General features: G+C 38.1%; 1 long non-coding RNA gene and 1 pseudogene across 3 annotated transcripts; one reads left to right on the plus strand and one right to left on the minus strand.

Annotated features, from left to right (window-relative positions):
- The first annotated feature begins 33,507 nt into the window (after positions 1–33,507).
- LOC103096730 (uncharacterized) lies at positions 33,508–53,832 on the plus strand. Of its 3 annotated transcripts, none has more exons than XR_008911535.1 (4): positions 33,508–33,693; positions 48,751–48,957; positions 49,664–50,031; positions 50,381–53,832. It is a non-coding gene; the product is annotated as an uncharacterized LOC103096730 (long non-coding RNA). The 3 variants fall into 3 exon arrangements; XR_008911536.1 differs by having other exon boundaries at positions 49,908–50,031; XR_008911537.1 differs by having other exon boundaries at positions 48,751–48,862.
- Positions 42,798–43,970, minus strand: LOC100013627 (fructose-bisphosphate aldolase B-like; annotated as a pseudogene).
- Positions 53,833–72,089: the final 18,257 nt, after the last annotated feature.

Genomic DNA, 72,089 nt, shown 5'->3' on the forward strand with positions numbered 1-72,089 from the left:
TTTTGTGATTCTTTCTATGTCTTGCTTGGTTTTAAAATCTTTCCCTTCCCAAAGGTCTGACATGTATACTATTCTGTGTTCACCTAATTTACTTATAGTTTCTTTCTTTATATTCAAGTCATTCACCCATTCTGAGTTTATCTTGGTGTAGGGTGTGAGGTGTTGATCCAAACCGAATCTCTCCCATACTGTCTTCCAATTTTCCCAACAGTTTTTGTCCCCAAAGCTGGGGTCTTTGGGTTTGTCATAGACTGTCTTGCTGAGGTCACTTATCCCAAGTCTATTCCACTGATCATCCTTTCTGTCTCTTAGCCAGTATCAAAGTGTTTTGATGACCGCTGCTTTGTAATATAGTTTGAGATCTGGGACTGCAAGGACACCTTCCTTTGTATTTTTTTTTCATTATTTCCCTGGATATCCTTAATCTTTTGTTCTTCCAAATGAACTTTGTTATGGTTTTTTTCTAGTTCAGTAAAAAAGTTTTTTGGAAGTTCAATGGGTATGGCATTAAATAGATAGATAAATTTGAGTAGGATGGTCATTTTTATTATATTAGCTCATCCTACCCATGAGCAGTTAATGTTCTTCCAATTGTTCAAGTCTAGTTTTAGTTGTGTGGAAAGTGTTTTGTAGTTGTGTTCATATAGTTCCTGTGTTTGTCTTGGCAGATAGATTCCTAAGTATTTTATATTGTTTAAGGTGATTTTGAATAGAATTTCTCTTTCTAATCCCTGCTGCTGAGATATGTTAGAGATATATAGAAATGCTGATGACTTATGTGGGTTTATTTTGTATCCTGCAACTTTGCTAAAGTTGTTGATTATTTCCACTAGCTTTTTAGTTGATTTTCTAGGATTCATTAAGTAGACCATCATGTCATCCACAAAGAGTGATAGTTTGGTCACCTCACTGCCAATTTTAATACCCTCAATTTCTTTTTCTTTTCTAATTGATACTGCTAGTGTTTCTAGTACAATGTTAAATAATAAAGGTGATAAGGGGCATCCTTGTTTCACTCCTGATCTTATTGGAATGCATCTAGTTTATCGCCATTGCAAATGATGTTTGCTGATGGTTTTAGATAGATACTGTCTATAGTGTTTTCAATAGGAATGAGTGTTGTGTTTTGTCAAAGGCTTTTTCTGCATCAATTGAGATAATCATGTGATTTTTGTTGGTTTGCTTGTTGATATGGTCAATTATATGGATGTTTTTCCTGATATTGAAACATCCTTGCATTCCTGATATAAATCCCACCTGATCAAAGTGAATAACCCTCGTGATGACTTGCTGGAGTCTTTTTGCTAGTATCCTGTTTAAGATTTTTGCATCTATGTTCATTAAGGAGATCAGTCTGTAGTTTCCCTTCTCTGTTTTTGGCCTGCCTGGCTTTGGGATCAGTACCATATTTGTGTCATAAAAGCAATTTGGTAGAACTCCCTCTTTGCTTATTATGTCAAATTGTTTGTATAGTTTGGGGATTAACTGTTCTTTGAATGTTTGATGGAATTCATTTGTGAATCCATCAGGCCCTGGGGATTTTTTCTTTGGGAGTTCTTTGATGGCCTGTTCAATTTCTTGTTCTGATATGGGGTTGTTTAAGAATTCTATTTCTTCTTCTGTTAATCTAGGCAATTTGTATTTTTGTAAATATCCATCCATATCACCTAGATTACTATATTTATTGCCACATAATTGGGCAAAATAGTTTTTAATGATTGCCTTAATTTCCTCTTCATTGGATGTGAGTTCTCCCTTTCCATCCTTAATACTGTTAATTTGATTTTCTTCTTTCCTCTTTTTTATTAGATTGACAAATATTTTGTCTATTTTGTTTGTTTTTTTCAAAGTACCATCTTCTAGTTTTATTTATTAAATCAATAGTTCTATCACTTTCCATTTTATTAATTTCTCCCTTAATTTTTAGGATCTCTAGTTTGGTTTTCTTCTGGGGGGTTTTAATTTGCTCGCATTCAAGTTTTTTGATTTGCATGTCCAATTCATTGATCTCTGCCCTTCCTAATTTGTTAATATATGAACTCAAGGATATACATTTTCCCCTGAGTACTGCTTTGGCTACATCCCATAGAGTTTGAGAGGATGTCTCATCATTGTCATTTTCTTCAATGAAATTATTAATTGTTTCTATGATTTGTTCTCTGACTAGTCGATTTTGGAGAATCATATTGTTTAGTTTCCAATTAATTTTTTATTTATCTCTCCATGTACCCTTACTGATTATTATTTTTTGCCTTATTATCTGAAAAGGTTGCATTAATTATTTCTGCTTTTCTGCAGTTATATACCATGTTTTTATGATCTAGTATATGGTCAATCTTTGTGAATATGCCATGTGCTGCTGAAAAGATAGTGTATTCCTTTTTGTCCCTATTTATTTTTCTCCATATATCTACTAACTCTAATTTTTCTAAGATTTCATTCACCTCTTTTACCTCTTTCTTATTTATTTTTATTTGATTTATCTAAATTTGATATGGTAGGTTCATGTCTCCCACGATTATAGTTTTACTAGCTATTTCCTCATTCACTTCTAGTAGTTTCTCCATTAGAAATTTGGGTGCTATACCATTTGGTGCATACATGTTGATTAGTGATATTTCCTCATTATCTATACTCCCTTTTATCAGGATGTATTTACCTTCCCTATCCCTTTTAATCAGGTCTATTTTTACTTTGGCTTTGTCAGATATCATGATTGCAACTCCTGCCTTCTTTCTGTCAGTTGAAGCCCAATAGGTCTTGCTCCACCCTTTAATTCTGACCTTGTAAGTATCTACTCGCCTCATGTGTGTTTCTTGCAGACAACATATGGTAAGATTCTGGATTCTAATCCACTGTCATCTTCATCTATGTTTTATGGGTGAGTTCTACCCATTCATGTTCAAAGTTATGATTGTCACTTTTGAATTTCCTAGCATTTAGATATCCTCTCCTGGTTCTGACCTTTCTTCTTTTGCTATATCCATTTAAACAAGTGGTTTACTTTTAGTTAATCCCCCTATTACCCTCCCTTGATATGCTTCCCTTTCTGGCCCCTCCCTTTTAGTTCCCTCCTCCCTCTCCTTCCCTCCCCATTTTTTGAGGTCCTCCCCCTACTCCCCTTCATTTTCCCTTCTTCCTTACCCTGTAGGATAAGATAGACTTCAAGACCCCAATGGATCTAGATGCTCTTCCCTCTCAGAGTTGATTTCACTGAGAGTAATATTCGAGTATTACCTATTAGCATTCTCTTCCTCTCCCACTTATGAGTATTTCCCCCTCCCCTTCCCATGTGTACCTTTGTGTGAAAAGATTATTCTGTTTATTTTATTTCTTCAGGTATCTCTTAGTACCATCATAGATTCCCCCTCACCTTTTTTCATATCATTTTATATCCTTTAAAGCCCCAAACTTTTTCCTATGAATGATTCTTCTATTTACTATAATAATGAAAACATTTTTGAGAGTTACAAATATTTATATATATATATATATATATATATATATATATATAAATATATATATAAAATAAATATAATATATATATTTATATATATATATATATATATATATATAATTTGATCTAATTGTAGCCTGTAAAGAAGAGAGTTTGAATAAAAAAAGAAAAAAACATTTTTCTCCCTTTCCCTCTCTTTCATATTTACCTTTTCATGCTTCTCTTGATCTTTGTGTTTGGATATCAAACTTTCCACCTAGTTCTGGTCTTTTCCTTACAAATACTTGGAAATCTTCTATTTTGTTGAATGCCCATACTTTCCCCTGGAAGTATATAGTCAGTTTTGATGGATAGGTGATTCTTGGTTGAAGACCCAGTTCTCTTGCCTTTCGGAATATCATGTTCCAGGCCTTGAGGTCTTTTAGTGTTGAAGCTGCCAGGTCTTGCATGATCCTGATTGGTGCTCCTTTGTACCTAAATTGTTTCTTTTTGGCTTCTTGTAGGATTTTCTCTTTAGCTTGAAAGCTCTGGAATTTGGCAATTACATTTCTAGGAGTTGTTCTTTGGGGGTTTAGTGTAGAGGGTGCTCTATGAACTCTTTCAATGAGTATTTTGCCCCCTTGTTCAAGGACTTTGTGGCAGTTTTCTTGGATGATCTCTTGTAGTATGGTATCAGAGTTTCTGTTTATTTCTGGATTTTCAGGTAGACCATTGATTCTCAAATTGTCTCTCCTTCCTCTGTTTTCCTGATCTGTCACCTTGTCAGTGAGATATTTTATGCTTTCTTCTAATTTGTCAGTCTTTTGACTTTGCTTTATTAATTCTTGCTGTTTTCCAAGGCCATTGGTTTCCAGTTGCTCAATTCTGGTCCTTAGGGCCTGGTTTTCTGTTATAATCTTTTGATTTTCTGCTTTAACCTTTTGGTATTCAGCTATGATTTCTTCATTTTCTTTGAACCATTTCCCACTTCTCTTTCCAGAAGGCTTCCATCTTTTTGATAAGCTCCATTTGATGTTCTTCTAGGTCTTGTGGTCAATTTCCACTTTTTTGTTTGTTTGTTGGTTGGTTGGTTGGTTGGTTGGTTTTGCCTTTGTTTGAGTTTCACCTAGTATTTTCTCTGTAGCCTGGGTTTTTCCTCCATAAAAATTCTTGAGAGTCACAGCATTTTTAATAGGTTTTTTGGAAGGATTTTGAGGCTCCTGTGCATGGTTAGCCATTTTTCTGGATGTTTTCCTTTCCCTCTTTAGTCATAAATCTGAGTCAGCTGGTAAGATTCTCTGTGTATGGAGTTAAGGAGCAAAGATTTTGCCTGGGGCAGGTTCTTGATTCTCCACAGTCCTTTGTAGCTCTTCTCAGTGCCACCCTCCCAGGGGTGCTCAGGGTCTGTGCTCTCCTGCCCTCCTGGGTTTATGGTCTCACTGATTTCAGGGGTAAGGCCCAGGGGGTCCTAATCAGCTCCCAAGGACCCAGAAGTGGCCCCCTTCTAGCTCCAAGAGCACTCCTCGCTCACTCCCTGGCTCTGGCAGACACTCTGGCTCTGGGCACCTAAGGTTTGTGCTCTCTCATGTTCTGGGGTTTTCTGCCTAGCTGCCTTCAGGGGTGGGTCCCTGGCTATCCTAGTCACTGCCCAAGGATCCAGAGGTGCCCCCTACTCACTTCAGAGGTGCCCCTTGCTCATTCATCTTGGTGTGTGCTGGCTCTGGCTCTGTAGGTGGGGGTGAGGGTGGAGGAGGGTGGATTGGCTCAAGTTTGGGTGGAAGCCCTTTTACCCTCTTATAGAGTGGAAAAGCTCCAATACCATGCACCTTCAATTCTGCATCCCACTTTACATTTCCTCCTCTCCTCTGAAAATTATTCTTAAGGTCTTTTGGGGTAGTCCTTGTTGGTGTGTGCTGGGGAGAGTAAATAAACCATGTTTATATTGCCACCATGCTTACCCAGAAGAACTCCTAGTGGTCTTTTTTTGATCCTCATCATTCTTGAACTCTCAGCAGCCTTAGATGTTAGCAATCACCCTCTTCTCCTTGACATTCTCTTCTCACTAACTTTCTGTTACTCTGCTCTCTTCTGGTTTTCCTCCTGTCTAATGATTCCTTCCTAGTTTCCTTTGCTTGTTCTTCATCTCACCTGCTGGCCATGGGTGTCCCCAATAATTTTCCCTGAGGAGTTTTATCTTCTCCCTTTATTCTATTTTTTAGCAATCTCATTAGTTCCCAAGTATTCAATTACATACCTATATAGATAATTCTCAAATCCATTTGTCTAGCCTAACCTCTCTCCTGAACTTACGTCTTGTATCTCCAAATTCCTATTGGACACCTCAAACTGCATGCTTTATAGATGAATTCAAACCAATCTGCCCAAAACCAAGCTCATTTATATTTTCCCAAACCCTTACTGTCTTCAAAAACTTTTCCTATTACTATTGAGAGCACCACCATTCTCTCAGTCAGGCAATAAGGAGTCCCCCCTCTCTTCTCCCCCTCCCTCTCCCTCTCTCAGTCTCTCTCTCTCTCATTTCTCTCTCTCTCTCTCTCCCTCTCCCTGTTTCTCTCCTCCCACCCTATCCAATTTATTACCAAGTTAATCATTTTTACCTTCCTAATATCTCTCACTTATGTTTCCTTTCTCTCCTCTGATTCTTTCACCACCCTAATATAGGCTTGTATCATTCTGGTCCTGTTGCAGTAACCTGTTGGTTATTTTCACTGCCTCTGTTGACTTTTAAAATCCAATGTGATCTGGTCCATTCCTACCTACCTTTCCATTCTCTTATACCTTACTCACCTCCATGATCCTTAAGCATTGACCTCCTTGATTCCTCAAACATGACTTACCAACTCCCTACTATAGGCATCTTCACCAGATATCTTCCTTGGCTAAAATTCTCTCTCTCTCTTCATATCTGCCCCCATCTTTTTCTAAAAAAAAAAAAACCCTTACCTTCCTTCTTGGAATAAATCCTGAGTATTGGTTCCAAGGCAGAAGAATGGTAAGGGCTAGGCAATGGGGGTCAAGTGACTTGCCCAGGGTCACACAGCTAGGAAGTGCCTGAGGTCAGATTTGAACCTAAGACTTCCCATCTCTAGGCCTGGCTCGCAATCCACTGAGCTACCCAGCTGCCCCCTCTTCATATCTGCCCCCAAGCTTCCCTGGCTTCTTTCAAGCTTCAACTAGAATCCTTTCCTCTGAAAGAATCTTTTCCTGCTCCTCCTTCCCTCTACACATATCTCCAATTTATCTTGAATATGCTTTGTTATACATACGTGTTTGAATGTTGTAAGTCATATCAGATTGTTAACTTCAAAAGATCAGGGGTTGTTGTTCTGCTGTTGTTTTCTTTGGTTTTGTTGTCTTGCAACAAATGTCCTCAAGATTCTGGTACTGAATTTTATTTTTGTTCAAATAATTCAGTGGTCTGAGTATATACAGTAGCTGATTAAGAAATTCTTTCCCTCTTTGTAACTAATCCTGTCATGCTTGGTAGAATACTTCCATTTTTCCTTTGTTGTGATGTCATTTGATAGGCACTACATCCACTACCTCCTGACACTCATCTTGTATGTATGTATGTTCCTTGTAGCCTAAAAAGCTTTTGTATTGAAATGCTTTTGTTTGCCTTTGAATTCACATTAAGACCAGTTTTTTTTTCTAACTCTTTTTGCTTGTCTTTTGGGATACATTAAACAAAACCTTTTAACTTTCATTCCACATAGCTACCACTTCTCTTTTGTCTTCTGATTGAACCTATAGCCAGAAGTATAAGATTGATATCTATTTCCCTCAGTAGCATGTCTACTAACTTGTCCCCAGAAATGGATCTCACATTTATTAATCTAAGAGAAAAGTTTGCTTTTATAGATGCTCTGAAAATTGCTTATCTTTAGCAATGCTGGTCACATCCACTCCAACACCATCACTCCAAAAGAAGATGGCCATTCTTCAGGACTGATTGCCATTTGGATTTGTTTCATGGATTATCAGAGTTGAGGAATCTATTTATAATTGACTTACATGGATTAGTCACTGGAAAGTTCACCTGTTCTGTAGCTAGGACCCACACAAAACATGCACAGACAAAGTGTTATCCTTGATGTAAACCACCCCCTCCTGAGAGATACTTAATCTTCTTGTTTTATGTAGAGACCATGAACATGTCACATGGCTACATGAACAGCCACCTCCTTTTGGGGTGCTTTCAAGGATCAATAGGTATTTTTAACTCTGACATATATTCATCAGAAAACAGCATCTGGCCATTACTAATCAAGTGAGTTCAGAGAGAAGAACATTTCTGAAATAAGCCAATTCATCATATTTATTTATTCTGTGTGTGTGCACACGTATACATGTGTAGGACATGGTCATGCACAACAGAGGAAAATACCACTACTAACTTTCCTGTCAATTTACTCATTACCCAGACAAGAAGCCATCATGTCAATGCCTACTTTGTACCATTGTGCTTGGGATATTCACACCAGCTATTACAAATCAAAATGGAGAGATAAATAGGCAGCAGCAATGGTGATTAGAACTATGCTGAAGAACACCAAATGTCTGTCCTCTAAAGAGGTAACAAGACTTTAATCCAGGGAGGATGAATAACCCAGTTGTACAGAACACCCTGGAAGTTAATGCAGTTGCCCATTTTATGCCTATTTGCCATGTCTACTTTAGTTCACCCCCTGATTTTGGAATGATCAAGTCAGAACCTCTTCCTCAATACCCCTCAGTGGAGTAAACTGACATTTATCCTGCTTATTTGATAGTTGGCACCATCTGTCTATCCATGAACAATAGTAAGTGAAGTCTCAGAAACTGATCCAAATCATGACCACTGGGCCTTTTTGCCTGCACAATGGGAATTTTTGTGAAACCAAATTTTCAAGTTTCAAATGAAGATGTTTCAAGTTTTCAAACTGTCAGAATGAGTGTATTCTAGTCTGCAAAAGTGAAATTCCCATATATCATTCAAAGCATTTTTTAAAAATGCATAAAAATGCCAATTATTTTCCAAATGAAGGTTCAAAAAATCAATGAATCAGTTATATGATCTGAACAATGCTGACACAATCTTTAATATCTTGATGTATAAAAATTTTGGCATAGAGCCCATTATAGCTAGCTTGTGTAGGGCTCTTACCTTACCCTTTATTGCAATATCCAATCAGTTTCTATGTCTTATCCACTTGACTTGGAAGTCACATCTGTCACATCTGTCCTCTTTTCATTCATTACAACAGATGTGAGTCAAGGTCAGGTCCCTGTCACCTCTCAACTATAGTATTGTAATATACTCCTTTATTCTAATGTCTTCCACTCTGCAATCTGGCATCCATACAAGTCTAACTATATCATTCCCCTAACCAAGGCACCACAGTGGATGACCCTCTATTGTCCATAACGGGAAAAACTCAGAAATGCTTCTGAAAGAGATCTAAGGCCCTGTATAATATGATTCAGGCCTGGCTTAATCTCATTTCCCTTCATGCACTATACATTCTAGCTGAGCAGTCTAACTCTTGTTCCCTAATTCTGATATAACCTTTCCCTTGTAAAAAAAATTGTGAGTTGTAGAAATAAAATATTTAAATGGAAAAACTGTTCAATATAGGTTCAAAAGTGTTCAGATACTTTTGATAGACTTAATCAAAAGTATCTTCAGTGATGAAGTGAAGCTCAAATGTGACCTTCCCTTCAGAGCCAGGCACAAGGACACTTAAGAGGCTCTTACTATAAAAATAAAATATTTATTGAAATATATAAGGATAAAAAGAATTTCTAATTATAAGGGATTCTAAATCTACCCAAATAAACTCCCTGGTTCCACAAGGAACCTCTTCTCCTGTGTTTCACAGACTACACTAATCCTTCCTGATCTAACTAACCCAAATTTATACTATCTAAATAAAAACTACCACTATTATCCTTATAAATCTTAACTTCTCCTTCAAATTATAAAATATCAAAGGCTAGCTGGTTGAGTTTCAACAAGAATCAAGTTAGGACTCTTAGTCCAGTCCTTCACTGAAATCCTCAACTCCTGAACTGAGTTCAGAGACCCAGCTACTCCAACTAGTCTGAACTCCAACTAGTCCAAACTCCCTCCTAGTCCGAACTCCAACTAAACAACCCCACCTCGATCTTCTTCCTTTTAAAGAAAATTTTCTCTTGTGTCACCTCCCCTAAATTTTTACATCTACCAATCACAGTAGATGTTTTCCCCAGAACTGACCATTCTTAGGTCACATCTTCTTTTGTTCTCACCTTCTCTGGGTAGACTAAAACTTCATACTTCTTTTGTTAAGCTTGCCTTTTGTAAGTTGCTTGACCTTTTAGTGATTAATTTAACCTTTATAGGTACTTAGTACCCTTTTGTATTAGCTCTAAAAATAGACCTAGCTTAAGATTCTAGCTTCACTATAAGTATGAGTTGGGGACTTTTCATTGTTCAGTAAGGAATTTACAACTTTATCTTTCCATAAGGCACTGTCATGAGTAGGGTGCAATAATTTTAAAGTTCCCAATACATTCCTGACCAAGTACCTTCATTGTTTAAAATGGGGAATAGCTTAATCAAATCTTCTGAAGTAGAGTCTGAGAAATTTTAAGATTCACAAGACAAACTCCCAACTGCCAGAGAGAATAATTGTACCCTCTTCTTGGCTTTTGTTAATGTTAATGCTGAGGCCTAGAATATGCTCTGTCCTCATCTTTGCCTTTTGGAATCCATTACTTACCAGTTCTTAATGCTTTCTCCAACTCTTTAAATTACTTTTTATTTACTTTATATGTGTTGTTTATTTACTTTTCTGGGTGCACATTAATCCGCTTATCCCCAGTAGGGTGTCAGGTCACCAAGAACAAGGACTGTTGTTTTTGTATCCCTGATGCCAAGATGCCTTCCAGAATAGGTATTTAATCAATGGTTATAGATTGGATGAAAGAGAGTTGACGGGGATTTGGGTTCATTCATAGAATGACTAGGAAAAAGACCACCCAAAGACCTCATGGTCTTAGCCTCCTAGCTAGTAGTTGAGCAAAGAGGAATAAGCAGGCACCAGATATATTTTTCTAAATTTTCTCCCCTGCTCTTCAACTGTTCCTGAAGTCATAATATGTATTTTCATTCTTATTTTATCTTATGTTTTGTATTATTATATATGACATAATATGTAATCTTTTATTCTAGAAAAACTATTATCTGATAACCAAAAAGAGATGCACCAGACATTCCTGAATGCAGTTCATTTCATCTTGTGCAAATCTTAATGATATCTTTGCATAAGTTCTCCATAAAGAATTTACACAGTGCCCTAGGAGTCTCTATTTATATTTTCTATCATTTTATTGTTTCTAGGGAAGAACTTTACCAGATCTATTCCATCACTCTTGGAACATGACTAGGCTACTTCCTTTCCTGATTACACATGAATGTCATGAATGAAATATTTCATGCCAATTCTTATAGGTAAATCAAAGTATCATAGACTTATGTTCATAGAGGTCATACAGCATCACGTCTTCATTTTAACTTGAAGAAACTTTGGCCTTAGGAGTTTCGTCTAAGGGCACAAAAGGCAAACAGGTATAGTGGAATTTGAGCCCCCATCCTCCAACTCTAAGTACAAATTTTTTAAATATAAAATCACAATTCAAACCACAGGATCATGGCTTTAGATTTAGAATTAGAAGCAACCTCAGAAACCAGCTAGTCAAAGATTTGTCCTTTTTTTTATAAATGGAGAAACTGAGAAGAACATTAAGTGACTTATCAAAGCTCACATAGCTAGTAAATATATCAAGCAATATCTGGACCCAGGTCTTCTGAATCCAGAACCCTTTCTCTTTCTACTAAACTATATAGCACTCTTCCAGTATTCTTTGGGCTATATACAGTTGTGATTCTTCTGAGACTCAGTATCCCTTGACTCACAGCAATTTAGCAATTGGTATTTTAAATGGATAGCTGATATTTCAAAAATATGAAGATGTCTGTCAAAGAGTCACACATTTTCCAAAATTCAATTGGGCTTGCTACACAAATTTGTGTAAGATCTACTTTTTTAACTACCTGTGATAGTTGGCCAATATTTATGTAAGAACTTGTCCATTGGAATTTCCCATTTGAATGCATATCAGGATAAAAACATATAGTGTTTATAAGCTTAGCTATTCCATTGTGTAAGCTAATCCTTTGTAAGGGTTCATGACTTTTATTTAAGGACACCTTGTACTGTACCAGAGCTCAATTTTATCATTGTTGTTATTGTTTATTGTTATCATTGTTATTATTATAACTTGTGCTTATATAGGAAACATACATATCAATTTACAATTGCAAATCATTTTATCCACATTTTCTAATTTAGTCTCATAAGTATCCTGTGAGGTAGACAGTACAATGATTATTGCTCCAATTTTTATAGATGAGAAAACTGAGATTCAGGAATTTTTTTTTTATCTATGGTCACACAATTAATAAAGTGATAGATTCAAGACTTAAATTGTAGTTTTCTGATTTCTCCCACCCACTTCTGCAAAGCTTGGTCCCTTTAATAAGGTATACCCTCCTGTAATTTTTTTGGGATGCCTGTCCTATTAGTCTTTGTCATGGAATAAGCCCAATTTGTATAAGAGATTTGAATTTGGTTGTAAATGAATGAGAGAGAATGGATAGTATAATGAATTTGGCACTGAAAGTGGGAAAAGGCATCTATATAATGAGGTTGGCATATCCTATTGCCTTTAGGGTCCCTTTTATATCTAAATCTATGATCCTATGAATTCAAATCTATAAACACTTATTAAGCAAATATTGTGTATAAAACATTTTTCTTAGAAATGTGAAATGAATAAGATCTAGAAAAGGAATGATTCCAATCTTCATTAAGCTTAAAGTCTATTAGGAAAGAAGGAAGTTTGCATTTATCAACCCTCTACTCTGTGCCAGGCACTGTCCTAAGTACTTTACAAATATATCTAATTTATTCATCACAACTACTCTAGGAGGGAGACTCTTATCATCCCCATTTTATTGTTGCAGAAACCAAGGCAAAGAAGTTAATCGACTTTCTCAGTCATACAGATAGTAAGTGTCTGAGGCTGAATTTAAATTCAAGTCTTCCTGACCCTAGTCATAGCTCTGTCCATTGTGCCACATAGCTGCCTCCTAGAAAATAAGTTCTAGTAAACAACTGGGCTTTTCAACCTGAGTATATCTAAGATAAGGAAAGTCATGGAAAATCTTGTGGGAAAGGGGGAGAAAGGAAGAAGGAGGTAAAGGCATTGGAATGGTGACTATACAAGAAATCATAAAGTTATGAGAGACTACCCACTTCCATAAGGAAGATGACATTTACCAAGAATGTTTGTGTACCAATTCCATTTTATTTTTCACATTTCCTTAAAATATTGCAATTTCTATTTACAGACCATTAAGTTCATTTTCTGACTCTTTCTGCCCTGCCATGTAGCATAAAGTACACTTGGGATTTTGCCAGACTTTTCCCTTCCTCTGTAATCACTCTATTGCTAAATTGTTGAACTTGAGCTAGAGTAAGAAAGCTGGCATCCACTGGTTGTTAATCATGGTCAGTGGACTATAATGGCATTTCATTTTTTCCATGGGACATTAGGTGTCCTGTATTCACACTATGATAATTAGCTGGAGCTTAAGTGTTTGATTCCTTCACCCTCCTCTTATACTTGAATAGACCTGCATTATTTTGTTTCCATCTCCTTGTAGCATTATTTACACTTTATTTCCATTATGTCTTCCTTCCAGTGGTTGTCATACCTATCCTCCTGACCCTAGGCGAAGCCTTCATATAGCAGATTGGGAGTGGGAATTGTAAGCTGTCTAGCAGCCATCCTGGCCCGCTAGTGCAGAAAGAAAAGCAATAAAAGGAAGTTGAAAAGAACTAAATTCAGTCTTAATATCAAGAAAAATGTCTTGACATTGAGAGTGTTCTGAAATTGTAATGGGATGCTTTGAAAGACATGAGTTGTGGGGCAACTGGGTGACTCAGTTGTAAAAATGGAGACTCTCCCTAAATTTTAACTATTACACAGTGGATTGAGAGTCAGGCCTAGAAACAGGAGGTCCTGGGTTCAAATTTGACTTCAGATACTTCCTATTTGGGTGATCCTGGGCAAGTCCCTTAGCCCCCTTGCCTAGCCCTTACTATTGGTTCTGTCTTAGAACCAATACACAGTACTAATTCTAAGATGGAAGGCAAAAGTTTAAAAAACAAAAGAAAAGAAAAAAGAAAGATGTGAGTTGTGAGGAATAAGGGAGGATGCTTTGAGTAGAGCTGAAGTCTTCAAGCAAAGTGTAGATGACTCCTCTTTGGATTCCCATGGGTTTGAATATACATCTTCTTCCATCCAGCCAGCCCAAAGATTCCTTGATTCTGTGATTATTACATTGGTCCTATTGCATTTCTCTCTTTGAAATACTCCCCATTCTTTACCACTCAGTTCAAATATCACCTCTTTCCTGAAGCCTTGCCTGACACCCAGAATATAATTTTTCCTTTATCTGACTTTACAAAACATTCAGTATTTCTCTTGCCATCATTCTGTTCTAGTCTTCATTATATTTCTTAGCTAATCCATATATGTAATCCCACTTATTTTAGATCAGAGATGTTAGTCACAGAGAGGGCCACAATAGTCCTACATTAACCAGATTAAAATGTACCTGAGAAATACTTAACAAAACAATGAAAAATTAAATAGAAAATAGACAATGTTATTATGAGATTTGTGAAGTCAACATGTGATCCCTAGGAATAGTTACATATGGTTTGTAGGTATCATTTCTATTTCTAGTCTGTCTCATCATTGAGCTATATCATTTAATCCACACAGAGCAAGGGACATTTTCACTAGACTCTTTCCACTAGCAGCAAACACAGTATTTGGTACATAAAAGATTTTAAATGAGGCATTAACTTTAAAGAATATGGAAATGACAGAGGTATATTTTTGCTGGCCAGATAATAATAGGAACATTTTGTTCGGTTCTAGTCAACATGACACAGAAAAGACATTTTTAAGGTAGAAATTAAGATGATGACACCAAGATGTTGAAGGACCTTGAGTACATCATATATAAGAAAACAGTGATGGAAGTGAATATATATAGCCAGAGAGAGAGAAGAGGAATGAAGAGGGAAAATTCCTTTTCTCTTTCAGCTTCTAGAATACTGCTCGACACAGAGAGATCAATTAACATCTGTATTAACTTTGGATGTTTTTATATTTATTTATAATATTAAAACCACTATAAATTTCTGTTATTTGTATAAGACATTAGGGGGAGAAAGATAGAAAGATGAAAAAATTGTAAGCCCTACCCTCAGTGACTTTTGAGTTTTGAGAGATAGATGACAGAGACAGAGATAGATTCAATATAGCTATAGATAATTATGTGTGTTAAGATGTTGATTGCTTGATTGTCTATACATGTTGTATCCCCAATATAATGGAAGCACCTTGAGTACAGAAACTATTCCATTTTAGCCTTGATATATCCCAAACTTAGGTTCTAGCATACAATAGACAGTCATTAATTTATTGAATGAAAGAGGAAAAAATAGGCTAGTCTGGATTAGATATGACTCTCATGCCCCTGGCACTTGAAAACCCTTCATTGGCTTCCCATGGTCTATGGGATGAAATTACTGACATTTTCCTGTCATTGAATACCCTCACAGCTTGGCTCTCACCTTTCTTTTGAGCTTTATTTTGTGTTATTCCATTCTCCATTCTTCTTTCATACTCCACTGGAGAAATGAATGGAAAAAATATTGTCCATGGCCTCATGACTTTTCTAGAAATAATCTTGGTCACTGTATCTTAAGAGGAGTTAGAGAATGAGGAGCAATTTATGATGGGAAGGATGTTGCATAATCTCTATGGAAAAAGTTTGCAGGAGGTGATGATATAGGACATGGATCTAACATACTAAAGGCCCTAGCTTCCGATTACCTTGACTAGTCCATAAACTCCTAATTTCTGTAGCCCTTCCATGATGAGTGATTCCAATCTTGACCCAAGTCAGGAGTCCAACCCAGTAGAGGGTCATACTACCTTTGCTCAAAGACCACTCATGATAGCAAATTCATTACTCCAATTATGAGTTCACTTCTCAAGCAAATCCCATTAATGGGGAGCAACCTTTTCCCTGCCTCTCCCCTGCCCCCTTGAATTGAGCAGAAATCTGGCTTTCTGTGGAGACAAGCAAGACAAATCTATTGTCTATCATCCTCATAATATTTGAAGCCAGGTATTGTGACCCCACCCTAAATTTTATCTTCTCTGGGCTAAATGTCATCAGTTTATCAGATTAAAAACTTAGAAATGGAAAGCACCTTAAAGGCTATCTAAACAAATCCAAGTCTCTTGTAGCCCGGGGTTAGAATAGCAGCTGCATGACTTCATAGATGGTCAAGTTTTCTATGGTTCAAAAGGACACAATTACTATGATGTCTTGAGCTAGAGAAGAAACTTCTAAAAGTCCAGGAATTTTAGTCTTCAGACTAAAGACTTTAGTCTTCTTTTTAATCTTCAGAGAGGGATAAAAGGGGTGCTTACAGTGATAGGTACCTTCTTCAATTCTTAAGATGTCCTCCAACCCCAGATCTCAGGATGGCAAGACTTCTTTTTCAGAGCAGGAAGACTATACCCAGAAAATCATGTGGTCATTTGTTTCAATGCAGGGTTACACAAAAAAGGAGAAATTGAGATACAAGGAGGTTAGGTGATTTGTCCAAGCTTGCACAAGTAGCAAATGACAACCAGGATCAGAAACAAGTTCCTCTGACTCCATCCTCTCCCTGGTAAGGACCAGCTGCCTCACTGTAATATTTCAAAAAGCCTAGGACAGCATCCTCACTAATCGCTATTTTAAAGGCATTTTATAGAGGCACATGGATATTAATGGTTATTATTTTGTACCTGAGCTGATCATTCTCAGCTTAGACAGAGCAACTTGTATTTCTTCATAATTGCTTCATACTGCTACATAATTTGTAAATAGGACATAAAAATTTAGAGATATGACCTTTAAACTTAATTTGTTTTTTAACAAGGAGGTTAATTCAATTTAAAATGCTTAGCAACTGCATATACAAATGCACCCAAAACTTTGAACTTGCATTATTTCTACTGTGCATTTACTCTTCTATTAAGCTATAGCCTTCTGGCCCCTCATCTGCATTTAAATCCTCCATGCCTTGCATATAGTATGTACTTGGTGAATGTTTTTAATTGAAATCATTGTATCCTAGATAAACTCAAAGGCCATTGTAGACTAACTTTGGTAGGGAGCCATCACAGGCTTTTTAAGGAAAATGGTGAGATAATTGTAGCTAATGACTCGGTCTCACAGTAACAGGTAAGGTACATTGGAAGGAGAAAAGGTCATAACAACTCTGCAGGAGCGGTCATATTCCCCCATATAGCATGTGTCTTTAAAGTTGTAATCTCAAGGAAAAAAGTTCACACAGAAAAGCGGGCAGTAGGGAAGTTCTTGTGGGGGAAATGGATCTCTTATAATTCCAAATGCCATGCAGTAAGGGATCAAAGGACTTCAGAGCTGAGAGAGACCTAAGAGAGCATCTATTATAATCCATACCTCAAAAATAATTCCCACTACAACATCTCCAACCCAAAGTCATCCAGCTTCTTCACAGGTGCCTCCAGTAAGAACGATGCCCACCATCTCCCAAAGCAACTCCATCTACTTTTGAACAGATCTAATGGATTCAAGTTTTCCCTGAAATGGAGTCTGAATTTACCTCTTCCATCTATTGTAGCTAATTCTATTCTCTAATTCTATTCTCTCAACATAAGTCCAACAACACCCCTTACAAATGATAGTCTGTCATAGACTTGAAGGCACTTATCATGCTCCTACTGACCCTGAGATTCTCTAGGATGTGAAAATCCTCAGTTCCTTCAACCAACCTTCACATGGCACAGTGCTTTCGCTTGGTGATTGCTTCCTCTGTACATTCTCTAGTGTACCACTGGTCTTCCTAAACTAAATATAATGCTTCATATGTGTCTCAATTGAGCAGAGGAGAGCAGGATTATTTCTTCTCTATACTTCTTTATATGCTTTGCCCCTCTCAATGGAATCCAAGAACCTATTAGATTTTTTGTTGTCATTGTTATTGCCACTGTGCTTGTGGTCATTTCACTGTGGTCATTGTGGTTATTGTGGTCATTGTGATCATGATCATTGATGTTATTGTGATTATGGTCATTGTTATTTTTATAGTGGTCTTGGTCATTTTTGTTATTGATATTATTATTCTGGACTCATTATGCTTAGAATCTGGCAGTCCACTGAAGTCCTTGGATCATTTTTATTCCCAGAAAAACTTCTGACTAGTCATGGTAGGGTCATCTTCTTCTGCTGAAGTCAATTTGTTGAACTGAATATAGCCTCTTTCCAAACTGAAAAGTTCTTCCTGGACAAAAGAAAAGGGCTAAATGGTTTATTTTTCATTTCCAACTTCTTTTATCCTCCATATGTTAGATTAATCTATCATTGCTTCCACCCCTTGCAAATGATGATCAATGGCAAATGCAACTAAAATGATTTCCACTCCATCTTGCAATTCATTCTTAGAGCTATATACTGGACCTGTGATTCCATTGGTATAAGGATCTCTCAGATAAAGAAATTTTGTCTATCAATCAGTAGGGGTCTCCAAATTAGAGTCAAAATATTTTCTAGAGCTCTCATCCATTTATTAATTTGTCCAAGGCCCCCAGCATGGATATATCATAAAGAGAGCTTTAACTGAATTCTCCTTGGTTCCAAGGAGAACTCCCTACCCATGGCACCACATCACCTCTTTTTAAAAAATCCTTACATTCTGTCATAGAATCGATACTGTGTATTGGTTCTAAGACAGAAGAATGGAAAGGATTAAGCAGTAAGTGTTAAGTGATGGGTTAAGTGACTTGCCCAGGCTCACACAGCTAGGAAGTATATGAGGCCAGATTTGAACCCTGTCTTCAAACCTGACTTTCCATCCATTGAGCTTCCAACACATTGCCCTTTAATGAAAATCACTAATAAAGGTGTCAGATAAAATTAGGTCTTTTCTTATTGTTCAGTTGTCTCAATTATGCCTGACGTTACCCCATTTTAAGTGTTCTGGGCAGAAACTGGATTGATTTGCCATTTATTTCTCCAGGTCATTTTACAGATGAGGAAACTGAGGCAAACAGAGTGAATTGACTTGTCCAGGTCACACAGATAGTAAGCATGACTCCAGGCCCAGCATTTGATCCAACATGCCACCAAGCTGCCAAAATTGTTAGAGCCTTTCAATATACTCAGCTACCTCAGCAAACTATCATCAGTACTTACTGAATGCTCACCAGTGTTTAATCTATTAAAAAGAATTCATCAGTCCAGACCAAATTCAATTAAAATGTTCTGATTATATTAATCTATTTTACAAAACAAAAATCCCCTTGTGTGGGTTTTCCATTTTGTAAAATGAAAACTTATGTCTCATCTATTTTGTTGTCATCTATGTGTTTCATAATATATTTCAAACTAACCAGGGGGAAAATAAAGGCCCCTGCCCTCAACCCCTGCTACTAACCAATTTTTGTTTCCTGTAAAATTGAATATAAGTTGTCTTCAGACTTGGCCCCCAGAACCAGTGGGATATAGCTCTGAGAGGACAGAGATGATCTTATTCATGTGCTTGTATTCCCAGTACCAAGTATGATGTTTGCCACAAAACAAGCACTTGATAAATGCTGTCTAAATTGAACTGATTTTACAAAAAAAAAAGGGGGGGGATAATAGAGAAGGGATGCTTTTGTTTTCATCTCATTTCTGTGTTAAAGGACTAGTACAGTACTACTCATCATTGTAGACATTGTAGTAGGCACTGAAAAAAAGCGTATTGAACTGAATTTAATTTGAAGAAGGAGGAAGAAGAGGATAAAGAAAAGAGGAGGAGAAGAAGAAGAAGAAGGAAGAGGAGGAGCAGGATAAGGAAGAAGAGGAGAATGAAAAGGAGGAGGAGGAGGAGGAAGAACAGGAGGAGAAAGAGGATGAGTAAGAGGAAGAGGAGGAGGAGGAGGAATAAGAGGAGAATGAAAAGGAGGAGGAGGAGGAGGAGGAACAGGAGGAGAAAGAGGATGAGTAAGAGGAAGAGGAGGAGGAGGAGGAATAAAAGGAGAATGAAAAGGAGGAGGAGGAGGAGGAAGAACAGGAGGAGAAAGAGGATGAGTAAGAGGAAGAGGAGGAGGAATAAGAGGAGAATGAAAAGGAGGAGGAGGAGGAGGAGGAAGAACAGGAGGAGAAAGAGGATGAGTAAGAGGAAGAGGAGGAGGAGGAGGAATAAGAGGAGAATGAAAAGGAGGAAGAGGAGGAGGAAGAACAGGAGGAGAAAGAGGATGAGGAAGAGGAAGAGGAGGAGGAGGAGGAATAAGAGGAGGAGGAGCAGGAAGAGGAGAAGGAGCAGGAGGAGCAGACCATGACCACAAGGATATGGGAAAAAGCCAGTGAATAAACCTTCTTTTGTTTCTGGCACTCCACTTATTGTTGTATATTTTGGGGGGAATCTTTCACACCTCTGGGTCTCAGTTTCTGAGTTGTTAGATAAGAAGATTGCCCCTATGACTGCTAAATTCCCTTTTTTAAGTCTTAGCAGTTTCTGAATCGAGGGTCTGTCTACTAAGATCTTTTCCTCAGTCTTCATGTAATAGTTACTGGGGCATCTCATACTCCTTCCTCATCTCTCTGGGAGGCTTCCCTATTGATTAGCTGCAGGTCAAGGTGACCCAGGAGGAGCTAATATTACACATCTGGCAAACAGCCCCACATACACAATGCTATGAGTGACACAAAGGAAGATGGTTCCAACTGAGGTGTAAGAAAAGCTAGACAATAGACCTAGCATTCATTGTTCAGCTGTGGCTATATAAAACATCAGGTTCTTAGGATTTCCTTTTTGAAGAAAGAAGTTTTGAAATAGAAATTCTAATTTTCAAACTCACTTGGTCAATTGGGGAAATGTCTGATATTCCAGAAATGTTCTCTAGTAATAAACTCTGTCAAGAATTTTTCACCTATTTATGAATGAACTATATAAACTTAAGATTATATTATCTACCCCACCCCTACCAAGCTATATAAAACCCTTTGAGGAGGTTCTTGGAGTCTAAGGAGGATTTTACAATCCGCTAAGATTCTAAAGGAAACATGGCATATTGTCAGTGATAGTTACTGCTACAACCTCTTGGTGATTTATATGGGCAGAGATGATACTAAAAGAAGGAACCTAGAAAAGATTGTTAGACACGGTGAAGTTTAAGGGGGGGGGGAATCTGTAGTCCTCACATGGGCACTGCCACTTCTCCAATCTCTTTCTGTTCCAACTCCCTTGTTTTCAATGGCAGCATTCATGAAAACAGAACTATTAAGAGCCAAGAACCATTTGACTTCTATCTGCTCCATTTCCTTATCTGCAATACGGGGATACTAACACCTACCTCCCAGAGTTTTGTGAGGATAAAATATGATTAAATTTGCAGAATACTTTGCAAATCTGATAAAACTTTATAAATGCTAACTTGATCCTCTTCTCTTGCTGTCTTCTCTGGGATTTATGATTCTTTTTCCTTATTCCTTTCTGATGATCCCCTCTCAAGCTCTTCTGTTTTATCTTCACCTATGTGATTCACATTCACCCTCTAACTGTGGGTGTCCTCCAAGGTGGTTGTCTTCATTTTACTTTCTCTACCCTTTCACTTTTTTCATCATCCCCCTTAAGTTCAATTATCAATACTATGCAAATGATTCTCATATTTAGTTATCTACTCCTAGTCTCTCTCCTAAGCTCTAACTTCTCAGGTACCAACCCTATACTGGGTGTTTTGAACTGAATATCCCATAGATATCTCAAACTTGGTATTTGAAAACCAAACTCATTATCTTTCTCTTAAATTCAGCCCAGTTCTAAACTTTCCTTCCACATTGAGGACACCACCATCTTTCCCATCACTCAAGTTTGAAAGTTTGCTCTTATCCCTGACCCCTCTCTTTCACTCACTCCGCATGTCCATCCCATTGCTAGATCTTATTTCTTTCCCCATAACATTTCTCACATAGGTTCCCTTCTTCCCTATCACAAGAGCAGCACCCTCATTCAGGCCCTTATCACCTCCTACCTGGTCCATTGTCTTTTGTTCTCACTGCCTCAAGACTCTCTTACTCTAATTAATCCTTCAGAAAATTTCCTCTTTGTAAAAGTGGCTTCATCTCCCATCACCATGCTTTACACTAGCTTTTCTCATCCCTGATGTGATCTCCCTTTTTGTTACTAACTCCTACAGTCTCTGTTTTAAGATAGAAAATTCTGGTGTTTCAGTGTGGCAAAATGAAAGGAGAGCTAGTGAGTCATAGAACTTTGGTTCAGATACTGATTCTTCCACTGTGTAAAAGAGTGTAAGAGAATAAGACTGCGGAAAACCAGGAGAAATAGATGCAATGAATAGAAGCTTGGAGATCTGTCCATCAATGGAAGAATTCCAGGAAAGAATGTGACTGGGAGAAGGCAGTGAAAAGAAATACCCAAACTGCTGGAAAAAGCTCTCTTTCTCCTGGCATTTGAAGGAGGAAGAACTAAGAAGATCATTTCCCTGTTGGTTACTGATTTTCTCTCTACATTATCAAGAATTTACTCAGAAGATCCTTATAACTGTTAGCTACATCCCTCATCTAAGACTATAAGTTTATTACACAATTTAGGATTTACTTAAGATCAGGGAAATTCCTAACCCCTCTCTCCTATCCAATTTCCCTTTCCTTCCCTTCCTTAAAATAAGCCCTTGTTCCAACAACTTTAGAGTGTGAGTTATCTCTCAGATATTCAGGCAACTTAGTCTGAATCCCAGTTTGACTCCAACTGAAGAGACTAACTGAAGTGGGAGGGAAAGGGAGGAGACAGAATCTGATTCCACTTTACCTCATTAGCCAGTAGGCTTGCCCAGAAATCTTACATTACCATAATCCGGCTAAAGAAACAACCACCTAATAAACCACTTACTGTCTGTATGTCCTTGGGAAAGTCATTTCCCTTCTCTTGACTTCAGTTTTTTCATCTTTAAAGTCAGTTGTATTGGATGGCTTTTGAGACCCATTTTGGCTCTGGATCTATGGTCAACTGGTCCCATATCCCTATATCACAGTAGCTCAAAGTAGACTTAGGATGATTATTGAGCAAGATACCCTGCAGCTAGCTAATGAGCATATCAATGGTCCATGTACAAATGAGAATTGTGAGGAACCTCATTTGTATGTCTAATAAGTCTATATAAAGGTGAGCTATAACTAAGCAAATTGAGTTCTGCTAAATGAGAAAATATACTTAGAATACTGTCATTTTGAAAAATGTAACGATACTGAAACTGAGCAGGTTGGTTTAGAAGTGACACAGAATAAATATTCTTTTGGTTAAATTTGTAATATATGTGAAATTATATGGAAAGATCATTTTAATGTGAATTTTAAAATTGCAAATTTTATTTATACAGATTTCTTATAATATTGGAATACTAGGTCTAATCCCTATTGAATGGTTTCATTGACATGGGGAGCTTCTTTATTTTTTTCCTAGTACTTTTTTTCCTTTCCCTTTAAAATTTTTTTTTGCATTTATTTATTTATTTATTTGGAATATTTTTCCATGGTTGTATCTTTCATATTCTTTCCTTCACCTCTTCCCTCCTCCCTCCTGGAACTGATGACCAATTCTACTGGGTTATACATGTTATCATTGTTCTAAACCTATTTCCATGTTATTAATATTTGCAGTAGAGTGATTGTTTAAAGTCAACATCCCCAATCCTATACCCATCAAACCATTTGATCAAGAAGTTGTTTTATTTCTACATTTCCACTCCCACAGTTCTTTCTCTGGATGTGGATAGTGTTCTTTCTCATAAGTCCCTCAGAATTGTCCTGGGTCATTGCATTGCTGCTAGTAAAGAAGTCCATTACATTTGACTGTGCCACAATGTATCAGTCTCTGTGCATAAGGTACTCCTGCTTCTGCTCCTTTCACTCTGCATCAATTCCTGGAGGTCCTTCCAGTTCACGTGGAATCTCTCCAGTTCATTATTCCTTTCAGCACAATAGTATTCCATCACCAACAGATACCACAATTTATTCAGCCATTCCCCAATGGAGAGGCACTTCCTCATTTTCCAGTTTTTTGCCACAACAAAGAGCACAACTATAAATATTTTTGTACAAGGTTTTTTTCCTTATTATCTCTTTGGGGGAGCTTCTTTAAATGAATTTCCTGTACCAATACAGGTCAACACCTTCTCTGATATGTATAGTCTTAAAGAATCACTGAAAGCTCTGAGAAATATAGGAACTTAGCCATGGTCACACAATTAATATATATCAGAAGTGGGACTTGAACCAAAAAGGTTCCTTTTGGCCTTGGGCCTGGCTCTCCCACAATTCCAAGATACTGACTCTTTAAGCTAATGATATTATATAAGAGATAATAATCATAATAATAGTCTAAAAATAATAAACTTTATTCTTCCCAATGCTCATCTTCCTAGCAGCTCACTTTAGGTACTTGTGGCCATGAAGGCACTCTTTTTCAAACAACTTGGGATTGGAGAGCAGGATAATATTGCTGTGCTAGACTCAGTGATACCCATGAGGCCTGGAAAGTATTAATGTACTTTCCTAAGCATCTAAGTTACTACCAGAGAGTGGACTAGGCTCTAAAGAGACTCTAACCTCTTATTTCATAATTAGAGGAGTCAGCACTGAACATTGAATTCTAAGTAGGCTATAGGATATTAACAAAGATGTGCATAAGTGATGGGAAAGAAGCACTATCAAGGACAGGTATGACCTTAGCAAGAGGTGAGTCAATCAGGTATTAAGAGTTAGGGACTACAGATGGACAGGGGCTAGAGGAAAACCCCCACACCTTTAGAGGGACTTTATCTGTAGGATCAATGAAAGAATATGTGGGAAATATAGGGGAAATGGAGGAATAAGCACTGGTAAAGTCTACACAATGAGAAGAGCTCAAGTTCATATGCTGAAGTCTTCAAAAGATGAAAGTAAGGGAGCAGCTAGGTGCCTCAATGGATAGAGTGTCATGCCTAGAAATATGAAGTCATGGGTTCAAATCTGGACTCAGACACTGTCTAGCTGTGTGACCTTGGGCAAGTCACTTAATCCTCATTGCCTAGGCCTTCTTGCTCTTCTGCCTTGGAACCAATGCTTAGTATTGATTCTAAGAAAAGTAAGGGTTTTTGCAGGGAAAAAAGAGGTAGTAGTAAGAGCTTTCATGTATATAAAATTCAATCCTTTTTCAAAGTTCTATATCAAAATGAATCAGAAATATTTGAGCATAAAGGAGCCTTAAATTTTTACTCATGCACTCTATTTCTCCTTGTTTACAGAGCTCAGCATTGTTCCTATTACATAGCAAGCAGCTCATAAGTACTTGTTAATTGATTGATTGATTGTCAAGTTGATTCAAAAGAGGTTCAGAGAAGTAACAGGACTTACAAAAGGTCAGAAACTTACAGGGGACCCCAGATAGTGAAATTCTTCTTTGATGACATTTTCAATTTACCACACTGTCTCATTAATTTCTTTGAAAAAGGAGGGGAAGGAGAATTTTCCTTCCATCTAGACTTAATATAATTAATGTGGGAACCTTCTGGTATGGAAATCCCCTTCACCATAACAGATGGACAGTTCATCTATAACTTAGAGTCTTTGGGAGTTTATTGGGATCCTAAAAGAATAAGTGACTTGCATAAAGTCAGGAGCTCATATGTGCCAGAGGAAGGAAGTGAAGCCATTGCTCCTTGACTCCAGGGCTGACCTTTTCTCTATTACTTCATAGTGCATCTCAAAACAAACACAGAAAATAAATTATCATGTTCCAATTAGTTAATAAAAATGGGAATTGAGACCTAGCAAAAAATATTAACACATGCTGCTGATAGAGTTACTTTCAATCATAGACTGGCCAAACATTTCTATTCCTTCATTACACAGAACAAAAGGGGCAAGATTTGTTTTTTATGGTCATTGCAGTTATTTTTTGTGTGTTTTTGAAATCATGGAGTACAAAAAAAACCATGAATTTGAATTTGGCAAGACAGCATTCAAAAGGATTCTACATCTTTGAGATTTAGAAAAATCCCCCTCCTCTGGCTGTGCAAGGCTATGGAAACAGAGAGCCCATAAATAAGAGGTGACATCAGCTGTGATCTCAGTGATACTATATTGGTAATGAAAGATAATATCTTGAGGAAGACCTAGTTTAGCTACTGCATCATGGCAGAGATATTTGGGATTGAAACAAGATTAAAAAAGGAGACAAGAAAGTGATTACCAAAAAACGTCGTATATCTTCAAAGCAGAATAGGAAATGCCCTGGTGAGAACAGTATTTATAGAATGTGGTCTCCTGCTAATAGAAAAGCCACTTAAAATTCTTTTTGATGGGTTATTGGTAATGAGATTTAAGGGTTTTATGGCTTTTTATCTCTAGGGTCACTGGTTTGAATTCAGACCAGGTCAGCAGGGAATGAAAGTCATTATTGGAGAGTAGCTATTCTAGTTCTTAGAAAATGGCACCATGGCTGCTGTCCTATTCTCAGTGGACAGCACTCAGCGGCCTTGACTAAAAGTCTAGAGAATTGAGTTCTTATCCTTGATCTTACATTCATAAGATATGTAGGTCCCTTGTCCTGTCTATGCCTCAGTCTCCTCGTTTATAAAATGAAGGAGTTATATGACACCAGCTCTTTGATCTGGCCAACCTAAGTACTTGAGCCAACAAGGCAACACCTTTGGCTCCTATTTAACTCTGCCCCCTCTTTTCAGAAATCCACCAAAGAGAATACACTCAAGACTGAACATACTCAAAGAACACACTCAAATCCCCTAAATATTTCTTGGACATATTCATTCAACAAGCATTTTTTTAACATCCTGACCTTCATCACCTCTTCCCTAGAATATTGCCTCAGACTCCTAATTGGTTTCCTGGTTCCAAAGTACTCCCGCTCTAGTCCATTCTACCCCTGCTTTTCCATAGCCCAAATTAAATCTATTGACTGAACAACTCAGGCTACTCCAGTGGCTTCCTATCACCTCTAGGATTAAATATACATTCCCCTTTGATCTATGTAGCTGGAGGTAAAACATGGCACATCGCCACTGGTCAGGAAGTAACTGAGAAAGGAATTGAAGCCACACCTTCTGGCTCCTTCAGTCCAAGTTTCTGTTGGCTCTGCTGCATTGCCCCACCTCCTCACCTCTCTTTGTCTCTCTAATTTTCACTCTCTGTCCAGGTTTTTCTCAGCCTCTAATTTTCTCTCTGTCATTTCATATGTAATATACATGTTTATATCACATATAGACATGTTCTATATGTTTACATACTGTTTGTGTATAAATAAACATACATGTATACATATACATGCATATATCACTTCCTCAGCTATAAAATGGCAGCAGTAAGAACAATACCAACTTCCAAGGGCTTACTGTGAGGAGCAAACAAGATAATATTTATAATGTGATTAGCAAAGAGTAGGCTCAATGGGAATGTTATTGTTGTTATCACATATAGAGATTTGTGTGTATAGTGTTTTGCTAACCTTAAAGCACCATGTGCTTGCTATGTGTATGCATTATATTATTGTATGATGAGCAGATAGATAAGGCAGTGGATAGAGCACATCTCCTGGAGTCAGGAAAACTCACATTCCTCAGTTCAGATCTGGCCTGACACTACTAGTTATGATTGTTGGTGAGTCTCTTAACCCTGTTTACCTCAGTTTCCTCATTTACAAAATGGTCTGGAAAAGGAAATGGAAAACCACTGTAATATATTTACCAAGAAAATGCCAAATCGGGTCCCAAAAAGGTCAGATATGACTACAAATGGCTCAACAACAACAAAAAATGATTCTACATTAATTTATTATGTGATTATTACTATATATAGTATGTATAGCAGATACAAAATCATTTCAGGAAGAGGTCCCTAACAACTGGAGGGATGAGAAAATTCTGCTCTCTGAGATGACACTGAAGGAGAGCTTTGATTCTTAGAGGTGCAGGTGAAAAGGTCAATCAAAAACCCATACAGGAGAGATGGGAAAGCATGCATGATACACAAATCATAGGGAGGCTTTTATCTTGGCTGAAATAAGGACTGCATGGAGGGAATCAATGTGCAAAGAACTTGGACTACTTGGCCAAAGAAAATACAACTCTGTGCCTCCTTTTCTGTAGCAACCCCTGATCAAGTACCATGGACAGCCCAGTGCCTTTTGGTTTCTATTTATCCCAGATAATGTCTCCACCACAGCTTTTATCACAAGTCACCATTCAGAGTAGCAGGTCACAGCATACATGTGCCCATCCTGAGGGTTTTGACAACTCTCTGGATCACTGAAGTTTTTATTTTCCAAGACTGTGCTCTTTCCCAATCTGTGGACACACAACCCCCAACAAACCACCCAACTTGACACAGGGCACCATGTGATTTTATAACAAGGATTTGGATGACATAAAAGCTCTCATCATAGCATACTGGCTAGAAGCCTTGGCAGCAGGCATGAAGAATTAGTCAGAAGTTCAAACTACCTTGTCAAGAAAAATGTTGTAGTCACCTCTGTCATGACGAAGGATGCAGCAAAAGGAGTAAAAAAATCCCAGAAATTCTGGAATGGCATGGCTGCCTCACATAACTCTCCTCACTGGCAACTGTGCTTCCTGGCACAGCTTAGCTGAAGATTGATGAGACTCGTCTGGTCTTAAAATTTTCTACCATTTTCAACAAATTGAAGGTCCCAACATTCAAACAGGTAGGACTGGCTCATATTCATACTCCACTGATATAGCAGATGGATTGGAAAACCAAAGGCATACTTCCCTATTACTCAGTCTTTGGGAGCACAGAGCATACACATAAGAGGCTTACAGTCCACACTCACTATATCAAGGTTCACTTACCAGGGCTTTACTGAATTGAGGGGTTTTAAAATTTATATATTTCTAATTTGTATCACGAAGTTACACTTATTATGTCACACTATTGACTGATGGAATGAAAGGTGACCAACCACAGCACTGTGTTCTGTATCCTGGGCACTGATTGGCTCTGTGACTGTAGGTTAATAAGAGTGAGGAAAAGATTTATAGGAGAGTGGGAAGGGTTTATAAATTATATATATATATATGTATATATATATATGCACATATATACATATATGTAATAAAATAAATATAATGGCACTACTTTGTGGATTTTCACCTGGGGGGGATCTCTGAAACATGATAGGTGAAGGATTACTGTATACTCACTGAGGAAGGCCCAGAGACACTTCACTGTGAAGCCAAGCCCATGTTTTTCCTCTGTCAATCTTTGACTTAAAAGCATTTCGCATTCCATTGAATTGTTTTGCTCAGTTTGATTCCCCATTTCTGTTCCGGACACTGATAGGTTTCTCCCTGAACACAAGTCTCGTCTCTCAGTTAACATCAAAAAACTATGCCCAACAAGTAAATATGTCAAGGTTTGCCCCTTTGGTTTGGTATCTAACCCTTGATGGGGTCCCTCTGCTTTTTAACCTTTGTTTAATGTCACTGACATAGGATTCACTGGTTTCCATCATAGGTTTATTACAATGTCATGGAATTTAGATTTGTAATTTCCAGTTTGTTTGTTTAGTGTTTCCCAATTGATTTAAATCCAGGAATCTAGTGAAATCAAGATGGCGATGGTAGACAGAAGTCAGCTTCATCCATCCATCAGCTTAGTAGTCATCCTCCTACCCCATTGTCAATGGATGAAACTAAAGAAATTTGAAAGGTCTTCATAGACATAAAACAGAAGGCAAAGGGTTGCCATGGAAAAGCTTTGGATTTAGAAAAGGAGAACCTTGGTTCAAATCCAGATTTTCTGCCTCTGTGGACAAGTTACCGCGTTTCTAGGTTTCACTTTCTTTCTTTATTAAAAAAGGGGGGCAGGCTGATTGACTTAAATGATCTCTGAGGTACCTTCTATCTCTAAATCTTTTGGTCTGTACTAAGCCACGGAGAGACCATCAAAATAAAACAATGAAATTTTTAAAAAATGAACTGAGAGATTTCCCAGAGCTGAGAGAAGCAGCCAGATTTGACACATTCCTTCAACCAAACTGACACCAGGGCCTTTGATAGAATTGCAGGAGCTTCTTTTCATTTCTACCTAAAAGAGAAAAGCAAACATTATTGTCAGGTGTTCACCTGGATACCCAGAGCACACTCCCTAAGCTGATGTTCTATTTCTTTCTTAGAGAATCATAAAGAAATACAAAGGAGACATTTCAAATTTCAACATATAGGCATTGCCTTCAGGACAATCTTGAAAATGTCAGTCTGAGTCTCAAAGAACCCTTATTGTTGAGAAAGTTCAAGTACAATTGAACTAATGAAATTAATTAATTAGATAGCAGATCTTTTAGTTAAATGTCAACAACTGTGTATATCTGTGTATATTAGTATATAGCTATAGATAAATACAAATACAATATATTTAGAATCAAAATATTAATATAAATAAAATTATATAAAGAATATATATGTTTAAATATGGTATTAAATATAAGTGTAATTTTGAATAAACATCTTTATAAATATTTTCAATAGCCATATCTACATATAAAATGCCAGTTAGTGTTTTTGTTGTAGTTCTCATTAAGAAGACATATCTAGAAGAACTTACAAATGGTGAAGTGATGAGATAGATTCTTTTATTTTTCCACTTAAGGTAGAAGAACTCCTCTGTTTGACTACCAGTTTTTTAAAAAGTATTCATTTTGTTTTGGGTTTGTTTCTAAATAGCTTCTTGGTGGGGGGCAGAAAGGGGAGATGGAAGCCACTAATGCCAAAAATAGCAGAAGTTAGGGCTAGGCCTTTCCCTATTGTTAGCTCAAATGAATGGTTCCATCATTCTCTTTGAACTCACTTCTTCAACCTTTTTTTTGTATGCAAGCCAGAAAGAACTTGGAAAGAATAGATAATAAGGTGGAGAAATGCCAGCCAGCACTAACTCTTTTCCTTTCTTAAATGTTCTTAGGTATAAAATAATTTTATTTTTCAATCAGAAATTTTAATATTGCATATATATTTAAATGCTATTGAGAGGAGTAGGAAAAGAGAGGAGTGAAGACAAAAATGAAGAAGAGGAAGGAAAAAGCAGAGGAAGAGGATAGATGAGTAGGAAGAGAGAAAAAAAGGAGGGACAAAGGCAGGAGAAGGAAAGAGGGAGAGAAGTTGGGAGAAGAGAGAGAAGGAAAATAAAGATAATGTAGGAAAAGGTAAAGAGAGCACAAGAGTAGGCACAGATTATTTCATCAAAATCATATCCTTCCAGAAAATGAGTCAGCCAATAGCAAAGATAAAATTTTCAACTTGTAGATGATACCAATATGGAAGGTGTAGCTAACAGACAGCATGATGAAGCCAAAATTCAAGAGGACCTGACCAACTTATATTATTTGGAGGAACTGAACATGATAAAATTTGACTGGGATAAATTTAAAGTTGTGTGCTAGAGTTCAAATAACCAGTTCCATAAATATAGGACAGAGAAGGAAGGCATGATCAGATAAGATCTAGGAGTTTCTAGTTCAACTCCTTCAGTTTTGCTGATGAAAAAACTGAGACCCAGACATGTTAAGGAGAGAGTGAGCTACCTGGAAAAATTCTGGGGGAGTTAGTGGCCGTAAGCTCAATGTGAGTAAACAATAGGATATGACAGTCAGAAAGTCTAATTCAGTCTTGGGCTTTATTAAGAAGGGCAATTGGGCAGGTAGGTGGCTCAGTGGGTTGAGATCCAGGACTAGAGATGGGAGGTCCCAGGTTCAAATCTGGCCTCAGATACTTCCCAGCTGTATGACCCTGGGCAAGTCACTTAACCCCCATTGCCTAGAGCTTACCACTCTTCTGCCTTAGGATATTGTTTCCAAGATGAAAGGTAAGGATTTAAGAAGAAAAAGAAAGGCAAAGCTTCCATGAATAGAGTGGGGAAGTCCCAATGTGTTCTCTCATCTGGAAGACTGTGATAATGCTGGGTCATATTTAAGAACAGTTTTAAGTTTTGGTGTGTCTAGAGAAGGGCAAGTAGAAAAATGGAGAATCTTGAATCCATTACAAATATAGGAGAATCATTTGAAGGAATTGGTGTGTTTTAACCTGGAGAAGACTCAAAGGAATCATGTTTGCTGTCTTAAGGTATTTGAAAGACTCTTACATGGAAAAAGGAATAATAATTTGCCTCCAGAATCACAACCAAAAATATTGGGTTTAAGTGGCAAAAAAAGGAATTTTAGGCTAAATGATATGAAAAACTTTCTGCCCATTAGAACTACCCAGCAGTTTAATGGGCTGCCTCAAGAGGTGGAAGATTTGTTCTCCTAAGAGGTCTTCAGATAGAGGTTGAACAAATACTTGTCAGTTATGCTACAGGGATAATTCCTAAGATTGGAGCAATGACTCCTGAGGTCCCGTCCATCTCTCTAATGCTGTGATTCATTGAAGGAAGATTCAGAGCTGTCTCCCACTTCCAAACTGAGTGTTGTTATCATTGTCCATTACACCTTTGAAACTATACCACTAGAAAGCTGTCCCCACCCCTTTCCAGCAGAGGGTTGATAGATTAAATATACAGATGGAGAAGCATGTTTTGGGACTTGGTCAATGTAAGAATTCATTTGGATTCTTTGGGCATATTTTTACAAGGCTCTTGATTTTTTCTTTAAGTGGAGAGGGGATGGTATAGGAGAAAGGGAGAAAAGTGAATTCTTGATAATTGAAAAAATGTTTAAAAAATGACTGTTGCATTATCATATGTGCTCATATCCATTTTCTCCCATGCAAACTTGGTTTTTCTAACTTATAACACTGGGTATCCAGAATCATAGGCCCCATTTTCCTTATATTGAAATGATCCCTACATAGTACAGTAAATATAGTACTGATCCTGGAGTGAGAAAGACAAAAGTTAAATCATGCCTAACACATTTTCTAGTTTTGCAACCCTGGGCAAGTTACTACCTCTCTGTGCCTCAGTTTTCCCATCTGGGAAGTATCTTTGGCTTCTGGGATCCCTTTCATAGCAAAGTCTATGAACCTATGACCTTCTGACTGTCATATCATATTGTTTACTCACATTGAGTAGGGAGCAGAATGACCATTTAGAAGGGACAAATTTTCACCCTGTTCACTGTCCTCACAGTTGATCCAATCTCTTTATCATGGGGACAAAACAGAGGCTAGTGTCTCATGCCAAATCCAACCTGTTTTCATTCTGATCCTTCTGTGATAAGGTATTCCTGGCTCTGGGCCTTGCTAATACTGGCCTGGATCCTGGGATAACAAGAACAGCTGCCCATTTATAGAATCAATTCCTACCCAGTGGAATATGGAGTACAAACACACACAGATAACTTACCAGGTTTCTCCCTGGGGGTCAGAAGAAGACAACTTTTCAAGTTGATTCAAGCTGGAATCAAATACATTCTCCTAGAAATGAAGAAAGGCTGGGGGGGGGGCTCCTCTTTTGCTTTTTGCTTAGAGAACTAGATTTCCCTGCCTTTTCAGACATTGTTAAAAAACAAACAAACAATAGGATGCAAAACAATCAAAAATTCACTGGTTGTTTTCAAGGTATTATTTATTCATGAGAACCTGTAATCTGGGAAACAAAAAAGTAACTGAAATCCTAAATAATTTAATATTCAAGCTTTTGTTGAAAACTTTCAAAATAATATTTTCATTGTCTCTTAAAACAATATTAAATTTTAAAAAATCAAAATAATGAATTGACAGCACCATGACAAAAAACAAGAGGAAAATGGAGGAGAATATACACCTAATGGTGTGCTTTATTGACTAATAAAGAGAAATTCTTTTTGGAATGTTGTATAACATATGGTTCCCCTTGGTCAGAGGAAGCTCTTCAAGGGTATCTGTGCTTTACAGTAATTTGACCAATTTCCATGAAAGTTTCCAACACCTTGATGAATGAGTGACCTCCCAGGGCTGTGAGCCTCTCAACCAACTTGGCATCTCCTTCCCTAATGAATACTCCAACTCTTCATCCCTCCTCATCCTGGACAATTCTTACTCAGGTTTTTATTTTTGCTTCTGTTTTTCAAAAATCATGGTTCTACCCAATGGGGTAGAGGTCTTCTTCTGGTCTTCCTTACAGAGTTTTGGCTCTCCAAATGCAGTCTCCTGATCTTATAATATGACTGACCAACCTCCTATGGATACTACATAGCATCATATATGTAGAGCTGTAAAGGACCAAGGAGGTCACCTTTTTCAGAGGCCTCATTTTATAGAAGAAGAAACTAGGGTCTACAGGAAAGAAATGAAATGCCTAAGATAACTCCACTAGGATGTGCCACATGGAGTACTTGAATGCAAGTCTTCCTTACTTGAAGGCCAGCCTTCTGTCCATGGTGTCATTCTTTTTTTCTATAATATATGATGTTAATAATTAATAATAATTTAATTATTAATAATTGATAAATGTATAAGTAATAATGAGGCTGTAGAATAAGACAGGAGATTATACTGAGAGTTATATTGGTAGGCTCCTATCTTTTTTCTTTTAAAGGTGCTTAGGTCCTGTTATCTCCATTATATAGGTGAGGCAAACAAAGCTGAAAGACACAGTGACTGACCCAAAGTCACATAGCAAATGAATGGTGGAGAGGGACTCAGAAAGCAGCTTTCCTTGTTCTGAATGCAGTATGCTTTCTCCTTTACCATACCGCAGGTCTAATTTAGGGCAAAGCTACACAACCCAAATCAGAGAGCTGGGAGCAATGGGGCAGATCGCATCACATACAGGCAACAACTATGGGAATTCTATTTGTCTCCTGTCACTCCCAATTATCCATATCATTTCTATATTATCCAGGTAATTTTCGATTGTCCTGCATCAGCTTATGGTTATGTGTGTTTGTCCTTTTTTGAAGAGGACTAATGATATCACACTGTTGGGATAAAATAGTGAATGATGGCCAATGACTTGCACATGAATTGTATTTAAGTGAGTCAAGCCTGTATGAAGTCATCAGCCTCAATGGTACGAAAAGCAAATTGAATTTATGAGGTTTGTTTTAGTTCTTGAAATGTCAGGCAGGCATAGAGCTTTACTTGAGGCACCCAGGAACCTGGAAGAAGTAAAGGAAAGGCAAGAAGGATAGAGAATCTCACAATTTGATAGTGAGAAGGGACTTCAGTAACCAATTAGTCTAACCCATACATGAAAGGCTTTCCATTAAAACATACCTGAAAATGTTTCTTCAGCTTTTGCTTGTATAAATGGCAAACATCTTTCCTAAGAAGTCAGTTATATATGTGAGAGGCCTCTTTTTATCCTCAGACAAGTTGTAGAAATTGTGGTTCTTCAATAATCTATATCTGTGAAAGAATTTCGAGCTCAGTTGCTCTCCTGAGATAAGAAGCATCCATTCTTGGAATGAAAAGTTCTGAACTGGGCTGAAGAAAGAGGAACATGTGAACTCTCAAAGCCCGGATTCCATTTGGGGAAGAATTTCCCCTCAACATCTACCCTAAATTTGCCATTTTTCAGTTCTTACTCTCTATGTCTGGCTATAATCTCCAAGGCCAAAGAGAATAAGTACAATCCCTCCCCCAATGTGGCAGCCTTTTTAATACTGAAATATGGCTAGTGTATTCCTCCTGGGTTTTCTCTTATATTGGCTAAACCTTCCTACTCCCTTTAACTAATTATCACATTTCCTGGATTCTGGAATCTTCGCCAATCTGAATGCCTTCATCTGAGATACCATCCACTCAATTACTGCCTTAAACCATAGTACTTAGCCTTCAACACATCAAGACACTGCCATTGGAGATCAAAGGACACAATTATATCTCTTTATGGAATAGAATGTGTCTGTGGTTCAGCCAGTGGAGGAAAACATGGACCTCGAATGAGATGATCTTAAGGCTTATTTGGTGCATGAATGATACTGAGGGCCCCTACAGAATGTGGCTCACCTTATCTGGAATCCCAGGTTATGTCAGATTCTCATCAGTCCTCCTAGTTCAGGGAAGACATTCAGTACCACAGGACTAATCAGCAAAGGGGGAAGAAGCTAAGGGACTTGTAGGTTGGGGTGGCATCCTTAGAAGGTGCATCCAAGGTGTGCACAATTGACTAGGAAGCTATAATTTTCCAGTGTTATAGAGTGAATTTCAGGGGGGGAAAATGGGACATCATGGTGAGGATGCCAGGCACAATGAGGGACTATGTCCAAGGAAGACAGACTAAGGCAAGTAAGACTGAAGACCACAAAAGGTTTTTCTAGCTCCCATAGCATCCATATGCCACACAATCAGTTGCTTGGAGTTTTCACTTTTCAGAGAGATGTGTTATCATGTTGAAACAACCAAAGAGAGAAGTGTCAAACTCCCCAGTGGATCAGATAAACAAATTGCCACCTGGAGAGCCATCCCAGCCATATGGCAGCCTCACCAGCATTTCCTCTGCTGAGAAGTACACCCAGTCTACCCTGGGGCATCAGAGTCCCAAGTAGAGCCTCTTGTATGCTTCCAAACACCCTGGTAACTAACTATTCCTGCACCATCCCCAATCCTTCAGGCTTCAGGATTACCAAGCACATTAGCAAGATGCAGACTCCATGTTGAGCTGAGTGTTACTGATCTCTCACCCTCAGGAGAGGCATCAGCAGCAAAACAAGCTATTAGGAAACATTCCACAAAAACCTCCAAAAAGTTCTTTTATTACCACAATCAATCACTAAGGTCTGCATGTTGGCCACTCCGTCCATCCTGACCACACTGCCCTCAGTCCCTACACCTTGTTATACTTGCCAGCCTTGGGCGCAGAGCCAGAACACATAGCCATTCTTCCTGGAGGAAAAATCTCTGAACCATATTTTGTACATTATTGCATAGAAAGAAAAGCATTTCAAAAAACTCTGAAAGGAGACCATGCAGCTGCTGGATAAAGCACTGGCTGGGGAGCTCGGGAACCCAGACTCTAGAACAAGCTCTTCTCCTAAATTGCTTTGTGCAACTAAAGAAGTTAGTTTCCTCCTCTTTGGTTTTGAATCATTTTCCCTCTTCTACTCAGTGATAACATGCAGTCATTTTTATAGCTAATCCCACAGTTCTCAGGAAAAGACGAATGAAATAAGAAATCAGATTCACAATTTCTTGTATATTAAAATGGGGCCCCTTCCTGCTCTGGAAATCCATAAGATACCCAGTTTCAGGGTGAACTAGCTAATTATATAAATCACATCTCAAGCTCCCACCCAATTAAAGGTTCTTTTTACCAAGCATGCATTTCCAGAAGCACAAATCAAATAAGAAAATATTTCTTTAAGAGAGAATCGCAGGGCCACCTGGAGAGCTCAGTGGATTGAGAGCCAGGCCTAGAGATGGAAGGTCCTAGGTTCAAATCTGGCCTCAGACACTTCCCAGCTGTGTGACCCTGGGCAAGTCACTTGACCCCCATTGCCTACCCCTTACCACTCTTCTGCCTTGGAACCAATACACAATATTGATTCCAAGATGGAAGGTAAGGGTTTTAAAAATAATAATCATAAAATAAAAAAGAGAGAGAATTGCAAGGTAAACCAAAGTATAAGAAAAGGTGGCAAACTTAAAATAAATCAATAAAATCAGTTTTATTCTCTACTCCCCTCTCCAATGCCAAATATCATCACACAGCTAAAATGTTATTGCCCAATAATGGTAATTCTTAGGGAAACACTTCGAAATGGGAAAACTGCTCCTAGTCTGTATAGGCAGATCAAATTGAGAAAGTCTTACCTAATCAACGGGACCTACATACAGTTCCTCAAAAAGGATGTTCTCCCTCTTGCCTCAATAGCTTCACACAGATTGTCTCCTAGACCTAAAATGTGCTCTCTTCTAGCCTTCACCTCTTGGAAAATCTAGCTTCTTTCACAGGTCAACTTGATTGTAACTTTGTACATGAGACTTCTGATGAATCTCCCTACTATTAGTATCTCCCACCTCTTAAATCCTGGGCACAGGAAGACCACAGCACACTAACCCCAGGGTCCTAGCCTCATCTTAGTCTCATTATTCCAGGTCGAGGCTCTTCTCCTTACTCCTAACTTTGGTCAAAGAGATCTTCTCTTTTTCAGCATGGAGTATATACTTTGCCATCTTCTCATCTCCCCAATCTCATCTCTGTTATTATACAAACTGTCCCACATCTCTAGCACCACTCCTCAAGGAATTCTCTGTCCTAGAATTGCCTTCAATCGACATATCTTCAATTTAAAGAGCTAAAGTCAGATAGGAGACCTCCTAGATTGACTAGCTTCTATGACAAGCATCTGCTAAACTTCAGATTGTCTGAATCTTGTCAAGTGAAGGGAAAGAAAAACTCGTCATTGTCAGTAAAACTCTCCATTGGGTGGGGGCATGGTCATGTAGAAAAGAACTATTATCTTTCAACTTCTTACTCTAATGATCTTTGAATACCTGCAAAGTCTGAACCATATACTCCTTACCCAGTTGGGCAACCAGCTAATGTTTTCTCCATGCCAATTAAAGTCATCTGATATGATAAACTCAGATTCATATGGGATCTCACCATCATGTGCAGTGACGTCAATATGCTTATATATTTTTCTCTAAATGAAATTTGCTACATACCATTAATCACATTTTATGTCATGAGCATTTGCTTCATTTAAGCACCTGCTCTAAAAGCAACTTATGATCTTTATGATTTTATCAGTTAATTAGATTGCATTCCAAATTTAAGGAAGCACTTACTATATTCAGAATGCTGAAGGAATGGGAATACATTGGGAAATAATTAAATTAAAAGTAAAAGAAAAATATTATTAAAATATTATTAAAAATAAAAGAAAATCACCTGCTCTCAGGAAGCTTACATTTTACAGGTATACAGTAGGCAATAATTGCAGAAAAATACCAAAGAGAGAGAGAGGGAATATGAATGGGTATTTGTCTTGATTTTCAAATACTACTTTTTATTCGTATGACACCTTACAGTTTATGCTGCTTCATTTAATTTTACAGATAGAGACATGGTGTGGAAAGGATCTCCTTTGGGTCTACTACCATGACCAGGTGCAAATACTTTTTTTAGTTCAATCAAATAATCAAAACTGGAAGTGAACAGGTTCTATCACCATCCTTAAGTCCAAAATAAAATAATTGTGTGAAAAACTGGGTTGTGTACTAAGCACTTTGTACTAAAAGGAGAAGCTAAATTAGATGAGATAAAAAAGAAATTCTGAATGTGAGAATTTGAGGTGTTGGAGCAAATATAGATCAAAGGGAAGACTGAGCTGTAGCAGAGAAAAAGAATCAGTTCCTTCATCTGTGGAAAACCTGGTACGATATTTATTTTTGACCTAAGGAGAAATATAATGGCCCCAACATTCACTTAGTTTTCTTCTCTTCAGCTTTGGGGAGTTTTGTTGAAGTGATTTGTCCAAATTTACACAGAACTGTAGGAAGGCTGCCTTTGTGAAGTGAATTTAGTAGACTTATATGACCCCATCTCTCCTAAAGAGCATCCAGCTGTCCCACTGTTGGACCTTGCAATCTCCCCATTAATCACCAAATCAATAAATTCTTATTAAGCACATGCTATGTCTCAGGTATTATGCTAGATGCTACAGACACAAAGACAAAAATCCCTACCCCTTATCTTTATATTTGTAACATTTATAAAGTGTTGAACACAGTGCCTGGCACAGAGTAGGCACTATTGAAATGGTAGCTATTATTGCTAGTGTTATTGATAATGTAAATAAAGTTATAAGCTATCAGAGACTATTATTAACTGAATCCAATTCTTTTCTTTCAAAGGAAAACAAAGGGAAATCACACCCCAGAAAGTAAGCAAATAGGATTCTCCAGAATCACTCAATCATTGCTATATTATTTATTATTATTTTATTATTATTATTTTGCTTTTGTTGTGAACAAGTGAAATGATTTGTCGCATCTTCAAGGACAAGCCATGTGGGTACCCATTGAAATAGCAGAAAAGGGATAACTGGAATCGTTACCATCTAGTAGACAGAAGGTATCCAGTTAAAAAAGTATAAGATCTCTGCTTTTAGCAAAGATCAATAGAGATAGATTAAAAACACCCCTGGTTGTTGGCTTTGCCCTTTCCCTGTTTGTTTCTAAAGAAGGAATGCCAAAGCACTCCAGTGTCCTTGCCAAGAAAACCTTCTAGATAGTATAGATGGGATGTGGTCCATGGGGTCACAAAGAGTCAGAAACAACTGAATGACTGAAGGGCAACAGTACCAGACTAATATGTCTTATTAGGTCCCTTCTAAACATTAATCTATAGTCCTATGTTCTATGATCTCAGAGATTCAATCAAGTTCTGAGATTTTATAAGTCTGGAGACCAATTATTACAACATAACGTAAGAGTTAGCAGAATAAAATCCTAAAAACTTTGGATCGGGACTCAAACAACCCAGATATGAATTCTACAGTATGACCTTGGAGAAGTTACTTTCTTTCTCTAGCCTCAGTCTCTTCATCCATGAAATGAAGAGGTTCAACCAGATAGCTTCTGAGATTATCTCTTGCTTAAAAGCTAGGGATATGGGGACATAGTGTCTGTCAGTGGACAACTGGTCCTTCTAAAGTAAGCAGTCTCATCACCCAAAAGTTGGCCACTCATATTTTTATTGAACATTATTTCTTTGAACCTGAGCTGCTGCTTACTCAAGCTATTCTTCACCCTAACCCTTAGTCACTGACCCTCAGTAACTGGGCCAATAGCACTTGGGCTACCTTGGAAGTTGTTGGGAAGAAAAGACTTTGTGTGCCATAAAACACTACTTAAGTGATGGTTCTTATTGTGTGAAATAAATGAGTGAATAAATGATCTGTTTGCTATAGGCCAGAAAAGATAAAGGAGTCAAAAACTGTTAGTATATAATAGAGAAGAAAAGAAAAGGGAAAGGAACATTGGTCATATCATTAGGAGATTTCAATTCTAACAATAGATTATTGTGATATCCTTGGCCAAGAGTTCCATTTTAATGAACTTACTCCATTTTTGTCTGGACACAAACAAATAATAGGAGTAACAACATGTAGGATGATGTCATAACCAAATTAAAAACCATAACTCAGATACCTCCTATGGATTTCATCTCCAAAAGCCCAAGCCTTACACTAGAGGGAATTGCCCAATCATTACATTTCAGCCTAAAGAAGCCTTTTTCTCTCTTCTTTGAACTTGGGGAGGAGGCTATGGGACCATGTCAGAGTACTGGCTGGTCAGCACTGCTTCTCTCCTCCTGTCTCTAAGGCAGTTTGGAGAATGTATTCTGTGTTCTGGTTTTCATTATGTAGAAAAGCAAACAGAGAGAGACAGACAGACAGACAGACAGACAGAGACAGAGAGACAGAGAGACAGACAGAGAGATAGATAGAGAGAGGGAGAGGGAGAGGGAAACAAAAAGGGAGAGAGAGAGAGAGAGAGGGAAAGAGAGAGAGACAGAAACAGAGAGACTGAGAGAGAGAGAGAGAGAAAGACAGAAACAGAGACAGAGAGAGACAGACAGAGAAAGGGAGAAGGGAAAGGGAAAGGGAGAGAAGGAGAGGGAAAGAGAGAGAGACAGAAACAAAGAGACTGACAGAGAGAAAAAGAAAGACAGAAACAGAGACAGAGAGACAGACAGAGACAGACAGAGAGAGGGAGAAGGGAAAAGGAAAGGGAGAGAGAGGGAGAGAGAGAGAGGGAAAGAGAGAGACAGAAACAGAGAGACTGACAGAGAGAGAGAAAGAGAGACAGAGAGGGAGAGACAAGAGGCAGAGAAGACAGACACAGAAAGGCACAAACACAGGCACAGACACAGACACAAAGAAAGAACTCAGATGGAGACAAACAAAAAAAAATGTAAACATTTATAATGGTTTGCCCACAATAATCTGATTCTATAGTTAAGACAAGAACTGTCATCCTCATTTTTCAGAAGAGAAAACCATGTTTCCAGGAGTTGAAGTAGTTTTCTCAAGGGTTGCAAAGCTACCAGCAGACAGCAAAGGCTGAGCTACAAAATACTTTATTTCAAGAGTCTGGGAGTTTTCACAAATTCATTAGGCTTTTAAGTCAGCATTATGGCATAGAATTGGAAAAAGTAATATGACCTTAAATTGCATTTAGAAAGTTTTAAAGTGCAGAACAAGGACCGTAAGGGTTCTATTGTCCTCTGCCCAGCTCTGAACGCTTTTGGAGGTCTGTGCTCAGTTCTGAATATCACAGTGCAAGATGTATTTTGGTAAGTGGGAGAGCAGTGAAAGGAGTGAAGGACCAATCAGAATTATAATGGGAGTGGTGATCAACCTGTAACAACAAAGATGTTTAGACCAAAGAAGAGAAGACTTAGAAGAACAATTGGGGTTTTTTTTTTTTGGTTGTTTTCTTTAAATATGTGGAGTTTTGTGAAGTGAAGAGAGATTGGGTTTCTTCTGCTTTGTCTCCAAGGACATCCCACTCTGAGTAATAGGTAGAAGATGCAGATTTGGCTAAATGTAAAGAAAAACTCCTGTGCCTAGTCTGCTTGCTTGCTCTCTCTCTCTCTCTCTCTCTCTCTCTCTCTCTCTCTCTCTCTCTCTCTCTCTCTCTCTCTCTCTATTTGTTTATAAAAGGTTTTATTTATTTTTTTAATGCAAGAACTGGTCTGCAGACTGCCATAATTACTTGGTAAGAAATACTCATCAGTCTATAGCTCTTGAGAAGTGTTTCATTAGATGACTGTTATTCATAGCAGAAAGGTGGCTTTAAAAGAAACAAAACTAATTATCCTTAAGCTATGGAGAGGGAGAGCATCCTTGAGGGCAAGGATGGTCTTCTTTTTCTTATTTGTAAGCATTTAGCTTAGCACAGGAAGGGTTGAAATTGTTACTCAGTTTCCCCCCACTAACAAGAAATAATTTTTGTGAAGGTCAGTTTTAGTGAGAGTTACAGGGAGGTATAGGGAATGGTGAGGAGCTATGTGTGTGTCTCTTTATGTGGAGAGAACTAATGTTTATTCTGAGTTTACAGATTTAAAGTGTGTTGTGCTACCAGTAAGTCATCAGAATTTTCACACAATTTCCACTCTGGGTGGAAATAGATTCCCTTCTCAGTAGCCTCCTAATGACATGCAAAGAGGAGCTGGGGCAGTGGTGAGGAAGAGGTCCCCAGGGTACTAATGGGTGTAGCAGGGAGTGAAAAGGGATTGGCTGGCAGCAGAACCAGATGAACCTGAATGAATATATTGTCCTTTGGCTGCCTGGTGGTTTGCCTGAGCCCAATTCACAAATGCCTCCTGAGTTGCCTTCTTGTTTGCAGCTTTGCCCCCCCCCCCCAGGCAGAAAGTGCACTGGCCTGCAGGGCCTGCCCATATGAGAAACTTAGCTTCCAGGGATTGGGCAGTGGGCAAAGGTTGATGGCATTTAGATTAAGAGCCGCATCTTCTTCACTCATGCCTCCAGGTAGGAAGCAGATGCCAGGAACAGCAGCTGGGACTGTGTGGTGCAGAGTGGTGACAGTAGCCAGAGCCACCTGTTCGGAGGTATACTTCTTGGTGCAAGCATGCCCGGCTGTCACCATGTTGGGCTTCAGAAGCATTCCTTCCAAGTAGACATGGTGGTTACTCAGGGCCTTGTAGATGGCGACCAGGACCTTCTCAGAGACCTATTGGCAATGCTCCAGGTCACGATCACCATCAGGGATGACTTCTGGCTCCACAATGGGCACCAGCTCATTCTGCTGGCAGATACTGGCATAGTGGGCCAGTGCATTAGCATTCTCCTGGATGGCCAGGTTGGAAGGACAGTGGTCACCAATCTTCAGCACAGCCCTCCACTTCCCAAAGTCACAGCGATCCTTCTTATACTGGGCACAGCACTGAGAGAGTCCATCCAAACCTTGAATGGTTGTTTCTTGATTTGTTCCTGCCAGAGGGGCAGCACCTTGGTCCAGCTTGATTCCGACCACAATCCCCTTTTCCTTGAGGATGTCTCTGAACCACTTTCCTTGGCTATCCTTCTGATAGAGAGTCTCGTGGAAAAGGATCACCCCTCCAACCACTCCTCTGGTTGATGGGTTTGTCCACAGTGAAGAGAATTTCTCGGAACTGGCAGCGGTTTTCTCCTGTGTTCTCTACCTTGATCCTCTGCAGGTGATTGCCCATGGTACCAACAGACTCATCTGCAGCCAGGATCCCCTTGCCATCAGCAACAATGTGTTTAGCAACGTCTGAGAGCTCCTTCTTCTGCTCTGGGGTGAAGGCTGGAAAATGGTGGGCCATGGTGATGGGTTGTTGGTGGAAAGAGTCCTTAGGTAGGTAATGGAAGAAGTTCTTGATGAGAAGGCAGCTGCCAAATAGCTCTGCTCTCTCTCTTTGGAGGTGGTCCCCTCCACCTTTCAGAATCTCTAGTCTCCTTCAACGCTCAGCTCTAAGACCACTTTCTTCCTGAAGCCTTGTTTAATTGCCCCAAACTTATCTTGTATTTGCCATATATACATATATATGGTATTACCTTATGCACATATAAATTATCTCCCCCATTATAATTTCTTCTTCATAAAGGCAAAGACTTTTTCATTGTGCTCTTTGTACCCTCCCCGAATGCCTGGCACATAATAAGTGCTTAATAACCACAGATTAATTGATTATACCCACGTTGTATCTAGCCTCTTCCCAGTCAAATATAAATCCAAAATGTTCCACTTAGAGTGCTCCCAGAATCTACTATAGTGGCTGGCAGAGAGCAATTGCTTAAGGAATGTACTGAGGTTATTTAATGGATCACACCCATGCACACACACACACACACACACACACACACACACACTCACTCACACACACACACACCGATATGCACATACATTTTACTAAAGAACTGTAGATTTCTCTTTAACACCTTTCAAACTTTCCCTTCAATTTTGTTGATCAGGCACTTGTGTGAGTACTAGCTCCTTCCTCCTACCACGTTCCCAGTAAACTGGAATCTTCCTGGAGGAAAATATATCATTTGCCTCCTCCCCCCGCCTTTCCCTTAGCCCTGAGCAAACATTCTCTTACAAAGAAATGTCCCAAAGTCTCTAGATTGGTATTGAATGGATCATTTGGAGCTCTTGGTTCATATTTCTCCTGCAGGTCTGGAGAGAAGAGAGCTGGCCTAGCACTGGTTAATGATGGTTCAAAGCTCGACACAGTAAAAACTTTAACTCCAAGTCTGGGGTTCTTTATTTTGTAGAGGAACCCCCAAAATGGAGGGTGGTGATTGTCATTATTTGGGGAAGCCAATAACAGCTTATCGTGCCCGTGATTTGTGGGCTTTCTGTTATATACATTATTGGTTCATTCGGGATTATTGACATTTCTGGTATTGATTCCTATTTGCCATTTAAGGCAGAGAGACAGAGAGAGAGAGGGAGGGAGACAGAGAGGGACAAAGATCGAGAGAGGAACAGACAGAGAAAGGCTACCCCAAAACACACTAACATGAGGCTATCTCTGATGCATTGTCCTCAAGTCTCTGCCTCACTTCCCCTTTGGATGACATCATATAGAGTTCACTCCAGGCCAGCTAGCCTTGCCTTCTCCATTCCAGCATAGGCTATAGAAGAGCCTTAATAAGGGGCTTGGGTTTATTCCTCTTTGGTGCCTTTCCATGCATGGCACGGCATGCTCAGCAATCACAGGCTACTCAAAAACTGAGGGCTCTTGGTGCTGCTTACGTTTGGAAGGACAAATGCCAGGCCTTTGTAACAGGCTCAAAGGGAGGCCATCAAAAGGAGCAGCTTGTCTCTTAGAAGAGGCAAAGCGTCTTTGAATCTGCTGCATGAGCCACTTAAAACTTTTTTTCTAAAATTCATAAAATAACTTTGAAAAAGTCTGATATGGAGGAGAGTTTTTCAGATCAAGTCAAAACCTGGAAGTGGGGTTTTTTTTCATTTTTTTCCTCTTAACTATATAATTCTTCTCTCCTCTAAAATGTGCTACTATACACTCAGTATCGTTCAGACTCCATTGACTGGCAGTTAAGTATGTAATCTGTGCCAGGCCATATGTTAGGGGCTAGAGACAAAAGGATCCAAAAAATGAGATAACACCATGCCACAGAAAGAGCCCTCAATTTAAAATGAGAAGATCTGAATTCAGATCCTAGAATAGCTATCTTCTACCTGTATTCCTTTGGGCAATTGACTTCCTCTTTTCAGGACTCAGTTTCTCCATCTGTAAAATGAAGGCATTGAAGCAGATGGTTTGATAGAGCTTTATAGACAAAATCCCATTGACTCTTCTGTATCCTACTTTTACCAATAATTCGTGAGGAGCTGGTAATCAGTCATTTCTATGAGCTTTTCTCTAGCTGAGACATTTATATGAGACTTTGGGGCTGCTGAACATTTTCCAATTAATTTCTAGCTACATTTTTAATGAGTGCATCGGTGATTGCCTAATTGATTGCGATTTTAGTAAGTTCCTGCAATGATGAAACTCCTTACAATACAATAAAAAAGGCTGCTTGACTTCTCTCTGAAGTTCATTGGTGAGCATGCATATATTTTGACGTGGATCAAATTCTGGTGTCTTTCCCTTCATCAAATCATGGCCCCATGACAGCTTTTGAGCCAAAAGTTATTATGTCTCCTTATTATCATTGATGATAACAACACTGATCAATCAATCAGGGATTAATGGAGTTCCTATTATATACCAGGGATTGAGTTAGATGTTGGAGATATTAAGAATGAATGCAATAGTCCCTACTAGCATCACTGAATTTTCTGTCAAACATTAAGGACACCAAAATGCTCTCTCCACAACAGTTCTATAAGGCATGACATGCCCTATTTGTAGATTGGTGGAGCTAAATGTGACCACTGAGATCTAATCCAACCCCTTCTTTTAAGAGAACGAGATCATAGGATCATAGAGTTGGAGCTGGAAGAGAGCTTATAGATCATCTATTGTAATGAGACAGCTAGGTGGTGTTCTGGTGAGGGAATTGGGTTTGGAGCCAAGAAGACCTGAGTTCAAATCCAGACTCAGAAACTGCTTAGCTGTGTGACCCTGGGCAAGTCACTTAAATTCTTTTTGCCACTGGAGAAGGAAATGGCAAACAACTCCAGTATCTTTCCCAAGATGGTCGAAGATCCACAAGGTCATGAAGTGTCCATTACAACTGAACAACAATATAATGTCATTATTTTATAGATGGGGAAAGTGAAGGTAAGATTTGGAGAAACTACTTTACCAAGGTCACATAGTAGGAAAGATGAAACTTGAGCCCTAATCCTCTGATTCATAATCTATTGCTTTTCCTACTGTGACACAGAGACACTCCAACTCCCAAAGGATCCAAGAAATGATCCTGTAGAGAGGATCCATAGCTACAATTCAATTAAAGAAATATTTCTCTTACCATCAAAGTACTTTACTTTTTCAGGAGATTTATGGGAAAAAATAGCACAGTCGCTGGCCTCAAGGAGTTTACTTTCTACTGGATCAATCGTCTTTATCTCTCACCCTTTCAGAAAGTATTTCTGTTCCCAGACAAAGGAAACCTGCCTAGGAACAAAGTAGAGGAAATCACTGTCATTTTATAGTAATTATTAGTCCTCTTCTCTTTTTTGAGTTAAGACCTGAAAAGTATTTTAGATCCATAAAAAAATGCTATAAAAGAAAATTTCCATTATCATTCTTTTATCACACCCAGTACAATCAGTACTGGCCAACTGCACTCTCTGGCAACTGAATAGCCGCACTTTTGAGTTATCTGCTATTGAAGACCCAGTTAAGTAATCAACCAATTATTTATTTAATTAAAGCACATTTATTAACTATTTCTTATGTGCTCAGTGCTGTGTTAAATGCTGAATATGCAAATATACAAAGAAAAACAGTCTCTACCCTTCAAGGAGTTTACTTTCATTAGGAGAGGAGAGCTCATGTTTGGGACTTACAGACAAGGATAGGAATTTGTCTCTGGAAAATCAAATGGATGGTACATAGAGTTATCAGACAGTGAATTGTTATACCCTCATGAAGGTAATACCAGTACTGATTTGATTACAACTTCCAGAACAAGCAATAAGGGAGGTAGGTCTGTGGATTAAGAGTCAAGCCTAGAGATGAGAAGTCCCGAGTTCAAATCCATCCTCAGACACTTCCTACCTGTATGACCCTGGGCAAGTCACTTATACTCAATTGCCAAGCCCTTTCTTTTCCATTGCCTTGGAACTAATACTTAATATTGATTCTAAGATGGAAGATAGAGGTTTAAAAAAAGGAAGAAAATAGAGGAATGTAATAGAGTATTCCAGGAGTGGTGAAGTAGAAGTAGAGTGTCAAGGCCCAATCAGTACAAAGAGTGGGTTTAAAAGGTCATTTGGTCTCGCTCAGTTCACCAATCAATTAGGTTTGGCCTATAGGATGGGAAATCCAACGATCTGCAACAATGGGTGGGGATTAACGTCGGAGATCTAGGGGGTATGATAACTGGAGAATACTTCCTAAAGACAAAACAATAAGCCTAGAACTTAGAGTTAAAAGGGGCCTTAGAAACTATCAGCACAGAATAGAACCTAAAGCATTTGCCATAGAATAAAACATTCCAATGTTCAAATCCCACCTCAGACATTACCTGCGTGAGCCTGGGCAAGTCCTTTGATCTCCCAAACCTCAGTTTCCTCGTTTGTAATATAGGTATAAAAATAGCATTAGTTGTATGTTATTAGAATCAAAGGAAATAAGCCTAGAAAGTGTTCTGCAAATCATAAACCTCTCTACAAATGTCAGCTGTTTTCATAACTTCTCATTTAATAGATGAGGAAATATGTGCCCAGAAAGGGCAGACAGGGGGTCTTCCCAAGCTCACACAGTTAATTAGTAGCAGAGCCCAATTATTCCGTCTTCAGATTCATTCTCTCTGTTACTATCTCATGTATTAAATGCAGAGTTGTGCACATCTTAGTCTTGGAATACAGCCTTTTGGCCCTGGAAATCACATCATTTAGAATAGCTCTGACTAAGGGTTCCCCACAAAGGATGAGGAAGATACTGGGCTGGCAACCATCTTTCCCTCTCAGACAGATGCATATTTGAAAACCTCTTTCTCTGTCACATCCAGGCCTCTTGCTCCTCTCAGAGAAAATTGTAGCTGATGGGACGCAAGTATCAAGAGGATTGGAGGAAAGAGGCGGCCACTGGCAAAATGACTGTAATCTACTTTGTTCCCAGAGGTGAGCTGATTGCCTGCTAGTCACCAGAAAGGGTTTCTGCTGCTCATGGGCCTAGAGAAGCTGAGGCCTATCTGAAACATGAGAATGGATGAGAGGTAAGAATAAGCCTGGACAGCTGACATTTCCAGGGACAGAATTCGTAGTAAGACCCTGAGAGCAAACCAATCAGCAACAACGTTGGGTCTGACCAGATATAGCTCCATCAATTTCCTCTGTTCATGTGGGGACGCTTAAGGAAAAGTGTTTTAAGTAGTCCAGGTATACTAAACACACTTTACATGAAAGGAAACTGAGATACAAAGAGGAGAAGACTTGCCCAGGGCCATATCCATATCACTAGGAAGTTTCAGAGGAGGAATTTGAACTTGTCTTCCTAATTCCAAGACCAGAACTTTAGCCAGTTTTCCATATTGCCTTTTCTTTCTTTTTTTTTTAATTAAACCCTTACCTTCTGTCTTGGAGTCAATACTGTATATTGGCTCCAAGGCAGAAGAGTGGTAAGGGCTACGCAATGGGGGTCAAGTGACTTGCACAGGGTCACACAGCTGGGAAGTGTCTAAGGTCAGATTTGAACCTAGGACCTTCCGTCTCTAGGCCTGGCTCTCAATCCACTGAGCCACCCAGCTGCCCCCTATATTGCCTTTTCAATAGATCAGATTGATGAGGGAAATATAGGTTCCAAGTGAAGGTAGGGATGCTCTGTGTGTATTTTAGCTTAGAAATTCTCATTTAACTGTGTATTGAGTTAGCCTTTATTTTTATAGTGCAATGAAATGTGATTACTGATTTAAATTTGTCCAGAATAATCAGCTATCCAAATGGGTTGGAGTGGGCACTGCTCCCAGGCCAGGTGAACCAGATGAGTCCTTTGGCAGAAGAATCTCCTCTCTCATCTGCCCATGCTGACGAAGGCTACTCAGCATCCAACTGGCAGCAGAAGTGCCCAAGGAAGAGCAAAGGACATGGGACAATCTGCTCTCTGACCTCCAGAAAATGGCTCAACGTTGTAAGGATGCTTACCTTATCTGCTTGCTCTTGTTCTCAGAATCATTTCCTGAAATTATGCTTTGGGAAAGCTGATGAATGGATAGAGCGAAGATCTTGGTACCAGCATTCTCAGAAGTAAAGAGAGTGGAATGGAGGGATAGTAGGAACTAAGGAGTAAGTTGGTAAGTATCAGCCCCAGTTCAGATGAGAGAGACAACAAGGTACATTGGAAGGAGCAGTGGCATTAAGTCAAGGATCCTGCTCCCAATAATACCCCTGAAACTTACTGTGTGACATTAGACAAGTCATTTCACTCCTGACACCTCAATTTCCTGTCTATAAAATGAGGGAGTTTGACCCAATAGCTTCTGAGGGCTTTTCTGCATCAAATGTTATGATCCAATAAGTTTAGAGTCACTATCCCAGAAATTCTCAAAGGGAACTGACCCAAGACAGGCACAGCCACCATCATAGAAGAAAACAATGGGGAAATAGACTAAGAGGGTCACCTCTCTCTTACTCGTTCTACAGGTTCTTATCTTGCCAGAAGACATTTTAGAGATGCTACTGCCAACCTTCTCTGGGTCCTACCAAGGACAACATCCACACTTCTATGAAAAAAAACTGGTTTGGAATAAACTGATTGTAAGACTCATGGTTCAAGGCTCAAAATGTGAAAACACCAAGAAAATACTTTGGCTACTCCAGACATTAAAGGAAGAAGGAAAGGGGGGAACCATAAAACAAAGTCTATGGGGAAAGGCCTATTCATTATTCCCGATCAAATTACATAATATCTATAAGTACTAAGCATGGTGTCTAGCACATGGTAAGTATTTAAATTGCTATTTTTCTTCCCTTCCTCTGATCAAATGGAAGCTCTGGGCTGAGATTCTTCCAGTGCATAAGAGTCTAGGAAGGCCAAGTGAGGGGCTGTAATTTTGCTGTTATGGTAGAGGAGCACATAGTAGGTATCTAATAAATTGTTCTCTTCCTTTCTTCTTTTTTTTTAAACCCTTACCTTCTGTCTTGGAAAGGCAGAAGAGTGGTAAGGGCTAGGCAATGGGGGTCAAGTGACTTGCCCAGGGTCACACAGCTGGGAAGTATCTGAGGCCAGATTTGAACCTAGAACCTCCCATCTTTAGGCCTGGCTCTCAATCCACTGAGCTACCCAGCTGCCCCCTCTTCCTTTCTTCTGATCAAATGGAAACCCTGGATCTTTGCCTGTAGGCAGATGTCTAACTGAGCTAAGCTAAGGACTGTAACTTTGCATTGATGAGAGTTTAGTCTATGTTATTGTACAGATAATATAATGTTTTATAATATGTTCTATTATAAGAGGGGCTTACGTTGGTTCTGACTGCTAAGCCCCTTTCCAGATCTCGCATGTTCTGATTCTGTGGATCTGTTGAGCAAACGATTCATCTCTGATTATACTTTCCTAACCTTTACTTACTCTGTAATCCATCCACACTTGCTAACTATGCCCAGCACATACTAGGCACCTAATGAATGTTAACTGACTGCCTCACCATGACATTCCATATCTCATCTCCTTACTTTTGCATTGTCAAGAACCCATTTCTGAGACATTTTTCCTCCTCCCCATAACCCTTTGCTTCCATGGCTTCCTTCAAGACTCTACTCCAATGATACCAACTTCAGGATGCCCATTACCCTCTTCCTCCCCAACTCCTTCCCAACTTCTCTGTGATTTTTGTCATTAAATCCTTTTTGTAAGTGTCCAACTTCATTCCAAGTATTAAGAATGCTTTCTTTTGGTTCCTCCAACTCTGAAACTTCGGCCAAAACACAGTCCCTACATCCTATCGATAGTGGTACTCACTTGTGAGCAAATCATTAACATGTTGTAAAAGTTAAAATTAAATCTCCAATAATAAAATATTATATTTTAGAAGGTTTATTAAATGATCATTAGAAATCAAGGAATAAAGAATAAGTACCACATGTCCATGCCTGATCATCCTGTTGAAAATTCCACTCACCACCATTGAGCCAAAATGCCAAAGACAGTGGGACCCTCCACAGCCCCACCTAATATCTCCCATCTACAGATAGTACGTAATGATAGGAAGTCAGGGGGCTCTGGGAAATATAGTTCTTTTTTAGGGTAACAGATTTTCAATTATACAATGCATAATTGCTTAATTATGTCTTCATTACTACATTTGAGGTTTTCTGAGCAAAAATACTAGAAGGATTAGCCATTTTCTTTTTCCAATTTATTTACAGATGGGGAAACTGAGGCAAACAGAGTAAAGTGACTTGCTCAGGGTCATGTAGGTATTAAGAATCTGAGATTGGGGAGACTTCCTGAGGCAAAGCCAAGATGGTGGAGTAATCTAGAGCATCTTTGTGCCACCATGAGAATCCTCTCTAATCAACATTAAAATATCAACACAAAACAAGTACAGGAATGAAAGAAACAACAAGAAGACAGAGTGAAATAACTTTCAAAAAAAGAAAAACCCAAAAGGTATGCAGAGAGCGGTACAAACCAACCCACACTCCTTGAAATTCCAAACCTTTGGAGAAGTCCAGAGTCACAGGCCAGGACAGTCTGGACTGAAGTGGGCTAATCCATGTAGACCCAGAGCAAAGTGAGGAATCCTAATCTGAGCTTGGAATTAGGGCATAGTAAACAGTTTGGGGTGGCTTATAGTATTAAGTACTAAGTACTGATATTTTTGCTTAACACTCAGGGCAGAGCTCTAAGACAGGACAATCAAGGATGTTCCTGAATCAATCAAGTACACTGTGAAACCAAAAACTTGAGCCTAAGCCTGAAGCCAGAATTTGATCAGCCCTTGACATGATCAAGTTCAGAGTGAGATCAAAAGTCTGTACTCAAGCCTGAGACAAATCTTTTACTATCCACATCTTAAGGATCAATTAAATAAGTTGGGCAGGGGGCTCTCAGAGCTCTCAGCCCTCTGACCATCACATCATCCCACAAGTCTATTTATAATTGATAGGAAAAATGAGCAAACAGCAAAAAAGTATCCAACACTAAATAATTTTTATGGAAACAAAAAAAGTAAGGTACATATACAGAAGGGGACAGTGAAAGTAAAGGAAACACGCCCAAAGTCCTAAAGGAAAATATGGACTGGACAGAGATTCTTGAAGAGCTCAAAAAAAAGACTTCAAAAACCAATAAAAGTGGGAAAGAGAAATGAAAGTGACCCAAGAAGAAATCATCCAATTAAAAAAGGAGAACCAAAAAGTGAGAGAGGAAAATCAGTTCTTAAAAATGAGAATTGACCATATAGAACCTAATGATTCCATGAGAAACCAAAAGTCAATAAACCAGAATGAAAGGAATAAAAGAAAAAAAAACAGAACAAAACATGAAATATCTTAATGAAAAAAACTAATGACCTAGAAAATATATCTAGAAGAGATAATTTAAGAATTATTGAACTATCTGAAAGCCATGATCAAGAAAAAACCTTGGAATCACACTATAAGAAATTATCAAAGAAAACTGCCAAGAGATTCTTGAACAAGAAATTAAAATTGAAATTTAAAAAATTCACAGATCATCTCCAGAAAGAAATCCTCAAATGATGACTTCCAGGAATGCAATAACTAAATACAAGAGCCAGCAAGCTAAGAAGAAAATTCTTCAAACAGCCAGAAAGAAACCATTCAGATACCATGGAGCTACAATCAGGATCACAAAGGACCCAGTGACTTCTATATTAAAGGACTGAAAGGCATGTAATATGATATTCAAAAAGGCAAAAGATTAGGGTTTACAACCCAGAGTCAATAATCCAGCAAAACTGAGTATATTTTTTCTGGAGAAAAAAATGGACACTCAATAAAATAAAAGATTTCCAAGCATTACTGAGGAATAAGGCAGACCTAAACAAAACAAAACAAAAGAAAAAAAAAGTCCAAACACAAGACACAAGAGAAGCCCAAAGAGGTAAATAATAAAGAGAGAATTTAAGGAACTCATTAAAGTCAAAATGTTATATATCTACATGGAAAGAGGATATATGTAATTCTCAAAAATTACTCTTAGTAGTAGAGAAGATAAAGGAATTTACCCAGGAAGAGGGTGGGGAATTAAGCTGATTATGATGATATGATGATATGATGATAAGATGATAGGATGTATATGTAAATGTGATGATATGAAATGATATATATGTATGATTTGTATGCATATAAATGATGTGTAAAAAATCAAGGGATGAAAGAGAGGGTTGCACTGAGAGAAAAGGGAAAGGAGAGATAAAAGGGGTAAATTATATAACATAAAGAAGTGTGGAAAAACATTAAAGAGATCAGACAAGGGGGCAGCTGGGTAGCTCAGTGAATTGAGAGCCAGGCCTAGAGATGGGAGGTCCTGGGTTAAAATCTAACCTCAGATACTTCCCAGCTGTGTGGCTCTGGGCAAGTCACTTGATCCCCATTGCCTAGCCCTTACCACTCTTCTGCCTTGGAGCCAATACACAGTAGTGACTCCAAGACGGAAGGTAAGGGTTTTTAAAAAAGAGAGATCAGACAATCTGGGTGGTAACAGGCAATGCTTAAACTTTACTCTCATCAGTACTTGCTCAGAGAGGGGAAAAACAAGTATACTCAGTGGTATATAGAATTCTGTCTTACTTACAGAGAAGTAGAAGGGGAACAAGACAAAAGAAGGGGGGGGATTGAAAGGAGGGGAAAATGGGAGAGAGACAAAAATCAAAGTGCTGGTGAGGAGGAAAAGCATGAAAGGGAATAGAGCAGGATCTAAAGGAGATAATATGATGAAGGGCAATATATGGCTAGTAATCATAATGCTGGATGTGAATGGGCTGACTTCACCCATAAAACAGAAGTGGGTAGCAGAGTGGATTAAAACCAAAATCCTACTATATGTTGTTTTCAAGAAACACCTTTGAAGCAAGACATAGATTCAAGGTAAAATGCTGGAGCAGAATTTATTATGTGTTATCTAAAGTAAAAAAAAAAAAAGCAGGAGTAACAATCATGATATCAGACAAAGCCAAAGTAGAAATTGATCTGATTAAATCCAATAAGGAAAGAAATTATATTTTGCAAAAGAGTACCATAAAGAGGGAAGTAATATTGTTACTAAACATTTATGCATCAAATAGTATAGCATCTTGATTTCTAAAGGAAAAATTAAAGGCATTTAAGAAGGAAATAGACAGAGAGACCATACTAGTGGGGGATGTCAACCTTCCCCTTTTAGATCTAGATAAAACAAACAAAAAAAAATAAGAAAGAAGCAAGGAAAGTGAATTAAATGCTAGAGAAATTACAATTAATAAATATCTGGAGAAAACTGAGCAGCTATTAAAAGGAATATACATTATTTTCAAAATACATGGTATATATACAAAGATCAACCATGTACTAGGGCATAGAAATATTGTAAACAAATGCAGGAAATCAGAAATAATGGTTGCAACTTTTTCAGATCATAATGGGATAAAAATTATAATTAACAAGGTTCCATGGAAAGGCAAATTTAAAATTAAATGGAAACTAGATAATCTAATTCTTCAAAACTGGTGGTTTAAAAAAGAAATCATAGAAACTATTACAGACTTCATTAAAGAGAATTACAATGAGGAGAAAACATATCAAAATCTATGGAACACAACTAAAGCAGTACTAAGGGGAAAATGTATATCTCTGAGTGCCTATGCCCAAAAAATTGAGAGGGAGAAGATCAATGAATAGGGCTTGCATCTTTAAAAAAATTAGAAAAAGACCAAATTAAAAATTCCCAGATAAAAATTAAATTGGAAATCCTAAAAATTAAAGGAACATTTAATAAAATTGAAAGTGAAAGAACTATTGAACTAACACATCAGATTCGGAGCTGGTACTTTGAAAAAAAATAAATTAAATAGATTAATAAATAAATAAAGTACTGGTTAATATAATAAAAAAGAAAGTATAAAATCAAATTAACAGTATCAAAGATGAAAAGGTGATCTCACCTCTAATTAAGAGGAAATTAAGGTAATTTTTAAGAACTATTTTACTCAATTATATGGTAATAAATGACAATCTAGATAAAATGGATGAATATTTACAAAAATATAAATTGCCTAGTTTAATAAAAGAGGAAATATAATATTTAAATAATTCTATCTCAGAAAAAGAAATTGAACATGACATCAAGGATATTCCTAAGAAAAAATCTCTAGGGCCCGATGGATTCACAAGCAAATTCTACCAAACGTTTAAAGAACAACTAATGCCAATACTATACAAATTAATTGACAAAATAAGCAAAGAAGGAGTTTTACCAAATTCTTTTTATGATAAAAACATGGTACTCATTCCAAAGCCAGGCAGACTAAAAACCAAGGGAAAAAAACTACAGATAAGTCTCCTTAATGGACACAGATGCAAAAATCTTAAATAAAATACTAGCAAAAAGACTCTAGCAAGTTATCACAAGTATTATTCACTATGACCAGGTGGGATTTATACCAGCAATGCAAGGATGTTTTAATATGAGGAAATCCACCTAAGTGACCTGATATCAGTAATTAAACCAACAGAAATCACATAATTACCTCAATAGATGCACACAAAAAATTTTTTGATAAAATACAACACCCATTCCTATTGAAAACACTAGAAAGTATAGGAATAGAAGGTCCTTCCTCAAAATAATAAACAGTATATATTTAAAACCATCAATAAGTATCACTTGCAATGGGGATAATTTAGAAGCCTTCCTAGCAAGATGAGGAGTGAAGCAAGGACAACCATTGTCACCTCTATTATTTAATATTGTACTAGAAATGCTAGTAGTAGCTATTAGAGAAGAAAAGGAAATTGAAGGTATTAAAGTGAGCTATGAGGAAACTAAACTATCACTCTTTGCAGATGATATGATGATATACTTAAAGAATCCTAGGAAATCAACTAACAGGCTAGTAGAAATAATTAACAACTTTAGCTAAGTGGTAGGGTACAAGATAAACCCCTATTAATCATCAGCTTTTCTATATATTTCCATCAAAATTTAGCAGCAGGAGTTAGAAAGAGAAACTCCCTTTAAAATCACTCTAGAAAATGTAAAATACTTGGGAATTTATCTACCAAGACAAACACAGGAATTATAGGAACACAACTACAAAACACTTTTCACACAATTAAAACTGAATCTAAATAATTGGGAAAACATTAGTTGCTCATGGGTAGGATGAGCTAATATAATAAAATTGACAATCTTACCCAAATTAATCTACTTATTCAGTGCCATACCTATCAAACTACCAAAAAACTTTTTTTAAAAATGGGAAAAAAATATAACAAAGTTCACCTGGAAGAACAAGAGATCAAGAATATCAAGGGAAATAATGGGGAAAACTATGAAGGGTGGGGAGCCTAACAGTATCAGATCTTAAATTGTACTGTAAAGCAGTGGTCATCAAAACAATCTGGTATGGCTAAGAGACAGAAGTGTGGATCAATGAAATAGACTAAAGGTAAATGATGTCAGTGAGTTAGTGCTCAATAAATCCAAAGATCCCAGCTTTTCTTTGAGAACTCACTCTTTGACAAAAACTGATATGAAAATTGGAAAACAGTTTGGGAAAAATTAGATTTAGAACAATATCTTACACCTTATACAAAGATAAATTCAGAATGAATAATTGACTTAAATATAAAGAGTGAAATCATAAATAAATTTGGTGAACATAGAATAGTATACCCATCAAATCTGTAGGAAAGGAATGAATTTAAGACCAAGCAAAAGATGGGGAACATTGCAAAATGTAAAATGAATGTCTTTGACTATGTCAAATTAAAATTTTTTTTCTACAAACAAACAAAACCACCACAACCAAAATTAGAAGGAAAGCAACAAACTGGGAAAACATTTTTATAACAAAATTCTCTGACAAAGGTTTCATTTCCCAAGTATTTAAGAAACTAAATAAATTTACAAATGATGAAGCCATTCCCCAATCGACAAATGGTCAAGGGATATCAATAGACAGTTTTCAGATGAAGAAATCAAAATTATCAATAATGACATGAAAAAAGTATTCTAAATCCCTCCTGATTAGAGAAATTCAAATAAAAAGAATTCTTAGGCACCACCTCACACATAGCAGATTGGCCACTGACAGCAAAGGAAAGTAATTAATTTTGGAGGGGTTGTGGCAAAATTGGGACACTAGTGCATTGCTGGTGGAGTTGTGAATTCATCCAACCATTCTGAAGGGCAATTTGGAACTATGTGCAAAGTGCTTTAAAAGACTGCCAGCCCTTTGATGCAGCTACATGACTGCTGTGTTTATACCCCCAAAGAGATAAGGAAAAAAGATTTGTACAAAAGTATTTATAGCTATGATCTTTGTGATGGCAAAAAATTGGAAAATGACGTGTTTCCCTCGATTGGGGAATGGCTGAATAAATTGTGGTATATGATGTTGATGGAATATTATTGTGTATATGTAAGGAATGAGGAACTGGAGGAATTCCATGTTAACTGAAACAACCTCCAGGAATTGATGCAGAGTGAGAGGAGCAGAACCAGGAGAACATTGTACAGAGAGGGATACACTGTGGCGCAATTGAATATAATGAAATTCTTTACTAGTAACAATGCATCAATCCAGGACAATTCTGAGGGACTTATGAGAAAGAATGTATCCCCATTCAGAGGAAGAACTGTGGGAGAAGAAACACAGAAGAAAAACATACAATTGATGACATGTTTTGACTGGACTATGATTAGGGTTTTGATATTAAATGATCACTCTGTTGCAATTATTAATAATATGGAAATAGTTTTTGAACAATGATACATGTATAACCCACTTGTCAGCTCCAGGAGGGGAGAGAGAAGAGGTGTGGGGCAGGAGTGGGGGGAATCATGAATCATGTAACCATGGAAAAATATTCTAAAAGAAAAAAAAAAAAGAACCTGAGGTTGGATTTTAAAACAGGTCTCCTTGACTCCAGGCCTGGCATTGTATAACCACTGTGCCAACCAGCTGTCCCACATCAGATTACCATCCATATACTCTGAACATCATGTATGTACAAAGTTATGTGTGTGTTGTCTCACTCATTAGAATAAGAGCTCTTTGAAGGGAAGGACTGTTTTTGCCTTTCTTTCTGAACCCAGCTCTTCACACAGTGCCAAGGCACAGCAAGCACTAAATGAATTCTCATTGACTGACTATTTTACAAGTTTGCTTTACAGAAAGTGCTCAGTCAAGTGTAGACCATCTTAAACAGAAGCTCTTTTTATGAGGGTTTTCCAAGCCCCACACTTTGGCAGAGCAGAATCATTTTCTACTTTTTCTACTTTTCCATGTGTTCTTGTTGCCTGCTCTTATTTTCAATTTTCACTTACTCTATAAAGTCTTCATTTTTTCCCCATTAAGCTGTGTAAAAATTTGCATTAGGAATGTGGCCTTTTTTGGTTCCTCACACTGTGGCCTTGGCCAGAATACAATTCCTGCATCCTATTGATTGGTGGTGCTCAGTTGTAAGCAGATCATTAACATGCATAATTGTTTAAGATTATTTGTTTTGTTTGCCCTTTGGGGAGCAAAGGGGTTATATTAGCTAAAACCTACAGCCATTATTGGGATGATTATCGCAGGACAGAGGGCATTGGATTTGGTTTAGCAAAAATACAGCTTTCAAAGAGTCTTCTGCAAGAAATTCTCTCCCAAAAAGCAGCTGGAACTGTATGATGCCTTAAAACAGGTAACAACAGAAAGAGCTTTGCTATTTCTAAGGTTCAGGAAATTTAGCCTGCTTCCCAGGACCTTTTAGCTGGTCTGGGTGAGCACCCAGGAATAATCAGTGAATACTGAGAAAAAGAACCAATAATCACAAGGGAAATAGCAAGGTTACATGAAACATTGACCAACCAGATTTCTCTCTTTTTAAAAAACTGTTTTGACTGATATTTTTAGATCAAGTTAATGTCATTGGGTCATAAACTTACAGTTATGGGGACCTTAGATGATCCAGTTCAAATCCTTCATTTTACATTTGAGGAAACGGGGGGGGGGGGGGGGGGGGGGGGGGAGTTAAGAGGCTTAGGTAGGATGGCTAAACTTAGGAAGGCATTAATCCCTAAAACCTAGCCTCATCTTGGAGTCAGGAGAAACCTGATATTCCTGATTCCAAGTTCTATTCCCTATCCACCATAACATCCTACTCCTTCAATATTGCCCCATGTCCCTCCCCTTTCCAGAAGGCCATCCTCCCAAAAAATATATAAAAAAATAAAACAAAGACCTGAAACAAGGAGACTTGGGCTTCCAAGGTATTTTTCCCCATCATGGAGGATTGTAAGGAAGATTTGCAACGCAAGATGGATCTGCAAGAAAAAGCAAGAGATTGGAATTTTGATGAACTGCCAATCAACCAGAGGGAGACAAGAGGCCAATAGAATCTAGGCAGGGAGCAGTTAGGAGCCCAGCTGCTTGGACCAGGGTCTTTTCTCTCTGACTGTTAAGGGAGGAAGGTGAAACCAATTCTCTTGATCATAGATTGAGTGCTGAGAGGACTTTTGAAGCCTAACTCAGAAGGAACTTAGTCAAACCTTTTCTCTGTCAATATCTCCCTTTAGAGATATTAACTTTGTTTCCTGAGTTGAATACCTTGTGAAAATCTTCAATCAACAGAAAATCATAGGAGATTAGGAAAACCTATTTTCCTCTTTCCCCCTCCCTCTCCTCACCTCCTCTCCTTTAAAGAATAAAAAGATCTAAATTGTGAGACTAGTTATTGGGAAAACCCTTAAGGCTTACCATTATGAGAAAAGTCATTAGATTCAGTTGAGAAAGGGACAGGAAGGGAGGAGGGGGAGGGGGGGGAGTGTAAGATCCAGCCTTTATCTTAGCTGTCTTCCTGCTGCCCCTGTCCTTATTACCACAAATATCCTAATATTGCCTTCTATCACAGGATGATCAGCCTAGAATCCAAGTAAAAGAAAATTACCAGGTGATAGCAAAGTCCTCCAGATGCTCCTGTTTGGATAACTTTGGACTGATTGTTACCAGGACCCACATTATCACAAAGAATCCAGAGTCAACAATAGCCACTCAGAAAAGTTCAGTCTAATTATCCCCTAGGGAGAAAAAAAAAACAAATAAACAAGCAAAAGCAAATCTATGAAGGAGGCTCAATATCCAGACTATGATTTGCCATTTGATGGACAATCCATAGAGCCAATTGATCAATCACTGTATTTTCAACATTCACAGAAGATGAACAAGGAACGGGGCCCAGAATTGAAGAGTAAGAGACTAGACTATCTTTGGAAAACTGACAAGTGATTTTAAGAAAGTCATGCTTTCCCCATCTATTAACAGTACTTTCAGAGTGGATAGAGAATTAGACATGGAATCAGGAGGACCTGGCTAAAATTTGGCCTTCCTGGTCTTAGAAACAATTTATTCTAAGAAAGAAAATAAGGCTATTAAAAATAGTATGTTTCAGGTGATGATAAATAGATAAAGCCATAGAATCCCACAGTTCCCAAAGAATTAAAGTTCCCAAAACAGAATGGTGGGATACATTGTAGAGGTGAGTCGGCTGCCAAAAATTACCAATAAGGGGATTTCATGGGAGAAATGACAGAAAGGATCTCATCTGAAACATATATGACTGGAAATAGATGAGGACTGGCTATGGTTTAATAGGGAACAATAACCAGTGGATGACCTTCATGTTCCACTAGTATCCCTTTAATATCAGTAGAGATATAAGGCAGGTCCACAACATTTTGGGTAATCTGGCTGTGGAAGCTTAAGAAGAAGATGTGGCCAAGCCATATCCAGGAACAGAATGCTTGAATAAATTTCAGTCTATGTAGAGTGAAAGCTCAAAACAAAAAAGCTAAGGTGATCTTGGATTGTAGTGACAGGGACATATCTTCTAGGAATACAAAGGTGATAGGCTCATCATTTTCTGCCCTTTTCAGACCATATTTGGAGTATTGTGTTAAATTTATTTAAAACTTTGTTCAGCAGGAGACAAGAATAATGAAGGGTCTCAAGTTTGTGCCTTTGGATAATTAGCTAAAGGAACTGAGAATGTTTATCCTAGAGGAAGAAAGATTGGCTCTAAGTGGGACAGTAAAGGGCTTCTTTCTGTCTTGAAGCATATGATGGGCAGTCATCTGGATGAAGGTTTGGACTTCTTATTGGCCCAGGAGGAAGAATAAGGAACAGTGATTGAAGTCACCAAGAGACAAAGTTAATCTCAATGCCAGGAACATATGGATGTTGCTCTCATGCTTTCTCTGTTGCCAATGGAGTGAAGAAGGACTGTGTACTTGCTCCCATGCTTTTTCAATAATGATTTCATACACCTTCAAAGAATATAAAATTGGTGTCAAGGTTGCTACCACACTAACTCACTGACTGTAATTTATTTAATTTGAAAGGCTACAAGTCAAGACTAAAGTGGAGGGAGAGTTGGTGCTTGACTTTCTGTTTGCAGAGGATTGTGCACTCAATGCAGCCTCTGAGACTGAGGTGTGATAGAACATGGATCAGTTCTTTGTTGCATGGGCTAATTTGGGCCTGACAAGTATCACCAAGAAAACAAAAGTTCTCCCCCGGTCAGCACCATACCATACATACATGGAACTGTTGATTACAGCAAGCAGAGAAACTGTGAATACTGTATATAATAAGAAGTTCACTTACCTTGGCAGTATAGCTTCCAGAGATGTAATCAAAGATGCTGAGGCTGACACACTTATTGTCAGAGGAAGCTCAATTTTTTCAAGGCTCTGAAGGAAAGTGTGGTAGAGAAAAGGTATTAGGCTACCTCCCAAACTGAAGGTCTGTGGAGCCACTATGCCGATATTGTTGTAGATTTGTGAAACTGGACAGTCACTAGCATTCAGAAAATGAATGACTTCCATTTTAATTATTTTGGGAAGATTCTGAAGTTTATCTATCAAGATACCAGACACTGAGGTTCTTTCTTTAGCTGAACTGCCAAGCATTCAGACTCTAATATAAAGTACTATTCTGAGACTAGGGGAAAATGACCTCAGTAAGCCAGTTTTCGATAAACCCAAAGATCCAAGCTCTGGGGACAATAACTCACTATTTGACCAAAACTGCTGGGAAAATTGGAAAACAGCATGGGGAAAAATCAGATTTAGATAAACATCTCATACCCTATACCAAGATAAATTCAAAATGGGTAAATGTCTTAAATATAAAGAGTGAAATCATAAATAAATTGGGTGAACTTAGATTAGTATACCAGTCAGATCTGTGGAAAAGGAAGGAACCAAGCAAAAAATAGAGAACATTGAAAATTATAAAATGAATGACTTTGATTATATCAAATTAAAAAGGTTTTCTACAAACAAAACCAATGCAACCAAAATCAGAAGGAAAGCAACAAACTGGAAAACATTTTTATAACAAAACTCTCTAACAAATATTTTATTTCCCAAATATATAAGGAACTAAATCAAATCTACAAAAAATCAAGCCATTCCCTAGTTGACAAATGGTTAAGGATAATGAATAGGCAGTTTTCACATGATGAAATCAAAACTGTCAACAAGCATATGAAAAAGTATTCTAAATCCCTCCTGATTACAGAAAATCAAATTAAAATAATTCTGAGGTACCACCTCATACCTAGCAGATTGGCAAAGGAATGTAATAAATGTTGGAGGGGATGTGGAAAAAATTGGGAAACTAACACTTGTTGGTCCAACCATTCTGGAGGGCAATTTGGAATTATGCCCAAGGGGCTTTAAATGAATGCCTGCCTTTAATCCAGCCATACCACTGCTGAGTTTGAACCCCAAAGATATAATAAAGAAAAAGATTTGTACAAAAATATTTATAGCTGGGTTCTTTGTGGTGGTAAAAAAAAAAAGGAAAATGAGGGAATGTCCCTCAATTGGGGAATGGCTGAATAAATTGTGGTATCTGTTGGTGATGGAATATTATTGTGCTGAAAGTAATAAAAAATGGAGGAATTCCATCTGAACTGGAACTATTTCCAGGAATTGATGCAGAGAAAAAGGAACAGAACCAGAAGAACATTGTACACAGAGACTGATACATTATGGCACAATCAAATGTAATGGAATTTTCTACCAGTAGCAATGCAATGATCCAGGACAATCCAGAGGAATTTAGGAGAAAGAATACTATCCACATCCAGAGAAAGAACTGTATAACAAGAAATGCATTAGAAAAATATTTGATTGACCACATAGTACAATAGGGATGTGATTAGGGTTTTGACGTTAAATGATCACTCTACTGCAAATATGAATAACATGGAAATGGATTTTGAACAATGATACATGTATAACCCAGTGGAATTGCTTGTCACCTTTGGGGGGGGGAGAAATCAGAGGTGGGGTTCATGAATCATGTAAGCATGGAAAAATATTCTAAATGAAAATAAATAAAATATTATTCTGTTGGGCTGGTCACAGTGTTTGAATGCCAAATATTCATTTGCCTAAAAGCCTATTTTATAGAGAATTCACACAAGACAAGCACTCACATGGAAGTTGGAAGTGATTAAAAGTCTCTTTGAAAAACTTCAGTATTGATTGTGAGATATGTGTGACACTAGAACAGGACCATCCAGCATGGAGTGCCCAAACATAGAAAGTGCTGTGCTCTATGAGCAAAGCAGAATTGTAAATAGCTCAAATGAAATATAAGATGCACAAATCTAGAGACATCTCCATCCAAAATGTTCATGTAGGCTCTTTGTGCCTGACCAATACTAGAGCCTTTCAAGTTTGAATTGCTCTGATCAGCCATGGTTGGACATGCAACACATTGACTCCAACATAGTGAGGTCATTTTTGGTCCACTTTGAGCATGACCAACAAGCACCTACCTATTTTCCCAATGATCAGAGTTATACCAAAGTAGTAATGGAATACCTCAGAATAGCATAGATTTCCCCTCCTTAAAGACCTTCAAGAAAGGCTGACAGATTGCTTCTTTTGTATATTTTAGAGAGGAAGGTCTTGAGATAGGTGATGACAATAGGAATAGAAAGGAAGACTCAAGTGTATATTTTAGAGAGGATTTCTTTTTAGTTATTGGATGGACTAGATAGTGCCTTCTAAATTGAATAGATGAGGTCTTTTTCAACTCTAAAATTCCTTGTTCCTTTAAGCAAAGATCAAGTTTCTCCTGGCTCTCACTTCATGACATCTTTACATCCTATTTCCTATTCCAGGTAATAGTGAAAATTGGCATCTCATTTTGAATCACATCAATGACAAAGCAGAGAAAATTGCAGTAAAATTGACCTCATCTTAGTTGGACAGATAAAACTGAGTCCCATAGCCAGCACAGTAATTAAAAAACAAAACCAAAAAAGAAAATATTTGAAAAAAAAGGTCAACCCCTAATTTAGTATAGATGTACACAGGAGATTTCCCACAGATGAGTTCATGGTTTTCTGGCTACCATTCAGGAAATAAAATCACTTTCTTGGGAGGTGGGGGCGGAAACTTGAATTATGCTAATAAAGGTACCACATATTACAATGGTACTTCATTGGCAGTAGCTGGTTACCATGGTTACAGTCAAGCGTGGACATTGTTTTGCCCTTTTATACTTAAAATCATCCCTCAAGATGAAATATGATATTAAAACTGACAAGCCAATAAGATTAGCTTCTTTCTTGCTCTTGTGGCTGGGTATAATATAGGAGGAGGGCATGTTTTACCAAGATTCCTAAAATTCGATTTACAATAGCAGACTGTCTGAAAATAAACAAATAAAAGAATCCCTTTTTGTCATGGAAAATTATTATGACAACTGTCTTGAGAGAGGTCAAAAAGCACTTTGGAGGATCTGAGCAAGGCAGTGTGTGGGTTGAAGTTGCGTATTATTCTCCAATGTATAAATTAGTATTACTAATCTTAGATTGGCAACTAATTAGTGAAAGTTAGGGGCCCTTCAGGAGGGAGATACCAATTTCTTTTTAGGAAGAGTATTGAGAAATCCCCTTCCAGGTGTAGCTTTTTACATAATCCTTTATTTGCCCCAATTAGCACTCTTTTCAAATGCAGCTAAAGCCCTTTCCCCTTTTCTTTATGGATGCCTAATAGCTCTTACAGAATATTCAGTCAGCATTTCAAGGGTTAAAAAGGTTAGGAGCTAGGAAAATTAGAACTCAAGAGATTCCCATGAGAACATAACCCTCTATATAAAATATTGTAAAAAAAAATATTTCGCCTGAAAGACCTTGGTCATGTCTAAACTCTGACTCAACTTAGAAATTGCAAACTTGAGGAATATTTCCATGGGTTCAGGAAATGTTGGGAACATAAGGAGGTTAGGAAGGAAAGACAAGATGAAGAAAAATATAACCTACATAGACATTGTATCATACACAAGTGCTGGTGGTAGTGGTTGACTAAATAGAAGCATTGTATTGATTTTTCTATAAGTTCTGAGTTCATTTGTATGCCTCTGGTCACCACTCAGAGCTGTGCCCCCCTTCTTCTTTCTCAATTAGCAATAAAGATGGCCTTTTCCTGTCTACAATTCCATGACTCCTATCTGCTCAGCAGAGTGATTCTAGGGTGCAGCCCTCCCCCCCAGAACCCATTCCACAAAGCAAGATGGTGACCATTTGAGCAGGGTTTGTAATCCTTCAGAGAAAACACAGTCCCTATACTGAGATTTGAAGGCTGAGGAAGTCTTGGACCCAGATTACAGGAAGGAGGGCATGTTAGTCATAAAGTCACCAAGATCAGAAAGAATGAGGCAGATTTGGTGAGGGATGAGCAGCCCATTTTGGCTGGAGACAAAAATTGAAATGTAGTTTTGAAGGACATTTTGAGAAAAGTAAACTTTGCTCTGCAGTCAAAAGGGAGCCATCCTCTTTGCCATCTTAACCATTGTGGTGACTCACAAACTAATTCTCTTTTGATAGCTCCATTTGATTTATTTCTTGCAGATTTAATTCACATCCATGGGCTTCAATAACCACTTCACTATGGCAACTCTACCAATCCTTATCTCCATCCTAGAACTGTTCTTTGGAATTCCAGATCTGCATTTAGAATCAAACATCAGACATTTAGCATGCCAAACTCAATATAATATTGAATGAATTCCACTAGTTTTACACACACAAACACATGTGAATCCCACAGCCCAAATTTTATGCCTTTTTTATTGCTCTTAAAGGCAGCATCATTCTCTCTTTCATCTAAGACCAAAATCTCAATGGGATTTCTTTGTCCTCTCTCCCTCATGAATCCCACCCCTCACTAGATCTTGCTGAGTATCCAACTTTTTCAATTCCATCTATGTATTTCTTGATCATATTTCATCTTTTCTATTCCTTTGTTTTTATTGTTGTTGTTGCTGCTGCTGTTAAACAGCCTCAGTCATGTCCAACTTTGTGACCCTATTTGGTTTTCTTGGCAAAGGTAATGGAGTTATTAGCCATTTCCTTCTCCAGTTCATTTTACAGATGAGGAAACTGAGACACACAAGGATAAATGACCGGCCTACAGTCACACAGACAGATTTGACCTCAGAAAGATGTTTTCCTGACTTAGGCCTGGTACCCTATCCACTGTACCCTCTTCCTGCTTTCAGTTATAACAAAAATCCAAATGAGTTGGCAGAATGGTAATGAGAGGAGAGGAACAAAAGTTAGATTTGGAGTCAAAGGGCCAGAGCTCATATCCTTGTTCTTTCGCTGGTTCTTTGGCCTTGGACAGGTAAGCTCTGTGCCTCAGTTTCTTTATCTATAAAATGAAAGGGTTATTTTCTAAGGTTTCTTTCAGCTCTAAAGCTATAATCCTATGAACTTCCAGTGCAAATCACAACAACCTTTTGATTTAGAAGATAATTCCCAGAGAGTTAAACAAGTTACATACAAGTTAAGTCGCTTATTCAGGGTCACATAGCTATGAAGTATTCAAGACAAGACTTAAATCTAGGTTTTTCTGCTTCTAAGTCAAATACTCTATCAACTATGGTATGTTGTGTCAAAAAGGAAAAAAAAATTATTAAACAGACTGAATTGAAACCCACCCACTCCCCTGAAAGTGGCAGCTTATCTACTCCCTCAATTGTATTTACATGAATTTTCTACTTCACCTGGTGTCTTAAGACTCAACCCAAGGTCACAAGAGAAGTTGCATGCAATTCCTGGATCTAGCAAATTCTTCCGATTTTTTTATACCTGACCTTCCTCCTCCTCTGTTCCAGCCTTACAATTGAACAACCAAATAGATGCTGCAAGTATTGCCAATACCTTCTTAAAGTGATTCAAAGCTTTCCAAATGCCACTTTCCCATGCAATTGCTGGAGCTGTCCCTTAGCATAAATGGAAGTGAATAATCCCCCATCCCTTTCCTGTGGCCAGCTTTCAGAATCTGTCCATGAATCCTATTTGCTCCTGGTGAAACTCACAACATATCAAATTTATTAAAATAAAAACACATTCAACAACATCAAACAATTTCCTCTTCTGAATCTGGTTTAAAGACAACCTAGGGAGTGTGGAGACCTTGGCACAATAAGGGAAAAGGAGGGAAGTTTTCTTGAGCAGAGCATGATGAGACCCCATTTATTTTAGGTTGGTTAACAAATATGACTTTTGAGAAATCTCAGTAGTTTGCCAATACTTTATATGGAAATTCAGTATCTCAGAGCTAGAAGGAATCTGAGGCCAAGTACAAATAAATAATAATAATAGAAAATATACATTAGGCATTGTACCAGGTGCTTTACAAATATTATCTCGTTTAATCTCCACAGCACTGAGAGATGGGTGCTATTATTTATTATTTTATAGCTAAGGATATTGAGATAGGATGAGACTAAGTGACTTGGCCAAGATCACATGACTAGTAAGTATCTAAGTCTGAATTTGAACTTCAGTCTTCCTAATTCCAGGTGTATGTTCTATCCACCATACCAACAGCTGACTCTTGTAATAGAAAAGATAATAGAAATTGTAATAGAAAAATCCTCTCTCTCTTCATGCTTCTTCCACACTCTCTAGTAGTTCCCCCTACTAATAATTTATATTTGTAATATCTTAAAATATGCATGATATTTTATCTATATTATCTCACTCAAATGCCACATTCTATCAAATGTTATATTATTGTTCCTATTTCATGAATGAGAAAACTGAGACTTATTAACCTTTTTTTAAACCCTTACCTTCCATCTTTGAATCAATACTATGTATTGGTTCCAAGGCAGAAGAGTGGTAAGGGCTAGGCAATGGGGGTGAAGTGATTTATTCAGGGTCACACAGCTAGGAATTATCTGAGGGCAGATTTGAATCTAGGACCTCTCTGTGCCTGTCTCTCAATCCACTGAGCCACTCAGCTGCCCCCAACTTATCAACCTTAAGTGATTTTCCCAAGACCACACAATTACTAAATGTTAGGAGAAGGTTTAGAACTTTTAGCTCCTTTGGATTACATGTGCATCACTTTCTGCTACTCCACATTGCCTCTACAAAATCCCTGGAAAATAATCATCTAGCTTGAGAGAGAGAAAAGAAGAGAAAGATGGATGGGTGGGTGGGTGGATGGATGGATGGATGGATGGATGGATGGCTGAGTGGATGGAAGGATGAGTAGATGGATGGATAAACAGAGAAAAGGAGATAATCAACACATATATACATTAACACATAGAAATCTTCATACAAGATTTATTATCATTTAACTATGTGTCAGGTACCAACCTGAGTGCTAGTAGTGCTGAGGATCCAAATACAAAAAGAACATAGTCCCTGCCCTCAGTGAGCTTACATTCTAATAGGGGGATGACAGAACGTACAGGTGAACTAGACGAGGGGATGGAGGTTTAGAAGTGGTTGATAGAAAGAAAGCAACATGGAAGCTTGATCCCATGCAAAATAAGGGGAAAGCTCACTGCTCACCTTAGGGCCCAGAGTAGTTCCAGGGGCAGAGTTCAGTGACTGAAGTGCAGATTTTCTCTGCCTGAAGCCTAAATTTACCTCTTTATACTTTCCTCCTCTTTTTCTTATTTCTTCCCTCTGGAGAACACAGTTTAACAAAATGAACCCTTCCTCCTGGTGGCCAATGTTTGGTGGCCATCAAGCTCCACCTCTGAGTCTTCTACAAGCTAAACATCCCAGAATCCTCATTGATTCTCACTTGGTGCCATCTTGGAGTCTTTTATCACCCAGATTGATTTCCTCTGGACATTTTCCAGTTTGTCCATACCAATGGCTTCAATCAGTCAACCAATCAAGAAGGATATATAAGTGGCTACTATGTGCCAGGCCCTGGGCTAGGTGCTGAAAATTCTAAAACAAAAATTAACTAACCCCTTCCCTGAGGGAACTCATTCCCTCCAGGGAAAGAATCTATACTAAATAAATGCAATGTAAATTGAGGGGGTGCAATGGATAGAGGTCTGAGTCTGAAGTGAGGAAGACTCCTTCTTGAATTGAAATCCAGTCTCAGACTCTAGCAGTGTGAGTCATTTAACTCTTTTGACCTCAGTTTCTTCATCTGTAAAATAAGATGGAGAAGGAAATGGTAAACTCCTCCAGCATCTTTGCCAGGAAAGTCCCAAATGAAATCATGAAGAGTTGGATACAACAACAACAACAACAAAAAAAAAAAACCACCACTGAACAACAAAATTCTGGGAGTGGGGAGAGGTAGCCCACAGATCAGTACAGGCCTCCTGGAAAGAAATGCTTAAGCAATAGTTCAAAGGAAACTAGAAGTTCTATAGAAATGGCATTTATAAAGAACATCCCAAGCAAGGGAGAGGTTAGGTGACTCAGTGAATTAAGAGTCAGGTCTAGGATGGGAGGACCAGGGTTCAAATCTTGTATCAGACACTTCCTAGATATGTGATCTTAGGCAAATCACTTAAGTCCTATCATCTGGTCTTTACCACTCTGGAGGGAAATACAAGTGATTTTTTAAACCCTTCTTCTTCCATCCTAGAATCAATTCTAAATATTGGTTCCAAGGCAGAAGAGTGGTAAGATCTAGGCAATTGTGTTAATTGACCTGTCCAGGGTCTCCCATCAAGGAAATATCTGAGGCCGAATTTGAACCCAGGATCTCCAGTCTCCAGGCCTGCCTCTCTATCCACTGAACTACCTAAGTGGATTTTTAAAAAGTCATTCTGAAGGAATAACTGTAGCAACAGTCTGCCAGAGAATATAGAAGGAGTTAGAACCAAAAATGCAGATAGTGGGGTTGTCCTTAGCAAAGAGAAAGCCTACCTCTTCACCAGAGCCCAAAGCAAAAGAGGAAAAATTCGATCATGGGATAAAAGACATAACTGGAAGGGACCTTAGTATCCACTGAGCCCAACACCCTCATTTAACAAATGAGAAAATTGAGGCCAATAGAACTTAAGTGACTTGTCAGCCACTAGTAGGCATGTAAGGCTGGTTTTGAATTCAGATCTTCCTGACTCCAAGCCCAGTGCTCTATCCATTGAAACACAGATACTAGTAGAGTAAGAAGTTAGAGAGAAGGCATGAATACAATTTTGAACTGGTTAACCACAGAGTCAAGATTATGAAGTCAGGACATAAGTTTTGGGGAGTATACAGGGGTGCAAGAACTGGAGATTATCATGAAGAGGAAAGAATGAGACAAAGTTGGTTTTTTGTTTGTTTGTAAAGTATAGTTTCCAGAACTGAAGAGAGTAATTCCAGATAGGATCTCACAAGGGCAAAGTACATTGGGATGATCCCATACCAATCGTCCAACTTAACTTTGTTTACAAGGCAGATTCATCAACTACCAATGCCTACTGACTAGGAGAAACTGTGAAAATAACTGCACATTTATTAGGGAGAGAACAGGGATATGAGAGAAAGCAAAATAGGTTTTTATTCATTGGAAAAAAGAAAATTCAGTTTTACAATGTTTAAAGAAATTATCATCTTCAATTCTATAATAATTAGAAAGCAGTGTTCTAGAGTGGGTAACCTAGTGACATTTCCTAGGACCATCTTTCAGACCAATCTTAAATATAGACATTCAATTACATGATACATATTATGTACAGTAGCAAACTGTCTCCTGAGAGCTGATCAGTGTCAGTATAGACATTTCCAACTCACAAATGGGCAAATTCTAGAAATCAGGGCTTGATTTGTTTTGTTAATTATCTAAGTTTAAGAAAGTGAATGATAAAATGTTAATAATTCAAATTAAATTTTAAAAAAAAATCTATTGCATAGATTT

Source organism: Monodelphis domestica, chromosome 1 (assembly GCF_027887165.1).
Source record: "Monodelphis domestica isolate mMonDom1 chromosome 1, mMonDom1.pri, whole genome shotgun sequence".
NCBI lineage: Eukaryota > Metazoa > Chordata > Mammalia > Didelphimorphia > Didelphidae > Monodelphis > Monodelphis domestica.